The sequence below is a fragment of the Castanea sativa genome, chromosome 8 (assembly GCF_040712315.1).
Source record: "Castanea sativa cultivar Marrone di Chiusa Pesio chromosome 8, ASM4071231v1".
In the NCBI taxonomy this organism is placed as follows: Eukaryota; Viridiplantae; Streptophyta; class Magnoliopsida; order Fagales; family Fagaceae; genus Castanea; species Castanea sativa.
Genome location: NC_134020.1, coordinates 48043342 through 48114296, shown reverse-complemented (window position 1 = coordinate 48114296; position 70955 = coordinate 48043342). Strand labels below are relative to the sequence as shown.

Below are 70955 nucleotides of genomic sequence, written 5' to 3'. Positions count from 1 at the left end.
AAAAATAGTTAGAAAAATATGGACCATTTCATAAAAGAATAATATCAATCAAAAACATAAAAAATTATAAAATTATATATTTGTAAACATAGAGTGATGGAAATTACTTTCTGAAATTGTTTAATTTTTAGAGAGAACAAATTATCTACAATAAAATTTTAGATAATAAATTGTACATATTCAGTATAAGTTTGTTATGAGTTATTATTATTATAATAATCTCTTTTAAGAGAACGAATAATTTGAATAATTTATTTAAATAAAAATCTTACATACATACACACACACACACATTATTTATTTATTTATTTTGCTTGAAGGTAAAATCAACCTCATGCAATTCATTAAAAATTAATGATATTAAAAAAAAATGAGTAACTACCCTAAAGATTAGATTTTTATATTCATAGCCTTAAGATTTAGAAAGACTTTCACTTAAATTTAACCGAACCAAAGTGAATTAAAATACTACATTAATGTGGCTCAACAAAAGTGTAGCAATAATAAATATTATACTTAAGATTTTAGATACCACGAGTTTAAGATTTATATATATTTTTTAATAAATTTGGATTTAGAATAGCTACTCTCAACCCAAACATATTTTTTCCTTATATCTAAGTGCACAAAAATGCACTGAAGTAGATATAGACCAAAGTGGACCGAATGGGAAAAATGTGGACATAATAGGACCGAAGTGGACTGAAAATGACAGAGTGGGAAGAATAAGACTGAATGGGACTAAATGTAACCGAAATAGACCGGATAAGAACGAATGGAAAGATTAGGACCAAAGTTGACATAATGGACGGAATAGAACCAAATTGGACTGAATAGGACCAATATCAACTGAATAGGATTGAAGTGGACAAAATGGACCGAATAGGACCAATGTGGACCGAATAGGACTGAGGTGGATAGAATAGGACCAATGTGACCAAAGTGAACCAAATAGAAATTTTGAATATTTATCATTTTTATTGCATTTTTAGGGCTCATATTTCTAATTTATAATGTCTTTTTTTTTTAACTCAAAACTAAATTTTAATTAAATATAATAAAATTTCATACTTTTCAACTCAAACAAAAATTTGAGTAAAACTTTTTTTGATAAATAAGTTAAACTTGAAAAGACAACTCACAAAAAGAATCAATTTAAGGCCCGATTTCCAAAATTGACTAAAGGGACTGACATTGACCAAGTGGACCAAATTGAACTGAATGGGACTAAAATGGACTGAAGTAGACATAATTAAACCAAAGTAGACCTAATTAGACCAAATGGCAATTGTTTAATTTTTAGGGAAAAAATAATTATCTTCAACAAATTTTAGAGAATGAATTATACATTATATTATAATTATAAAATAATTATTTATTTTAATGCATCGCTTGAATTTGCGACTAGTTCTATTTAAATATAAAGATTAACTTTTGTTACAATGGGGTGACATAGAGATATTGACATTAACTATGGGATAATATTCAAAACATGTCAAATATTAGTACCAAAATAATGAATAATAAATTTGGAATTTGACCTTTGCCTATACCAAAAATCAAATTAATGTCTTGGTCTAATAATAAAGAGCAACATCATAAGCGGACGTCATAGGTTGAAACAACCTTTCAAAATATTTTTTGAGGAATATGCTTCTTCTTTTTTGGGTACTTTTATTTGTTAAATGGACTATCTTTCAAAAAAAAAAATTGTTGAATATGCTCTTTTTTTTTTTTGGTACTCTTGCTTATTAAATGGACCGTCTTTTAGCTATGCAAATGTACAAGTTAGCTTTTGTCTTGACCTCTGCCTATACCAAAAATCAAATTAATGTCTTGGTCTAATGATAAAGAGCAACATCATAAGCGGACATCATAGGTTGAAACAACCTTTCAAAATATTTTTTGAGGAATATGCTTCTTCTTTTTTGGGTACTTTTATTTGTTAAATGGACTATCTTTCAACAAAAAAAAATTGTTGAATATGCTCTTTTTTTTTTTTGGTACTCTTGTTTATTAAATGGACCGTCTTTTAGCTATGCAAATGTACAAGTTAGCTTTTGTCTTGACCTTTGCCTATACCAAAAATCAAATTAATGTCTTGGTCTAATGATAAAGAGCAACATCATAAGCGGACGTCATAGGTTGAAACAACCTTTCAAAATATTTTTTGAGGAATATGCTTCTTCTTTTTTGGGTACTTTTATTTGTTAAATGGACTATCTTTCAAAAAAAAATTGTTGAATATGCTCTTCTTCTTTTTTTGGTACTCTTGTTTATTAAATGGACCGTCTTTTAGCTATGCAAATGTACAAGTTAGCTTTTGTCTTGACCTCTGCCTATACCAAAAATCAAATTAATGTCTTGGTCTAATGATAAAGAGCAACATCATAAGCGGACGTCATAGGTTGAAACAACCTTTCAAAATATTTTTTGAGGAATATGCTTCTTCTTTTTTGGGTATTTTTATTTGTTAAATGGACTATCTTTCAAAAAATAAAAATTGTCAAATATGCTCTCTTTTTTTTGGTACTCTTGTTTATTAAATGGACTGTCATTTAGCTATGCAAATGTACAAGTTAGCTTTTGTTACAATTATGAATTTCAGTAATTAGCTCAATTGGTAAAGCCTTTTATCTTCAAATAAAAGATTTGTGGCTCAAATCCTGACTACACCTTAAAACCGATTGCTACCATAGTCTTATAATAAAAAATAATCATTATAAAATAGAGGTTATAAAGAAATTCAAAAATGGCTGTTTGGAAAAAAAATCGCTAAATGGTCATTTTCCTCACATATTTTAATCTAGACTAGATAAAAATAAACACTAGCCTCATATAATTTATTATCAATAAACTAACTGTAATGCATTGTAAACCAAGTTAACTTATTTGAATCCCCTTTGTACATCGTCTTTTGTGATGAGGATAGCTTTATAATTCTATCAAAATACTAGTTTTTCAAAATGGAAGTTGAATGCGACTTTGTTGAACTTGTTGATCTTCTAAACTCTCTGATAGAATTTGCTCACTTGAGGTTGTTTGGATCCTTGAAGATGTTACATTGATTAGAAATAGTTTTGATTTTATTTATTTTTTAGTATTCCTTTACGATGTAATTGTGTTGTTCTAGCTCTGGCTAGTATTGCAAAAGAGAAAGAGGAGATCATTGTTTGGTTAGAAAAATGCCCATTTTTTCTTTACCCATTGTATAATGTGATTTTGTATAAATAAAGTCTAATACCATTTCTGCTCAAAAAAAAAAAAATTTTATTTGAATTTGTCATAACATATTCCTAATCTAACGTCACTAATTTGAAGTAATCACAACAGACTACCAACATTGCTTATATTATAAAAATACAAATAAGCCACGTAACATTCCTATCGGAAAATCCCATTGTCCTCAAAAAGTCTTTTTGCTCCTCTCTTTAAACTCATCAAAAAGTAACTTCTTCTTTTTTGAGGGAAATATCAAAAAGTAACTTCATCCACATTTTATCCATGGAACATATAAAATAATGAGTCCGTTAATGAGCACCTTAGGGCATTTATTAATGAAAAATTTTAGAAAAGTTTTAACTTTTGATATAATTTTTATGAAAATATAAATAAAAAACTGTAATTTTTATTTTCATTTCTCATAATAATAAAAAATTAAAAAAATATATTTTTAAATAAATATCCTTAGAGAATCCATAAATTATTTAGAATAACATTTTATCAAACAATATTAAAAGTTGACCAATGATTTGAAGAAGTTCCAAATCCAATTAAACATTGGGATCTTTAACAATTGGGTAACCAAAATAGCATCACATATCACAACCCACAACCTATCAATGGGATCAAACATTGGATACTTGAGTTTGATATCTTTAATAGGCGCGTTTGACGTTGCTGTCTCCAAAAGTGGGAGCACTCGGTAGTTTCCATCATTCTTTTGGAAATTCGGATCCAAATAAATACTACTACATAACAAAATCATTGCTCTGAAAGTATAGTAAAAACCCTCCGATGTTTACACGTAAAAGCAACATACGGAAAGCTTAGTGATATTTCAAGTTGACAACGCGTAAACACGGACCGACACCGGCGACACGGATACATGAACATGAACTACTAACTATAAAATGTTACCCTCTCCAATCTCCATTACATCAACATACGTCTTTAATTTCCAGGCCTTGTAGTAGACTACTTTTACCACATCTTCCATTTGGTGGTACCGTACCACAACATATCTCCCACAATATTACTTTCCTTTTATATTTCTTGCCTTGATTACTACTACATTTTTGTCAAATCCTTGCGTTGCTCTCCAAAACACAGATCCCCATAGCCATCTAAATTTACTTCTGCTCTGCTTTCCAAACCCCGGTTCCAGCCTTCAAGTTTCAGGTCCTATTCTTTAGACTGTTTTATCCAATTTGGCATCTCTACATATCTCCGTTCTCTTTTTATACATTAATTATTGCTCCATCATTTATTTCCTCATATCATTCCCCTGCTTCATATTCACTCGTACGAAAATTTTATTCCTTCTTACTACTACATTTTGTCAATCCATTGCTTTCTTAATCCAATTCTCTATAGTAATTTGCTTCATTTTACTTTACTCCTATATTCCATTCCACACAACTCATAGTCTCATTCCAACTACAATTCCAACCTTCAGGTCTTTAAAATTTACATATGTATAATTTTTTTTTTTATTGTTTTTAAAAGTCACACCTACTGAAGTTAATGAAATAAAGTTAGCCAAACAAATCCTTATTTCATAAACCAAATCTCTATAGTAATTCTTTTGCTTTAATTTTTTTAATTACCTAAAATCCTTTTTGCTCATTCATCCTTTGATAATTTACTCGTGAAAATGTTTGCTTTTCTTTCCTTGTAATTACTACATTGTCAATTCCTTCCTTTCTTAAAGAATTATTTTTAGTGATCTGCTAAATTTACATTCATCCTGTGATTTCTGAACCATGGCTAGTATTAACATCCTAGAAAACTTGGAGCAGATTCTGTATTTACTTCGTGTACCAAACACCCTTAGTGAACCCAAAAAAAGATGGCTATCGGCTTTTGTTTCCATCTATTATTCTAGAGCCTTACTACCAAAGAAGAATAATGCCAAGATTCCACCCTATCCATCTTTCGTAAGTTTGGATCTCAATCCAGACAACAGTTGGAAGACTGATCAATCAAGTCTCAACAAAATTGATCAAACAAGTCTTACTAAGCTTGTAAAAGAGGAAAACATTGAAAAGCTCCAAATTATTGGAGGAGTTGATGGAGTGGCATCCATTCTTGAAACCAATGTTGAATGCGGGATTCCCGGCAATGTTGAAGACATTGCTCACCGAAATGAGGCTTTTGGCTCAAACACTTACAAAAGACCGCCTACAAAGAGCTTCTTCCATTTTGTAGTGGAAGCCTTCAAGGATCTTACCATTCTCATCCTGCTAGGCTGTGCTGTACTTTCTCTTGTGTTTGGCATCAAAGAGAATGGAATAAAAGAAGGATGGTATGACGGTGGAAGCATATTTGTTGCTATATTTCTTGTCATTGTTGTTTCTACCATAAGTAACTTTAGGCAAAACAGACAATTTGACAAGTTATCCAAAGTTAGCAACAATATCCAAATTGAAGTTGTAAGAGCTGGGAGACGTCAACGGATTTCAATATTTGAAATTGTCGTTGGAGATGTCATTTGCTTAAAGATTGGAGATCAAGTTCCAGCAGATGGACTATTCTTAGACGGGCATTCATTGCAAGTGGACGAATCTAGCATGACAGGGGAAAGTGACCATGTAGAAGTAAATTGCAGTCATCCATTTTTGTTTTCTGGTACTAAGGTGGTTGATGGCTATGCTCGGATGCTAGTCACTTCGGTTGGGATGAACACGATATGGGGAGAGATGATGAGCTCAATTAGCCGCGATATCAATGAACAAACACCTTTGCAAGTTCGGCTCAACAGGCTAACTTCATCAATAGGTAAGGTTGGTTTGGCAGTTGCTTTCCTAGTTCTTGTAGTCTTGTTGGTTCGATATTTCACTGGGAATACTGAAGATGGGAATGGAAATAAAGAGTTCAATGGCAGCAGCACCAAGGTCAATGACATACTAAATGCTGTGGTGGGGATTGTTGCTGCTGCAGTTACTATAGTTGTGGTTGCAATTCCAGAAGGTTTGCCTTTGGCTGTGACGCTTACACTTGCTTATTCCATGAAAAGAATGATGGCTGATCAAGCTATGGTGCGAAAGCTCTCTGCTTGTGAGACCATGGGATCTGCCACGACCATTTGTACTGACAAAACAGGCACCCTCACTTTGAATAAAATGAAGGTGACTAAGTTTTGGCTAGGGAAAGAATCTTTTGTACCAGCTACTTACTCATCAATTGCTCCATATTTTCTCAAACTGCTACAAGAAGGAGTTTCTCTAAACACAGCTGGTAGTGTTTACAAGCCTGCTTCAGGATCTGAAATTGAGTTCTCAGGCAGTCCCACTGAGCAAGCAATTCTTTCATGGGTTGTTTTGGAGCTTAGCATGGAAATGGAACAATTGATGCAAAGTTGCAAGATTCTTTATGTTGAAGCATTCAATTCTCAAAAGAAACGTAGTGGAGTCCTGATAAGGAGAAATGCAGACAACACAATCCATGTACATTGGAAAGGAGCTGCAGAGATGATATTGAAAATGTGTTCAAGTTACTATGACGCTTCTGGAATTATGAAAGATCTAGATGATGGTGAAAAGATGAAATTTGAGCAAATTATTCAAGGTATGGCTGCCAGTAGCCTCCGATGCATTGCTTTTGCACATAAGCAAGTTTCAGAAGAAGATCAAGAACATGATTCCGAACAAAAAAAGATGGAAGAAGAAGGTTTGACCCTATTAGGACTGGTGGGTATTAAGGACCCCTGTCGTCCAGGCGTAAAGAAAGCTGTGGAAGATTGCCAAAATGCGGGTGTGAACATCAAAATGATCACTGGAGACAATGTTTTCACAGCAAAAGCTATTGCTACTGAATGTGGAATACTAAGGTTTGATCAAGACATGAGTGGAGCAGTGGTAGAAGGTGTCGAATTTAGAAACTACACACCAGAGGAGAGAATGGAGAGAGTTGATAAAATTTGTGTGATGGCAAGATCCTCTCCCTTCGACAAGCTATTGATGGTAGAATGTTTGAAACAAAAAGGTCATGTTGTTGCAGTCACTGGGGATGGCACAAATGATGCACCAGCATTGAAAGAAGCTGATGTAGGACTTTCAATGGGAATTCAGGGCACTGAAGTGGCCAAGGAGAGCTCAGATATTGTCATTTTGGATGATAACTTTGCCTCCGTTGTCACAGTCTTAAGGTGGGGAAGATGTGTGTACAACAACATCCAGAAGTTCATTCAGTTCCAACTCACCGTGAATGTTGCTGCTCTTGTGATAAACTTTGTAGCAGCTGTCTCAGCTGGAAAAGTCCCATTAACAGCAGTTCAGTTATTATGGGTGAACCTAATTATGGACACATTGGGTGCTTTAGCTCTTGCAACAGAGAAGCCCACCGAAGAGTTGATGACAAAGCCACCAGTAGGTCGAATTGAACCACTTATTACCAACATAATGTGGAGAAATCTCTTAGCTCAAGCTTTGTATCAGATTATCGTTCTCTTGACCTTGCAATTCAAAGGTGAATCAATCTTCGGTGTGACCGAGAAGGTAAATGACACCTTGATCTTTAACACTTTTGTTATTTGTCAAGTGTTCAATGAATTCAATGCAAGAAAGCTTGAGAAGAAGAATGTGTTTAAAGGGATACATAGGAACAAGTTGTTTTTGGGGATCATTGCCATAACCATAGTCCTTCAGGTGGTCATGGTGGAATTTTTGAAGAAGTTCGCAGATACAGAAAGGTTGAACTGGGGGCAATGGGGTGTGTGCATTGGAATTGGAATAGTATCTTGGCCAATCGGTTGTATTGTCAAGTGGATACCTGTTCCACACAAACCATTGCTCAGCTACCTAAGGATGAAATAGAATTAAGGAATTCCACTAGTATTTTCATTCTTATTGAAATCCCAAGGTTGAACGCACTTCTGCAGTAGATTTTGCACCAGTCTTATCCCATGGAAAGCAACAAGTGATTGGGGAGTGTAACACCTCCAACAAGCAACAAGCATGGAATGAGACCTGTGCAAAATCCTCTTCAACTGCGGTTCCTCCTTGGGCTTTTCTCCCATATTCTGTATTCATAGCAATAATTCTCTAGGCTTTCGAAGCAAATATTTTATGCTTTGTATTTTTTATTTTACTGTTTTAGTTCACACTGTAGCATAAGATATAATGATATATGTAAGCATTTGATGTCATAAAATTAATAAAAATATTTTACTGAACTATTTTTTTTCATATCTAAAGAGCTGTTTCAATCATGTATTTCTGTGGTTTGTTTGAATGTTAAATTTAAAATCTTAACACCAAGATTAGTTACTACTTTCTAAACATTTTACAACAATTGTGCTAAGAACATAAATTCAAGTAACATATATCTAAAGATTATTTGGCCTAATCAAGATCTATCACCAAACCTTTATGGCACAATCAGCGGTTGTAGTCTTCCGGTCTATTTGGAAGAGAGAACACCTCCCCTGAATTTTTTCATGGAAGCAATGTAAAATTGTGCTTGGACGCCACTTGATCGATACTGTCACTTCACTACTCCATTGATAGATTTGCATGAAACAATTATAGATGGAGAAATCTCTAAAGTTAAACAAACCCAATAATCAAAACCACAAAGCAACTCAATAGGAGACCCAAGATAATAAAACTGGTTGAGTTGAGGTGAATACCATTTTCAACAACGGACCCCATCTTCAAGTCTCAATCCTTTGTTAACATGCTCTTGCATGTTTTGTTTCTTAAGAGTTTATTTGTCTCTACTTCTCTTTCTATATTGCATTCTATAGGGGTGAAATTTTCTTTCATTCCTGATTTTCCTTCTCCGTATGTAAATGATTTTTAGTTTTTATTTTTGGCTCAAATGGTTATGATTTGTAGGAATAATTGTATTCGGTGAGTGATTAGCTTTTCGGATCTTATTGTCAAATTTGACGAATTTATGGTGATGGCCTTCGTTTTTCATTATGATTTTTGACGCCAGGATTCATGTGGGTGAAATAAAAAGGATTTGAAGTAGTTGAAGTCTCAAAGAGGATAGACATGATTCTAAAGAGAAAATTTACCTTTCAATTTCAATGTCAAGATTCTAAACCACAAGTATGGGTGCTCAATCGAAACTCCACATGAATTTGTAACAATGATGCAGTTTATTAGCCAATTATATCATGACAGGTTGTAATAGACCTTGAAATTTCACATTAATTTTACTTACAATTGCACTTTTGGTCCATTTTATTGGATTTTTTTTTTTATAATACTAGTTAGGGCAGCACGTGCAAGGCACGTGCTTGCCGTGAAAAAAGAGTAATGATTAAGATAATTTTAGATTTTATTTATATCACAAAACATAGATATAAATCATTTGATTTTTAAAGTATATAGAGATTTACATTAGTCAAATCAAAAGAGACATTAATTCTCAAAAAATAAACGACATTAATTTTACTATATGCAAATGAAACACTGATATATCCTTCTCAAATAAAAGACATTAATTTATAGGCAAATGAATCCAGTTGTATCATCCAATTTAACTTCACCTCAATAGCTAGAAGTTGAACAATGAAATGAATAATCAATTACAAATACTTACCTGTCGTCTATGTGATTGTTCTTTGGAGAGATACAAAGCTTCAGTTTCATAGATCAAGGAAGCTCAACAAAGACATATATATATATATATATATATATATATATTATTATCTTTTGGTTTTTCTATTCGGCTAGCATGTATATATCACCACCAAGAATTGCCAATTCAAAGTTTCAGCAACTATTTACTAGTACAAGCTAAGCAGAAGAACCATTGGGAATTTATTCAGCCCTTCATATGCAAGCAGGGCCATAAAGTCTTATAGCAATAAAAAATTGTCTAATGAAAAACCAGATAAATGCCAGCAAGGAAGCAATAATTTATAAATTCACTCTCTAGGAAATATTGTTGCTACTCTGCATACCATTTTCTAGTGCAGACAAGTCCTCATTCTTCTCCTGCAAGTCATGTGCCAGCTGATATGTCAACTCAACGGTCTTAAGTGCATTTCCCTCCAAGGAAAAATGAAAATTCCTAAGCATAAACTATACAGTTAGAAGCATCAACAACCATGTATTCAATAGATAAAACAACCTATAAAATATTGATGAATTATTCAAAAATAAAAAATAAGAAAAATGTATGCGATGATTATCAAGATATATAATTTATATTCCCCTTTGTTATCTCCAGAGGATGTGTTGCCACAAATGGTTAGCCAAAATTCATAAAATTTTGAGCAAATTGATTAGCAAGGCATTCAACCACATAGAGAATAAACATAGATTTGCAACTACTTGGAAGGATAAGCAAAACCTTAGAAATTTTTTTCAATTTAGCGTCCACTAACACCCGTATGCATATTATATAGCCAACTTTGAAGCAAATAACTCAACTCTCAATCATGTGAAGATAAATACAAAGCCACTCAGATTGGTAATGAATGTCAGACGGTGGTCCTATTTTCGACTTTGCGTATCAAATTTTCCACCATGCAAATCAAACCACCAATCTTGAGGCCACCTAAACCACTTTCTTGAATTACATAAATGTAAAATCAAACATATATCATCATATAAGTATCTCTCGAAACTACACAGAAAATTCAACAAAACAAGTCTATTGTGCAAGTGCAATAATTACAGGAGTGTGCTCTGATGGTGTGAGTAACCATCGTACAACACTAAGAGGGAGCAGCTTTAAATGCTATTACTTTCCCAACCATAATAGTAAATTTCAATTACTTTTTTTTCCGTTCTCCATGCCCTAAAGATAATCATTAGGCTGTTTCATCCCCAGTTCAAGCAATGAACGCCTCCATCATTTCATTAAAGCAAATTACAGACAAGATTTGATTCATTGATAGCCTGTCAATGACACACACAATATATATATATATATACTGAAAATCATAAAATAAGAAGACTAATTGATGAACGAATCAATAATCAATTTTTAGTTTCTTATTAAGTTCCCAAATTGCTAGCAAAATGAAAAGCTAATAATATATACAATGTTAAATATCAATTACAAACCCCAAGAAGCCAAAGGAACAAAACATGCCCACATAAATAAGATTTTTACCGTTTTGAGCTTTAGGTAAGTTATATTGTGAGCTACTCTAGAACTCAGAAAAAAAAATACAAATTCTATTCTCCAAAGTTTCAACTAACGAACTTGTAATCAAATGTACCTAGATCTAATCATTCTAGAGAGGAGGGGATTTAAAGGAGATTAAAAATAAGATAATGAGAAGGAGGATCTACTGATCTAGGAATTTAGGGAAGGCGAATCAGAAAATTAGGAGAGAGACACATACCTAGCCAAGCCACCCATTTCTCTCCCATCATGTAGAGAACCATTAACCGAGCAGAGAAAAACTCTTCAGCTCGCTTCGCTTCCATCCCAAACTTTCCCTCGCCACCTCCCACACTCTCTCTCTTCAAGTTTTGTTTTGGTCCTTCCACTTGAAACAGCTTTGCTTTTCCAAAAAAAAAAAAAAAAAAAAAAAAAAAAACCTCACCGTTTTGGCTACCAAAACAAACATTACTTGACTAAACCAAAGTACTGTAGCTATAGTCATTCACACTTTTTATATATACAAGAAGAAAAGAGATTAATTTGAGTGACAATTAATTTGATTACAGATCACTGATCACGTTATGCCTAGAACCAATATATCAAATATTTACAAATATATATATATATATATATATATATATATTCAAAGACCTAACATTTTTACCAAAAACACAAAGCATACCTTACCTTTGTGAGATGATATCCAAAAGATTACTCCCTACTTTTGAATCAAATAGCTCAGCTTGGTAACTGCAAATTGAATATAACAAATTAGCACTTCAAAAAAATTTGTTTAAACCAAAAAAATAAAAAAGAGGAAGATTACAAACCCCATGACCAACCACATCACCACCACCATTACCGGAAATAAAAACAACAACAATTGATATATTCTTCTAGAACATTATAATTTGTATGGTTCTTTTAATTCTATCTACAGGTAGGATCATTCATTTATGTGTATAGAGAGAAACATAAAGCACAAAATCTGCTATGAAATTGATGGAAAAACAGCAACTTTACAATCGAATGGAGTAGGCAGCTTTTCTTTTTGGCAAAATTGGTTTTGTCTCTAGTGTATAGGTCTGTATCATCAGTCCAATTTTTCCCGTTGTTAAAAAGTAGAGAGAATGACATGGGATTAGGCAAAAATGGAACCAAATTATGATTAGTGAAACTTCAAAGTGGAAATATGAGAGAGAGAGAGAGAGAGCACTTACCTATAGTGTGTTAGCCGAAAATACCAACTTGGAACCAAATCCCCTTTCTTTATGATCTGTTTTTCTCTCCCTCTTTCAATATCTTCTCACCTTAGAAAGAAGAAACCCACGCACACAACTCCAAACCCAGCAGTTTAGAAGAAAAGAAACCCAAAATACCCATATTAGCAAATGAAAAGAAGAAATCAAGGAAATCATAAAGAAGATAAATTTAGAGAATGTAAACACCTGTGGTATGAATTGAGAGAAAAACCAAAGCCACAAACCAGACCTTTGATTCGTATAATAGTTGAAAAGCCCTCTCCATTTTTTTTCTGGCTCTTCTCTCATGCAGATCGGCTGCAAATGTTCTTGAGTTTCAAATTTTTTTTTTGTTGATTTGGATTAGTAGAAAGAGATCGGTGCTGAGGCTGGGTTGTGAAGGAGTTGAATCAAGTACAGATCGGTGGTTTAGGAGGAAAAGAAAGAAGAAAAAAATTCGGGTAGAGAGATGAAGAAGAAGATAAGAGGCAGTAAACAGTGAGTCACTGTTGTTTGAGTTTATCTTTAAATTTTGAGTGAATTGTTGCTCTCTTCAAACACACCGTTTTAGCATCACAAGAAGACTAAAGTTAACTAAACCAAAAATTCACTGTAGAGACTTACCTATTTTTATATAGTTAATAGATTAGATATCATCACAGGTTACAACAACCAAATCTTAATCCCAAAATTTTGGGAATTGATAATTAGGGGAAGAACTTTTTGCACTCTTCCAAGCCAATCAGGGGCTGAACAAAACGTTAATACAAAAAAACAAATAACGTCTCCCGTCATATAAAATTAATAAAACTGCATTTAAAAAAAAATGAACAAAAACAAGGGTATCAGGTATGCCACTTCCTCGCTTTATTGTGGAAAACAAAAACTGAATTAGACTATATAAATATATTTACATACAACAAGTTATTGATAGCCAAAAAGACAAGGAAAGTAGAAAAAAATACTGGTTGCACTCCTCTCTCTGATATCTGTATAATATTATGATCAAACAGCCTGACTCAAGACGAACAAGAAAGCATGCGAACACCAGGCCTATAGGCCCAAGCAGGTGGCAAGCGAGCATATTTTTCCATTCCCGGTTGCTCGTCATATGGTCGTTCCATCAATTTAAGCACCCTTCGGACTTCTCCAAAATCACCAGATTCGGCTGCGTCAATAGCACTCTGACATAGGTAGTTCCTGAGTACATATTTAGGGTTCACTGCATCCATTGAGACCTTCCGTTCCTCATCTGAGATGCCACTAGCAGCCAGCTGCGAAAATAGAAGAGTTCTGTGAAATAAATAACTAGTATATGTAGCTGTATACATTACACTTCCTGTCCATGCTGTTTTGACAGGACTACTATATAGGAATATGAAATAAAGATTTAAATTGCTAGAATTGATTATAAAACTATTAACGTGACTGAGGTAATGGGAAGTGCATGGCAAGCTAGTTTCCTAAAAACTACACCCTTTTTATGTAAATTATAATTCTAATTGTGATTTCCAAGAATATGGAGGTAATGATTGAAATTGGAATGGGTATGATAGTAGTATGTTCTTTCACCTTCATGGCTACCCTACAGTTACAAAGATCATGCTTATGTTCATCTTGGTAAATCATTGATACTTGGGTTAACCAAACATTTCAAACCAAATACTTCAAGCACTGCTAATCATCATCTTACAGTGTGTTTTCAATAATGCACATATAAGTGATGAATGACATTGCAAGCAAGTTGTGATAATGTCCACAAGTAATGTCAAAAGAAATGAGAAATCGTAACAAAAAAATAGGGAAAAGACAAGGCATGCATGCACACGAGAGAGAGAGAGAGAGAGAGAGAGAGAGAGAGAGAGATTCAAGACTCAAAGATCGAAGAGGGCTTCTCATTAAATCTCTCTTTAATCTCCCCTTCTTTTATTAGTACTCTTTGATCATCATCTTTAATGCAGTAAACACCATTCAGGTCTCTTCTTCTCAATTCCATTGTCTTAGCAAATTTGTAAATATTCTTTTCTGCATCATTTGTCCCCAGCTTGCTATATATTTCATCATAAGCCCTACATTGCTTATTCAACAAACTTCTTTACTTGCCTCTTCACTACTTTATATTTTCCCATGCAGCGTTGTCTCTACATCTAGTAAGGCTTCTATAGCTCTCTCTTTAATCTAATTGCTGCTTGAACTTACTTTATTCCACCACCACGTCCCCCTTAGTTGGCCCCCCACATCTCTTAGATTCTCCAAGCACGTCTTTAGCCAATCTTTTAATACTGCCATTTCATTCCACATCCAATCAACATCTTCATCAAGATGCCACTTGCCTTCTTTATTCATTTAATCTTTAAACACGTTTTGTTTCTCTCCCTTCAAACCCCATCACCTAATTATTGGGTTTGTCTATCTAATATCTCTAATTTTTCATCTTCTAATACAACTATCTAGTAGTGCCAGCCTCTGTTGAGTGGTTATACTCACTCATAGTATCACCCTACAATCTTTACATCGGCTATCAACTTTTCAAGTAAAATCTATTTGACTAATGTTTGTCCTCCATCTTCTTAAACCAAGTGATTGTTAATATCAAATCATACATTGTTGCAAAGTCTAAAATAGCATCTCCTGATTCGATCCTTACTCCCCCTGGCCTCCATGAACTTTTTAAAACCCCCACTATCTTTTTCAACATGACCATTTAGGTCTCATTCACTAAAAATCTTTTCCCATTTGGTATCCCTTGAATCAATTCATCCAAGACTTTTTAATAATAAATTACTCATACACATGGTGAGTTTTAAACTCATGACCTAATCCTCCATCCATTCATATGAGAGAGTGAAGTTCCATTTGAGTCAAACTTCATCAGAAGAACAACCTAATTGTGTCTTCTCAATGTAGAGGAACTTAGCCACTCTCTCTTAGAAATTATTTCTACTTTATGAAGTCAAACACCTATTTTGGTGGTTCGTAGTGATTCCTTCTTAAAGACCGGGCAGTCCAGGCAACTACCTTAATAGGGGGTATTGTATGGTGCAGCTTATCAGGCATAGGTGTGCATATTTGATAATGAGAATAACAGCTGCTTCATACAAGCTCTCTTGGCAGGACAAGGACTAGATAATGGCCCTTAAGCTTCCAGGTCGAAATAACTTTATGAGGAGAACCTAAGCACCACAATGGTCCCCTCTCCTCAGCAACAACCTGTTAAACTAATCTAGTGCTGAAATTCTAATTGCAATTAGAATTCTAGAGTTAACATTGGGAGGCATACATATTTTGAGATCTCCAACTGACTGCTGTGTCATAATGCTAAATCACAAAAGAAAATGACATATACACAGTCGCAGAAATGAAAAAAAAGAGCCCAAGAATAGAGCATGTATATGCGTGTACCACACAGAACTAAGGAAATGGATGCAGTTTTATGGAAAATGGACATATTCAGACCACCCCAAAGAAATCATCTTTTTTGAGAAGGTGGGGGTTTGATGAGTGTCAAAAAAATCATCGTACCTCCTCTATGTAGACTGTAACCCAGCTGATCCATGCCTCCTTGCGCTCCTTGCCAATATCTAACAAAACAGCCTTCAGTGGGACCAACAACTCCTCCTCAGGGATGCTGGGATCAGCTTTAATATTTGAAAGCAACCGAAAGAAATTTGTGTAATCTACTTTGTCAACAGCCAAATTATTTAGAAGTCTACTGATCAACTGTTTATTATACTTTGGAAGCCCGAGTTTCTTGGTCATTATAGCTTGATACTCATCCATAAATTTGGTTCCATATCTGTAACAAGTCAATGCACAAAATCTTCCATAAACCACCATCTACATTTAAATTTCTTATAGAAGAAGTTTATGGGATAAAACTACCTTTCCATGGCATAGTTTGCCTCTTTCTCATTTATCAACTCAGCAGAAGATAGAGTTGACGCGAACTGAGCAATATTCCATAAGCCAATATCAGGCTGATTTGCAAAACAGTATCTTCTCCCAGGAAGATCAGTTGTATTGGGTGTGTAACTTGGATCAAAAGCATCCAGAAATCCAAAAGGGCCATAATCAATGGTGAGACCCAAAATGCTCATATTGTCGGTATTCAGCACACCATGAGTAAACCCAACACCCTGCCAACGTGCAACCAAGGAAGCAGTACGCTCAGCAATTTCCACTGTCCAAGCTGATTAAAACCACCATTGGACACAAAAAGGGAAACAAATAGTTAGAATCATCATCCATGATAATTTAATTTTTCTTCAACTGTGAATGTACATACCATTGACTAAACAAAGAAAAGAAAAGCCAGAATAGGAGATCAAAGGCCCCTCTGAGAGTTGCCTTCTTTGTATAGACAGCAGCTTTGGGTAAAATTTTGACAATTGCCAACTTAAGGAAGAGAAAGATAAGGATTACAAATTGGTGCTATATGTGCAAATGCAATGGTGAATCTGTTGATAACCTTTTCCTACATTGCCCTATTGCTTCAGAGTTAAGGTCCATGATTTTGGGTTTGTTTGGAGTTTGTTGGGTGATGCCAAAATCTGTTGTTAAGCTTATAGCTTGCTGGCAAGGTCATTTTGCTCATCATCGGAATGGTCATATTTGGATGCCCTATTACTTGATGTGGTGCATCTAGAGGGAAAGGAATAGCAGGAGTTTTGAAGACACCGAAAGTTCTATGTCTGACCTTAAGTTGTTCTTTTTTAGAACCTTATTGGACTGGCTGTCAGCCAAGGAACCTTTCTTTATTTTCTATTGTTGATTTATTAGATTTATGCTATTTTTGAAACTGATTGTTTACCCCAGATATTTCTTATATACTTGGGTGACTCATTTTTTTTCTAATTTATATAATCTTATTACTTATCCCAAAAAAAAAAAAACCATTTGCCTGGATAAAGTAAACAAGTCATGTTGTTTCGTATCATAAACCACATATGCACTAATGCTGTGCATCTAGCACTAGAAAATGTACAAAACCCACAGCTACACTAATGCCATGAAACATGTACAAAACATATAGGACTGTCGATGAATTCAATCACACTCACCACATATTGCAACATGGACTATATTATCTAATGTAGACCTCTTATTTGACTCACATTCAGGAAGAAATAAAATGGATGTGGACTTCCCAACCAGATGGTATGTCTCTCTCATAATGATTATTACATAAAAGCTGAAAACGTCAAACGTGGATTGTAATTAGGGCTTGCATCATAATTAGGACTAATCAACCCAACCAAAACCGCCCAACCTAGTTCAAACTGATTAGAAATGGGCAGTTCCGAGAAGTGGTGCAGTTGGCACCAGGTTACAAGTGAAAAAACTCGATCAAATCAAGTCAGGTCTTTAGTTTCCATCAAGGACACCCAATAAACTCAACCTGTTCAAAATCATTACATAATTTATTTATTTGAGATGTCAGTTTGATTGGGCCTTCAGATTTCTTCAGGTGCCATTGGTTGAAACATACCTCATACCAACCCCCCCCCCCCTCTCTCTCTCTCTCTCATCAGATCCAAAATTGTGCTTCAGAGTCAGACCCTCCTCCGATCTGATAACGTTAGCACAAATCTACCTGGCCACCATGCACACCCAGCACTCCACAGTCGTCATACCCAAGCCCAATGGCTCCATCGACAGTGGCAGCACAGTTCTGCCAACAACACTCTGCATCACCTCCATGCTGAATATCAACCAGTTCCAGCCACCGATGATCTGCCGCTCACCACCGTCTTGAGTAAGCCCAACCTGCTATCGAAACAAACCCGGTCGTGAAACCAGATGAGAGTTTTGGGAAATCTTGATCGATCAATAAGTCAACAACAGGTGGGGATGTTCTTAACCTGAACAGGTCAGGTCAAGTGGTGAGTTAATATCAAACTCGAACTGACTCAACCCATGATCATCCCAAATCGTAATCAAGAACAAAACTTAATTTTGACATTGTATAGGATTGTGTAAGCCCATTCTAAACATTTTCCAAGCACAATTTATAAAGCTACAATACCACAATGCTATTTGTAGGGTCAAGTAAGCTGGTCCCAGCTGAGTACCCCGTAGTATTCTCCAACACCATCAATCAAGTGTCCCAAACAAGTATCCAAATAAAAAACCAAATAACATCAATGTCGTAGCACATAGTCAAGTGAACTCATGCAATTATAGCTGTCAGATAAGGCCACAGGAGTTCGATAAATCAGAAATTATGATTTGCAAACCCTGCAGTTCTCATGTGCGCTAAATTTATCACCTATGCCACTTGCAACAATAACATTATTCTCAAAATGAAAATTCAGTACCTGCATATTTGTTCGAAGTTAGATCCACAACCGAATGATCTTCATTGCCTGTGTCGAAAGATAAACTCTCACTTCTACTCATGTTCTCTATATGAGGAAAGTGGTGCTTAATGGCATAGTCTGCCAAAGCACGAACAATTCCAAAGTCCTCTTTCCCTCTAAAGGCATGTATTTGGTATGATCCAAACCGCAGGAAGGATTGGGAAACTCTACAAACAATTGCACCAGGCTCGTCCTTTGGATTGCCACTTCAAATGAAGACGTAAATTAGTATCCAAATGATTAACCATGTCTATGTAGTATAACCAAGAGTAACTAATACAAGACTAAGTGCTACCACTTTAAATCGTAATCCAAGTAAATTTTATAATAAACCCTAGAATTTGCCTATCCCAGAGGATTAACTAAAAATAGTTAAATGTAGTGCGGGTCCAAACTAAAAGTACTGAAATTCTGAAAATCCAAAAGAAAATATAAGGAACAAAGGGAAAAAAAGAGAGCTGAATTTTTATTCTACTCAAAAACTTAAACTTACTTACTTGTTTCAGTAAATAAGTTACTTGTTTAAATTCTGAATCCTTAAGATCTCACATGGCAAAAGAATTCTATGTCCCAGTCTATCCCTAAAGAGAATTATAACGTTGAGTTTGTGTAGCTTATTTTACGTGGTAAACCGTAAACCAGGCTGCGGTTTTTAGCTTATAGCATTATATATCTAATGGTTGCCGTGTTGTATATGACTGATTTGCTATTGGTACTTTTGGAATCAAAGCCCTGTCTAAATCAAGAAGGTCATATTATATGAGATACATAATGACCGTGCACACCAATTCGTTTGCATGATTGATATTATATATATAGTTGCATGATTAATTAGATTTCTAAAGATGTGAGGAGGCCACAACCTTCATATAAAGAAACTGAAATAACGCTCTTTTCCTAGCAAAACAGGAATATGGGAACAAGGTGTGAAACAGATGAAGGTATACATGAGCCAGATATTCATCATAAATAAAATTCTATGAACTTACTCATAAAACATGTCTCGAGGCACATTTTTTCCTGTTGTGACAAGACAAAGTGCACGAGTTGTTGGAATTCCCAGACTATGCATTGCTTCACTGCAAAGGAACTCTCGGATGCTACTACGGAGCACAGCAAGGCCATCTGCAAACCGGCTGTAAGGAGTCTTCCCAGCACCTTTAAGCTGCAGTTCCCACCTTTCAGACTTAGAATTAATTATCTCTCCAAGAGTTATTGCCCGACCATCACCCAACTGTCCAGCCCACATCCCAAATTGATGCCCTCCATAGCACTGAGCATAGGGCAAGCTGTACAGATGAAGATCAATCAGGGTTGGATGAAAAGTTATCAAGGGCTAGATTATGATTCTTGTAACAAAAACTTAAGTGAAAACACTTACGCTCCTGCCAAAGGTTCTGCCCCAGAAAATAAAAGAGGGAAATCTGGCCTTTCAAATCTGAAATTCCAGAACAAGATTCCATTGTTAGTCCAAATGGATTATGATATGCCTACTGCAGACAGCAAAGACGTAGACCTTGGCATAATCCATGAAAATGATGTAAAGAACACATGAAATTGATAAATGATCAAGGATTTTTTTTTCCTTTAGTTCGTAAGTTACACACGCACCCCGTGAGACTTGAACCCATGACCCCACCCTCCATTCCATTAATATGGAACGAAGGAATTCCATTTGAGCTAGAACTCATTGGCTTGATAAAGGATGGATTGTAGCAAACTAAAGCTCATAGCAAGAATCAAATAAGAAAAACAAAGAATTCAGCAGTTCTTGATATGGCAAACTGCTAAAGCCCACATGGATGCATCATTCTAATAGCTAACCACAAAGGCATCCACAGGCAATAACCAAAACCTAGGATAATCTGTATCACATCACAAAGTAGAACTAACAACCGCTGTATTTACCATATGACTTTAAAGTACACTTAATGGTGATAACTGATAACTTTACCCAAGTACCATACTCTATATGCATGAAATGGTCATTTTAAAAATAAACATAACTCATTAACTTTAAAATGGACATCAAAGCCAGTCTTCCTAAAAAAATTCTTCCAAACACGTTCTTAGATTCAATTATAAATAGTCTCAAGAACACATCAACACACGCTCCAACATGCCAGGGCACAAAAGAAACAAGAAAACTCACTCTTGAGGATCCAACTCAAGCAACTCTGCAACGGATTCTGACCATGCAACAAGCTGAGGGTTCTCCACTTCAGCCGATGGCAACACTTTCGTATAACAAGCGTGCAAAACCTAAAAAACAAAATCACACAACCATTGAATCACAGCCGTCAGATCAATATGCACAAAACATAGCACCAATCTCTGGCCCAAGATTACAAACTCCTATTACCTGCTCTTCCCTCATTCATTCCTAGATTTAAAAATAAATAAAACACTTGCAAGTAGCTCATTTCTTAGTGCAAAATCTTAACCTATTGTTCTTTATTCAATAGCACTATAATACAAAAATCCTAAATCACTATAGCACAAATTCAGATTCTAAACACTCAAATCTTTTCTTAATCCAAAAACCACTATCAACCACCTCATTTCACTTCAATTTAGAACTTTACAAACCCTAAATCACTGCTCTTCATTCAGTGTTTGTATAAAAAGGAAAAAAAACAAGACAAAATCCAGCCTTTCTTTAATTTTTGATAATTAGATAGCTAGGGTTGGGTGGATTTGAACCCTAGATATCTCCATTGTTAACAACAACAATGATTCCATGATTTTCAATTACTCAATCATTCCTTCTTTCTTTCTTTTTTATTATTATAATTTACTAGCAATCATTTCATTTCAAATTACACATATCCTAAATTATTTTTCTACATGAGCTAGCTGCATAAAGCATAAAAATAAAAAATAAAAAAAAATCCAGTTTTAAAAAAGCATAATACAAAAAAGTTTCTTGATTTTCTTTTCTCAGCAACCGAACAAAGCCTAAAGAAAATAGAGCTAGAGTCGACCTCTCGGGGAATAGTATCGGTTCTGCTATCACCAGGCAATGCAGTGACAAAAGAATGGTCCCAACACAGATCTTCCAGACTTTTCTTCTTCTTCTTCTTATCGTTGTTGTTGTTGTTGTTCAACAAAGTGGGTCCCTCTTCTTCCACCTTATCATCATCAAGGCTCTGATTCTTCAAATCACGAGCCACGGAGTCGACGGCGGACTCGGCGAGGTCCGGTGACGGCGGCGAGTCCATCGGAAAACCCCTAGTGCTGACGTGGCATGCAAAGGAAAAGGCGGAGGAGGGCGGCGGAGGAGGAGGAAGAAGAGGAGGATGGCAAGGTCGAGATTTTAGGGAATGAAAAGGGCAAAAACGGAAAAGGGATTTTAAAGAAGAAGAAGAAGAAGAAGTAGGGACGCGAAAGGCGGTGGAGGATAGAGATGAAGAAGTGAAGAAGGGTATAGAAGAAATAGGAAAAGGAGAGAGTGAAGACAGTGAAAATGGCTTAAACTGCGAGATATGTGAAAGCAGCATTTTTTTTTTTCTTTTTTTTTTAAATGTTGACTAAAAACTATATCATAGTTTGTTGTTGCTGTTGTTGTTGTTGTCATGTTGGTCTGAATGGGTGAAAAAATCAAAAATCATACGTGACTATTGTAAGTTTGTAACGGCCTGTATGTACACACGAATGTACATTACAAGACTAAATCACAACCACAAAACTAAGAAATTAGACAACGACCCAACTATGTGCTTCCATAATTAGCACAAGTTATATGATGTACATCAAGTTCTGTTCAGACTGAAATTATGTAATTTTGATGCTTATATTTTTAATTTACAGTTAATTTGGTCTATATTATTTACAAACTTGCCGTTAATTTAGTTCATATTATCAACTAACTAAATACAAACTAAGCCCTGGCTTTTGGAAAAATATAACTTAAGCAAAACTAAGATGACCACCCTGCTAATTCATGGGCAAGCCCTTTTAGCTGCTCTACTAACTCAGTAAGTACAACATAATCAAAAAGACAAACAGATTGAAGAGCTTTAAAAACAAAATTAGCACTATTGCACACTTTTGGTGTAATGGTCACTCTACAAATATAAGTGTTTGTGGGGTGTAGAGGATAAGGGCCGAGGTTCAAGTCCCCATGAGGGAGTTTCACACACATATACACTTAGATTAGGTTAGAGTAGAAAATTCTATCTTGTATGAAAAAAAAAAAAACAAACAAACAAACAAACAAACAAAATTAACTAATTTCCAAGGAATCCTTTCCTTTGGAGCCTTCAAAGCATCAATACATAACCAAGAGTCACTTGTAATAGTCACAATCCTCACACCAACTCTGCTTGCCAAATTTAGTGCCAAGAATATAACTTCAGCTTCTAATTGGACAGACTAAAAAGAAATTTGTCAATGGCTTGTCTCATCATGAAATGATGAAATAGATTTTTAGATTGAAGTCCTATTTGATTTCAATAATTACAACTACTATAGTCTTTTTTTAAATAGTTAAAAATATATATATATATATATATATATATATATATATATATATATATATATTCTCTCTATCTAATCTCCTAAAATTTTGCATGATTATCTCTAATACCTAACATGCCTCTTAGATTCATATTCTCAACATATGCATATAATATTGCTTAAAAAATTGAAGGGATTCAAAGGGACTGCAATATATTCACCTAATACCCTGACTCAACTTTCCAGCAAGAATCATTATAGTGATTAATTTCCTACCGTTTAAAATGGACTTTAAAACCCAAGAGCCATTAGCTTTAGATGGAATGTTCTTAAAATCTTTATAACATACTTGGCTCTAAGTTGTTTGATCCATGCCTTATCATCTTTGATTAGGATGCTTCACCTTGACTTGGCCAAATAGTGCATGATCGATGTTGATGATGCACAAGATCTTCATGAGCCACTTGTCCAAGCAGAGCAATGGAAGGCCTGCAATACACAGTGAATAGGGAACACCCAATCGAAGTAGCACTGGTGTTGATGAAGTTGAAAATTCGCCAATCGTGCTTTCGTATGTACGGATGAACAAAGGAAAAACAACTTACAAGAAAGAACTTGAAACAAAGTGGGATACCGGTGTGATGTCAGCCAAAGACCCTCCAATGACTAAATTAGATCAAACTAGAGAGTTATCCAATTACTCAATTAGAGAGTATTAACTTGGTAGTTGTAAGGCTGAAAATTGTGTGTACCTTTTTCTCTCTCTTTGTCTTGCTTTCATAGGCTTCATCCTCCATGTTTGGGGATTAATGCATCTTTATTTTTTTTAGTTTTGTTGGCAATAAATGACAATCTTAATGATATTTGTCCAACGTCTATGTATGTCTAGCTTGTCTTAGATTACAACTTGTGAATGTTTGGCCTCTTAATATATCATTAAATGCTTTTGCATTCATCAATGTGATGGACGATGATATTAATTTATGTCCTCATCAAGTGGGTTCCAGTTAGTTCAACAAGTAAAATTTCTAATGGTTAAATAAAAGATTTGGAGTTCAATTTTCGCTTACACTAAAAATTGATTGGTCTCTTGATCTAATGATAAAAAGTTATCATCAAAAGCGAATGCCATAGGTTGAAAAGTCTCTCTTAAAAAAAAGTGCAGTGCCAAATAAAATTATTCCACTACTTAAATCAGACTCACAAATCCAGAATATCTTATGTATAACAAAGTGTTTTGGAGTTTGCCTCTCATACCTGTGGCCTAGTGTTTATATAGCTGTTTGATATGGTCATCAACTCAACAATTTGCTCCATTTTACATAAGGAGGGCGTGGAGGATGTAATGGCTTCATTCATGGGCAAGAATTTCAGGATTCATGCACATGTTTGGCAATTATGGATTAACAGGGTGAGGATCTTGCTCTCATACCTGCAAATCATGCTGTTTCCAACTTATGAGTTCTTTGTCTATTGTCCTCATCCACTCTAGGGTGGATGACAATTATTGGACGTGTGAGGAGATTTAGAAGAGTATAGGTATACTACCATTACCCACTAGATATCCTACATTTTTTCCAACCTCGTACTACCAGCATTAATTGACTTGCCTGCATATAACTCCATTTTGATGTGCTTGCACCTCATTCCTCTACAAACATTAAGATCTCGAGTTGTCAATACTATTTTGCATCCAGTCTCTAGAATTCCTACTTCCTTAAGATAAATTTCTTCCCACAAATCATCTAGGATTAGCACACCCCTCTTCCTCCTTTTGAATTCTTTCATGATCTTGGCTGCCCTTTTTTATTATAATTTTTTAGATCTAAATTCAACCCGTGTGCAATATCATTTTGTAGTTGGATAACATCATATGACTTTGACATAGTGACCCAAATTACCCAGTCAAATTTGTTTGTCTCTGTTAGTAGATGATTATAGATGTGCTCCATGATGAATGATTTGCCAATACCTCCCATTCCACAAACACCAAACCTTCTAACATCATCATTCAACACTTCTGCCAAAATTTTGCTCATTACTCTTCCGGTTGTGATTTTCCCTATTAATTCTGTAGTTGCAAATTCTTCTCCATTTCTTACAGCTGGATCAACTACCAAACTATCAGGGAAATCAGACCCCATTTGAAAAAGTTCATCCACCGCTTGTTTCTTCTTCAAAGCATGTTCTCCTACGCGTGCACGTAAGAAACACTTTTAACTTCTTCATATTCACTTTCAATGGCTTGAATTTCATTACGCATACTTTCTACACGTTTGAACCAAGTTGTAACTAGTAGCTTAGCTGTCTTTCCTGGAAGTTGCGCTTCCATTCTTGATTTTATGTCTGACTTTAAATGATCTAAATCTTGCCATTTGACCCTGAGATTTTTCATATGTTCATCAACGTGTCTGTGATAGTTGCAGCAATCGTGAATTGGAACAAAAGTTATTTTGGCAAGCTCCAGAATTGCACCCAACATTTCCATATTTGACTACCTGCATGTGTGTACATAACACATTGTGCACATTAAAAACAAAATGGAAGAATACATCTTTAGTCTCCAAGTTTTGAATGCCATGGAGGTGGAGTAAAATTTTGAGTCTTTTGACAAACTAATAAGTTTTAGTTGATTGTATGTTCACTTTGATGAATGAGGAAAATTTTAGAATGATCAATTACATGGTTTTATTTATAAGATATGATCTAATAATCTAATGGAAGTTTGTTACCCTTGATTTTGATTAAAAAGTGATGGCTTGTTAAACATTAAAATGAAAAAGGGAAGTAAATGGGAAAATTTTGAAAGATCTAGAGGCAGCATCCTATATTTCTCTCTCTTATTTTTTTTTTATAATTTCTTGTACAATAATCTAGGCAAAAATACATTTTTGGTCTCTATATTTTAATATGTTATCAATTTGGTCCTCATATTTTTATAACTTTATTTTGGTCTTCATAATTTTAAACAACATTACACACTTTTTCACACTTTTTCACCCACATGTATATCAAAAACACCCAAACAACATAACTCAAACTCCTCTCCTAAACACTCACATTTCAGAAATTGAATCAACCATTACCGTGATACCAACTCAGGTTTCTAAATGAGGGGGCAAAAAAAATTGCACTAAGAACGGGAATCAGAGAGTTTCAGACATTCACTTTGGCATCTCCTTAAGCAAACATCATTCCAATTAGGCACTTGATGTTGGTTAACACAAACAGTGCGAGCACAGGCGTCAGCACACGCATCAAGCTCAGATACACCACAGACAGTAACACAGGTATCAGGAATTGGGTCCTTTGAGAATGAACCAACTTTTTTCAACAGTCTCTTTGATGTACATACCCTTTCACAAACAAAGATGTCATCAGAGCTCTTCTCCCTCCCCCTGGCACTCTTTAGCCTCTGCACTTCAGCATTCTTTTTCTTCATTCTAAAAGCTTGCCCTGCTATAACTGCTGGGATAGCAGCCCCCAATAGGGACCACCACACTTCCACCATCACTGAAGCGGAGGTCAAGCTCCTCTCTTCTTCTAATCTTCTGCACTTATTTAACAAATGAGCACAAAAGTTACAAACTTTGATGTGCATTTAGTCTCTATTTTCAATGTCAGTGCATAGATTAATATAAGAAACTTCACAAAATGGAAATCATGAAAAAAATGCCATGGCTTGAACTCTAATGAAAGCAGCAGTATCGTCAAATCAACAGACTCATACTGTTTGCAGCAAATAGAAATTCTACAAGAAATGAAATCAGGAAACGATATCAACATGAAGTTCAATGTCCACACCTATCGCAGAAATGGAAAATCTTTATATAAACCATATTTTCATATATTAATAGATATATTTTTTTTAAATCTGGATTATCATATTATGATATAATATGAAAATGACTACATTGTTCAGCTTGGTTTTGGAATCTCATCTGAGATACTAACAAGAAATCCACTAGTCAAGTTCTTAAGCTGCAAGAACGACAATACTGTTTTTCTAGGGTCCATTTGTCTAACGATAAATAATGGTAATTTATTAATAGAATAAGTTACTTCATGTTCCCAATGATAAGCACACCAAACCTAAAAGAATTATTCACAAAGCTAAGTGATTATCTGAAATCTAGAACGGGGTTGCTATTTGTAACACCCCAGACACGAGACCAATCAAACAAAGTTCAAATCAACAATGATTCCAACCGAGTCTTTTATCAGTTTGTATCTTCAAAAATACAGCCATTTAGCTCCTTCCACAGTAGCCATTTGTTCAGGCAATATGAAACAGAACTTTTTCAAACAACCCCATTTTCAAATAGTAAAAAATTGAACCACACCAATCAAGCGCTTATTATAACTTTTCCTCCCTAGGAAAAATCTGAAACTGAGTCATACCTCAATCCCACCCCATCCTTAACCACCTGAGTAACACTAACATCATCAGTAACCATTCCTATGTACACTACCACATAATCACTAAGAACAATACTAAAGCCAATTATGATTACTCAAAATTTTGCTATGCACATCTATGATTCATAAAAGAGCAACTAAAAACAAACCCCAACAAAAAAGAACCATTAAAACTGTTACAAATCAAAACCAAACACCAAGTAGTGCAAACCATTTTCAAAAATTAGTACCAGACATTAAACTGAATTAAAATTCGGGAATTGGGTTTTAACCGTTCCAATTTGCTGCAAAATAATCACAGAGAAAACCCTATTTAGATCAGTAGCAAAAAAAAATCAAACTAAAAAAAAAAAAAAAAACATAGCATTTACAAGAACCCCAAAAGAATTCCACACATTATATTGAAGCAGAGAGAGATATAGAGAGACAGAGGGTCTAACCTGGAAGAAGGAAACTGTGTAAAGCGCTGGTTTTTTTTATAAGATTAAGGAGGTGAGTTTTGCTTTAGCAGCTAGAGTGAGTTCATTGAGACAGAGAGAGAGTTTGAGACTGAGAAAGAGAACGAGAATGTTTTTTTTTTTTTTTGGATCGGGCGGGTCGGGTTTCTGCCCAGACCGTGGGTCAGACCCGCTTTTTATTTTCTCTAAAAGTCTCAAATTTCAAACCCAAAATGTATTTTATATTATATTTTGGCCCCAAAAGTCTAAGAAAATTACGAGACCAAGCCACAAACCCGGTTAAACAATTCGATCGCGGTTCTATCACTCTCTGAACCACAAATTCAACTTCTTTGGAGCTTTTCTCACCGAATTACGCTTCGAAATCGGACCGAATTTCGGCCAATCGATATCGTTTCGGTCCGTACCGTCTGTATCGGCCAGTAGTACCTCGCGTTCTCCAATGGTTTGATCGATTTCTCAAACGATTTCGAATTTTCGACGCAGTCTTCGTTTTGGGCGAAAATTTTGATTCGGTGGAGTCATGGATTTCGTGTTCGCAGATAGCAGTGGTGAGCTTTAGTTCAAAGATTGTGTTTTTTTTTTGGTTCAATTTGTTTTCTAGGGTTTTAATTAGCTTGAATTTCGTGAAAATTGAAGTTTGTTGTTTGTGGATTTTGGTCAAAGTTTGACACTGGTCAATTTGGCTTTGAAGTTAGTGTTTTTGATAGGTTTGGAAATTGTAGTTTTAAAGCATAGAGAAGGAATTACTGAATTAGGGTTTTTGAACTTATGTACTTGATTTCTGGTTGAAATTTGATGCACTATGCTTGAATTATTGAAAATTTTGATTGGATTTTGAAGTTTTGGCTCGTGTTCTCAAAAAAAAAAAAAAAAAACGGTTTTTCTCACTTCTTAGTTTTTTTTTTTTGGATTCTGGAGTAGTGTTTTTGATGAATTGAAGTTGCTTGTTTAGTAATTTATTGGGAATATACGTTTTCAGTGTCTAAATTTAGTTTGTGAATCTTTTGAAACTATGTTTATGCTAAATTTTGAATGGTAGCTTATGAACCGGTTCCTTTTTTTCAGTAGTTTGAGGTAGCTGTAAATTGTGTATATGAAGAAATCAATGATAATCTGCTGTTTCTGAGTCTTTTGGAAGTGGATTTTGGGGTTTATGATATATTTAAATAAATGTGATGGATAAAAAACTTTGTTTTTTGGGACTGCTTAAGTATAAGTTTTTGGTGGTTTTCAAGGGTTTTTACAAGTTCACTCTCAAGGTTTCAGTTAGGCTTTTTATGAGTTCGATTTAGCTTATGGTTTTCGCTTTGGAGAGGTTGGTGACTAGAGATAGGATGATTTGATTTTTTACAAATTTTTGTATTCAATTTCACATGTGACAATTCCACCAAGATCTCTTCTTTAGTTGGGGGAAGCATCTGGACAAATCAAAAATAAAAAGTACTAATTCCCGTTCCCTAATGTTTTTGTAAGCAGATTTATATGAAACTAACTTAGTTTTGTTACCATATTGGGGTCGTAGAATAAGAATCCTTTCATGTACTGAATATTACAATAGCAGCTAATTTTTTTATATCATAATACTTTATTTTGCTAGGTAAATTGGGGGAGGCTTGGTGGGGTTGGAACCCTAGTACCCAGGCACCACAAGAGGTGCTAGAACCACTGGGGTATCTTGAACCCTTATTAAATCATAATACTCATCTTCTTCAACATTGATGAAGTAGCGAAAAACTTAAGATGCAAACCTAGTTTGCTTATCATATACTTTACTATGTACTTGTATTTGTCATGATGTGCATATGCGACAAACATTTCCTTTGGATGGTATGATAGTTGTGGGAGAACATAAAATTTTCTAGTGAAGTAGTAATTTTGGAACAATGATAATTCTGTGTTTACCTATTAAAAAAAATGATAATTCTATCTTTGTGTGTGACATTAATACTGGTAAAGAATGGTAGTCCCAAGTTTTAGGCTATGTTTTGCATGCATCTTTTTGCCTCTTATTTCTATTGGATTATCTAGCCAACAATGTTATTCTTTGTTTCAATGAGATGATGCATCGGCAATTTTTGTCTGACCCAATTGAAAAATGAATAAGAAGTTATTTTATGTTGATATATATGTTCCACACTGCTATACCTGTTTCATGATGTACAGAAACAATAAGTGGCCTGCTGTTAAAACGTGCATTAATTGATTATTTTGTTCTCAAGTGAATGTGATGACATCGCTGTTAATGCATCAGAAGCCAAATCATGTGCAAGTTTTTTGATTATTGGTGATATATTATAAACCCAGTGCAAGGGTTTTAATTTATTTCTTTTGAAATTTCTGAGAATATTTGACACCTAAATCCCAGAAACTTGCTCTTTTAATACTCCTTTTAATCTGAAACAACTGCAGGAACAGATGATGACCTTCCTCCTTCACATCAAAATAGATTTCAAAGATCAGGCCGTGCTTCTGGAAATGGAAGATCTGCAGTTGTAGGTTCTGCTCCATTACCTAGGATGCATGGCGATATGGAAACCCAGATCCACCTCATTGAGCAAGAAGCATATAGTTCAGTTCTTCGGGCCTTCAAAGCTCAATCTGACGCAATCACCTGGGTATCTATTCATTTCTTCTGTACTCATTTGTTTAATGGACATTGTATTTATTGGGTAAGAACACCTTTGTGCTATATGTTATTTAGGACAAGGAAAGTTTAATTACAGAACTTAGAAAGGAGTTAAGAGTTTCAGATGAGGAACATAGAGAGCTTCTATCCAGGGTTAATGCCGATGACATCATCCGGAGGATAAGGTCTGATTACGTTGGACATATTCTTCTGAGTTACTTTCATATAGTATCCACTAACTTTTAGTCAGGTCTGTAGTCTAATGGGAAGTGTAATCAATTATGCTGTTAGGGAATGGAGGAAGGCGAGGGGGCTCCAACCTGGCATGCACAGTGCTTCTCAGCCTGTTCATGATCCCATACCTAGTCCTACAGTTTCAGCATCACGCAAGAAACAGAAAACATCACAATCTGTAGCTTCCTTGTCCCTAGGAGCACCATCTCCTGCATTGCATCCATCTGTGCAACCATCTTCATCAGCCTTGAGACAAGGTCCTTCTCCAGGATCAAGAAGCAAGAAGCCAAAATCGGTAAGTAATATAGTTTTGGAGAATTGAATGATGAAATCACTACTTCCTTTTTGGATGTCATTGTTCTCTATTTTCTTTTAATGGAGCGAATTCCCTGCTGCATCCTTTGCAGTACCCTTCTGCAGGTCTTACAGGAAGGGCCCAGGTGTCCAATTGGGGTTCTTCAGGTCCCTTTGCGACAAAGGAACCTGCCGAGGCTGCAACCCAGGATCCACTAATTGGAAGAAAAGTATGGACAAGGTGGCCTGATGACAACCACTTCTATGCAGCAGTCATAACTGACTACAACCGTGTGGAGGTCCGTTTTAACGTTGACTACCCAATATTAAAGTAATCCATGGGCCTCCATTTATCTTACTATACTCTGTACATTTTATAGGGCCTACATGCTCTGGTGTATGATATTAATACAACAGATGAAACTTGGGAGTGGGTCAATCTCAAAGAGGTAAACATTTTCCTTGTTCATAGAGTCTCAACGAATGATTCATTCACTTCCTAGTTCCTAAAGGCTTTTATAATCTTTCTTTGTCTGATTCTTAGGTTACAATCTGTGAATAAATTTTGTTTGTGTTATTTTCAAACCAGAGACAATTACTTGATTGCCATTAGTGCAGTTTCTTATGCCTTAGCTTAGTCTTTCCTTTATCTTGTTATCCTCTTGAGCTAATACAAACCTATCATTTAAACGTCACTTCAGGATTAGAGGAATCTCATTTACTTATAACTATTTAATCTTTAAATGCTAGATATCTCCTGAAGATATCAGGTGGGATGGTGAGGATACTGGAGTATCTCGTAAGAGTGGCCGCCCTGGACCAGGCCTAGGCCCTGGCCGGGGGGGAAAGAAAACCATGGCACGTGGTGGTGCAGTTATCGGTGCAGGAAGAGGTAGAGGAACAACAAAGGGTCAGTCGAAGAAAGATTTCCCGTTATCACAAAATGGAATTGGGAAGAAAGCAGTAGGTGATATTGAGATAGTTCACACAGATACTCTAATCAAGGAGGTAGGAAGGCAATTGATTATCAATTTTGTTCTTTGAGCTTTGCAATTTATTTTTATAATTAACTGCCAATGTAGTGACTTGCTTTTCCCAAATTGCCTTGCAATTTACCTAGGTGGAAAAAGTTTTTGATGCTAGTCATCCTGATCCAGTGGAAATCGAGAAAGCTAAAAAAGCGCTGAAAGTAAGAGCCAAGCATCTTCTTCTGCTATTTATCTTGCATGATCTTTTATTGTAACACTTGTAATGTGTCCTTTGAAATGCAGGACCATGAACAAGCCCTGGTTGATGCAATTGCGAGGCTTGAAGATGCATCTGACGGTGAAAGTGGTAATAAATAACTAATTAACAAATAACCATGTTATATAGTATATGAAGTAAAATAAAGTAGTGCTGCCTTCTGTTGTATCTAGTTATTTTAGTTTTTTTGTATATTTGAATTTGACCGGAACCAGTTGTGTATGATCTTTAAATTAATTGTCAATCTTTTTTTATCCCCCACCAATTGAGTTTGAGTCTAAGAAATTGGGACCAAACTGAGTGCCTTGTATTGTACATAAAGAGTTCATATTTAGTTGGATATCATCTCCTGACTTCTTGGGGCCCAATATGGCACAAAATCGTACATCTTCTAATATGACCTTATAAATCTCTAAACTGATATGCCCTACAACTGTCAATGCCAATCATAGTGCATTTATGTTTCTGGGAAAGCAACAAAAGGTTTTAATAGTTATGTTAATAATGAATACAATACTTTCTTTTTTCCTTTCTCCTTTGTTTTCCAAGCAGATCGAGAACATCCATTTTCACAGGAGCAATTAATGGACCAGGAACAAGGATGGAGGAAACGGCAATATGAAAGGGGTGAAGGTAGGGTAGTTGAAGGTTTGACTGTGGATAAAATGGCCAGGGAGGCTGGAGTTGCATCCAATGTTCCGCCAGATGTAGGCAATGGCATATGATATAAGTTGTGGCTTGTGCGTGTGTGCCTGTATTATTTTGTGTTCTTATTTACGACCAGCTAAGTGTAAGTTAACTTGGCCTATGGTCTCTTACTTAAATTAGGCTTGGTTTTATTGTAAGTTTGACTAAGCTGGGAAATGTTGATGTAAAAAAATATACTTGCCCGTGTAAAAATTATTTAGATAGTGCATGCTATTCTCATGGTTCCCTCTCCCTCTCTCTCTCTCTCTCGTTTATATTATTTGGTTATGGTAACGGGCCAAGTTCTTTGGACAGTAGGGGAATTTTTCACTGTGATGGCACAGAGAATCCAAAAGAATAATCTATAACCCTGCAATAAACAAAGGTGAAAAATCAGCATATACATACAATGAAGAGATAAATCCCAATCATAACTCAGCGAACTGGATAATATTACTGCAATGAAGCAATAAACTCAATGATAAGATTCACCATCTGAGCATCATAATCAGGCCCTTCCATTTGGAAATGGCCTGCCCCTTCTATCAAATGCATTTCAGCACGTCCTGCGGCAGAGCTCAACTTCTTGTTCAGCTGCTTCACACTAGTAAACCCATCCCTAGTTCCCATAACAAAGAGTTTAGGCTTAGGGAACTGTAGGATGTTTTTGTGGTGCCTCCCAAAAAGGATTGAGGCAATCATGCCAAAAGGGTACCCTAGACTCACATAGCCCACAACTTGTCCTATCTGATCAACAGCAGATCCTGCAATTGGCGCACCTGTGACAGAAAAAAATTCAATGAGGATTTCGTGTACTATTACATCTGATGAAGAATGATATCATAATAACAATAAAGGAATGCCTTCGGACTCCAATTTTTCTACTGAAACTACACATGCCACTATATAGGTTACGTTTTGCATTAGATAAAATTTAGTGACAATGGAATTCTATCCACATGTTGCATGGGTTTAATTTGATTTGTCAACCTGTGATGTTAAAAAAAATTGCAATTTTCAATCACAATCCATAAGAAAAATCAACCCGAGATACATTTTAAGTAATAATCAGTCCAAAATCATTAAAAAATCGCATGTTTAAATCATGTTTTTCAAATGTAAGAGAAAAAAATAATTATCAAAAGAAGAAAACCATTACAATCTAAAGAAATTAAATTCATGAAACAAAAGCAAATGCAAATATACAATTAAACCTTAGGTTAATAAAATACAACTTTTTAAAACCACAAGTTGACCAATTGAGTTCAACTCAAAGTAGGAAAAGTGTAATTAACCTTAGAGAATCTAAATTCTATACCATGCTCTAAAGCCAAGGATGATAGTTGCATGTGATCTGACTGCAGCATCGAGTATTAACCCACAAATAAAAAGATTGAAAAGAAATTCCATAATTCCCGAAGGGTCAAAGAAACATGAGAACAGAGTAAACAGTGATTAATTTTGCTTATAAGAACAAGGCTGTTTTTTTTTTTTTATTCAAGTTAACAGGTTACAAGTTATCCAATATGTGTAATGAGTAAAACTCTTATTTAAACAGATAAAAGCATGTCTATTAACATCCTAATGCAATTAATGCTTTCTAAACTCTAAGGCAAGTAGCATATAATTTTACACTTGCACAATTTATTCTTCATTTCAATACATCTGTCTTCCACTATGCTAACATCCACAAGATTTTTTCTCAGAATTATCACATATATGTAAATAAATATGTGCAATGGAATCATCCAAACCATGTAATCACCCAAAGCACAAAAATTTGTTCCCCAAATCAATAAATCTCTGCATGTCAGCCTCAAAATCAACCTTAATTCCGCAACTTAATCCACAAAACCTTTTCACCTTTCCCTTGTGATAGACTTTACTTCACGTATGTGGCTCACATTTACATTGGATTTGGATAGACTTCAAGAATTGCTGGAAAATAAACAGTGGTTCTTCTAGAATTTGATGGAGCAATCCGATCAAAAGCAAAACTATTGTAGAAAACACACAAACACAGAGTGGTTATTCTAGAATGAAAATCTTTATGATTTAAAGAGAATCCCGTGCTCCCATGCTTACTGAGGTACTTGTATTTGTTTTAAGGTCGAAGTGTTCACCATCGTGAACATGATGTCCTTTTTATGAAATAAATCTTTGATTACCTATCAAAAAAACAAAAAAAAAAACACTATATGCCAGCCTCTAATCCAGAAAGTGTATTACCATAATACACAATACCAGCCAGTAACAAATATATAACAGTTGAAAGCATTATACAACTTTAGATTTGTAATACTAACATATAGACAATTTGATATTTTTGCAAAATTCAATACCTATGACTATCAATCAACCCGGAGGACAGAATCTATAAATAGGTTGCAAGAAACCTCAGATATGATAGCTCCCTTGTTTCACTTTTTAATACCATCAATTAGTATAGATCATCAATACCCCAATAGGTCTGATTTTCTGCTTTATAAAACAAAGCAAATCACAAATCAAAAAAGGAAATTTATATCAATAACAAACAGAAGTTAGAGATATCCACTCCATCAAACTTGAAAATTCACTATATGACACAGCAAATTATGTAAAATTGATCTAGCCAGTTAAATCAGACCCACTTAAACCAATCAATCTTCAATCAAATGCTGTATCTTTCTCCAGATAAAAGAAAAATATAGCTAATACAACCTAATAACCCATATTATAGATCTAAAATCCAAACAAGCAATCTAGCCCAAATCAACCAGACAAGCAATCTAGTCACTACCAAAGTTTTTTTTTTTTTTTTTTTTTATAAAAACCAAACCTTTTAAGATTTTTCTACCCCAAAATAGACAAACACAACTTGATCCATGAAAATTTGTTGCATAACAAACCAATGAAACAGAAAAGAATCATACCTGCAGAAGAGCCCACCATCAAAATCCTGTCAGAAGAGAGATTTTGACAGACCCAGTTGCAGATAGCAATAACATCCTTGATTTCTGCAAAGCCAGTGAGAGAAGCCCTCCCACTTGACTTCCCAGCGCCTCTCATGTCAAAGGTAACAGCTCTGTAACCTTTGTCAGCCAACCCACCTGCTATTCCTCTCAAAAGGCCTTGACAACCACCCAAGACTGAGTATGGGTGGACAAGAACAACCACCAGGTTGTCCTTGATTTCTTCTCTGGGTTTGAACAGCCTTGTGTGGAGCTTCACTCCATCGCTGGTTTCCACCTTGCTAGACTCTACTGTACAGTTTGACATCTTGCAGATGCAGATGCAGAGACAGAAGACAGGTGAGTGGAATTAGAGGAAATGGCTTTTTTGATGTGTGAATGTGTGAGAGAGAGAGAGAGAGAGAGAGAAATTAAAAAATGTTGGTAATGGTTGGACAACAACAGGAGAAGTGATAAAGACTTGGGTCATGGAAGTTTTGGGCTGGTTTTTCTGAATGAGAGGAATAAGTGTAAAATGGTGCTTGGTTTTGGCCACAGCCTTGGCATTGGTAATATTTTAATATTTTCCATTTGTTGAAGTGTTGGTTTGGATAAGTTTTAATTATTATATTTTTTTCTTGTCATTTTTTTCAAATAAAGTAATTTGCTTGTAATTAAATTATTTTGATTCATATCATATGGAGGGAAGCCAAGCCTCTGTCCCATAGCACACATTCTCTCTCTTCTCTCAATCTCATTGTTGTGCATTTCCCTTACCTCCCATCTCTCTTGCTCTCGAGTCTTGTCAATCATCATTTCATTGGATGATTGGAGATAGTAAAAATGTTTTTACCTTGTCTTATCTTGTCCAGTTATGTCCCACTTCAAATCGTTGTCATCCCTATCTTACAAAAATGTATCTCATGAAACAATCTCATGAGATAGCTCTCTTACAGCATGTGAAATTCACATCTATGGAACTCATACATGTTGTGAGATGGATTTCTTATAAACAATCTTATAAGATAATTTTTCCTCTATTACCTTTATAATTGGCATCCTTCCATATTTTTAGTATATATAGGATTCAATTTTTAGGGTACTTGTAGCTGTCGCTTACAAGGTTTAAGATAAGTTTACATATCATTGTTTGAATAGAATTGATTAATATAGAAAATGAAGAAATCATGGTTGGACACCGCTCTATAACAGGCCAATTCCTTTTTTTTTTTAGATTTAAACCATTAAAACAAATAAAAAATGTAAATAGCCAATTTTCAAAATTCTCTTGAATAAATGACAACAAATTATCAATATTTATTTTTAATTATATTTGTTTAGTGAATTGTTTTGCACATATGAGCCAAAAGATAACGTCTATTTTGTAGTATAAATATACTCTTTTTTTTTTGAAAGCATAAATGTAAGTTTTTTTTTTTTTTTTGAGAATGTAAATATAAGTTTGTTGAGGACTCTATTTTTTGTCCCCAATCCCAAGTTCCCAACAAGTGTAATGGACAAGACTACACTACACGGTCCTCCAAGGTCACAAATGCTCAACTGTAATATTGGGCCCTCTTTTGAACCTTGCAGCGTACAACAGACCAATCATGAAGCTCAAGCCCACTACACTTAAAACTCAAGTTATAGGAGGGGTTGTGTTTTGGTAATTGGTAGGTAGGGATTCAAAAGGTGGTGCATATTACACCACCTTATCTCATACAACTACACACTCACATTTTATATTGAAATCGTGACTTTAGTGTTAAATATGTGTCAGTGTGTAATATGTTTTAGCCTTTGAAAAATGGCTTACGTGATACTCATACACCTTAACATATGTATATTTAATTAGGTGCATAGTTTAAAGGAATAAGATCTACAATTTAAGTGTACATGCCTCTCTTAAATCACAATAAAATTTTCACTATTTAATGGTATAATTTTCAATCGTATAGTTATTGCAATTCGATTCATAGTCATTCTCTCTCTTTCTCCGGCATAAATCTTGGCTAAATTGATTACATGTTTCCAACAGTGAAACTGAAAACCAAATCAAGTTAACTTAACAAAACCTCCTGCAGCGTCTTAGACCTATTAGACATCAGAATGCCCAGTAGCCTAAGCCACCAAATCCAGTATATTAGCAGTTTTCCTTGAGGATAAAAACCAAATCAAGTTAACTTAACAACACCTCCAAATTGAACAAAAACCATAATCAACCCACAAACTCGTGCACATTCATTGGTCAAGACAAAAATTCATATGATCATCCACTCCCACAAGCAAGCTAACCTTTCAACAGAAGCAGCTTTCCACCATTATAAAAGGAAAGGTACACCATCAAGAAGCTCTTGCTTCTTATGACCACCATAATTCTACAACTTCCGTTGGAACTTCTTCACTCTATTTGTTACTAAAATTACTTAACCACCAAAAATTTATTCTTACTTTTAACAAAGAGATGAAAGGGGAATCAATTATAAACTAATTTCCAGTTGTTACTTCTATCCTTGAGATATCATTCTCATCACCATTTTCATTAGCTTCATCTTTTTAACTGGCCCCTATAAAAGAACACTGCTTATCCTTCTAGCAAGACCAGGAATTCACGTAGCAAAGGGGCAAAAGCCAAAGTTTAATACTCACTTCTCTCCATCATTCTCCTGTTCCTAACAGTTTGGATTCCATGCTTACTACAAACACATCTAGTAGAATTCAACATACTTTTGATAAAAGAAAGGAGAGAAATCAATGTTCTACCTCTCTCAATGCTTACTTTTGATTTTAACACATTATTTTTGTTTTAATATTGGTTATGACTATATAATCTAACTGAAGATGTTTGTATCACTTTGTTGAACTCTCAAATTTAGAATTGCTAGAAGGACTTGTAGCTTTAAAAAAGTATAGAATCCTGAACTGACAGCTGCAATCTACTGCCTAATGTCAAATTATGATGTTACGACTTACGAGTAGTAAATGTTTAAGACCCCATCTGACATCTCTCTTCAGATCTGACATTTGTAGCTCAAGCTCTAAATAAGCATAAACTTTTCCGACCATAAAAATGTAGAGACTGTCAAGAGGCGTGTGATCAATAGATAAATTGGCTATATAAATGTGGAAAAAATATTTCAATGTGGATAAAAGATCTTGCCATTTATCAAGAAATATGAGAAACATACGGAAAGATACTGAACAAAATCTTTCAGTGAAGCTTGGTTTCCCCTGCTGAAAAGAAAATGAGGAGAAGAGGGAAACTGTGTTTCACTACATGCAAACCTGCCTTTTATTTGGTAAGGAAGAATCAAATTTATGAAGGAAATTCATGGAACCAGATCACTAACAAGATGAATCAAATTACAAGGAAAATCTGTAAAGAATTTTTTTTTTTGTATAATGCTCAATGGTCAAAAAAAATGTTGGTCAGTTATTTGAGACAATCTAGTATTCACCAGTATTTATCACAATTTCCTCGGAAGATCACCATTGGTGATTCACCAATGTTCACTTTTGGATCATGCAGTATATTCCTTGACTAAGATGCAGTATATACATTTCTCCTGTGAGGCATCACTTCATCACCCTCCTGAACACTGTCAATCATCAACTGCAGATGCAAAGAGTCGCATGAAGATTTAAAAACTAGCCAGATAAGCCTTTAGAATTAATATGTCATGAAATCTTCAAAGCAGAGTAATGATTATAAATGCAGAGGTTTTACATCAACTCAAAGTAGAGTTTACTTACCTGCCAGTCCTTATAGTCGAACCTAAGAACAAAGTGATGATAAGAGACCTCCCCATTTGCTATGGCCAAAGCTTTAGGACCATTCCTTGGGGCTGATTTTAAGCACAAAGAAGCACCAGGCAATTTCGTTTTATAATTGCAACACTGAGAATGGTTAGAAAGGATTTCCAATAACAGACATTGCAAATGAATAGGGGAAAAAATAGCTTTTCCTTCTTTAAATGAGCTCACCAACGAGATGGGTCCCTTCATCGTCAACTGTAATTTCAGATCTTCCATCTTTGACAAGAAATGAAAGAGCAAAGATGTTTTCCACAGTCTCAGAGAATGATGATCTGTTTAGCACCAACTTCTCTAATGGGATGCACTTCCGCTTTTTCAAAGTTTCAAACATTATGATAACATTCTTCTCAGTGTCAGTTTTGTTAACAGCTAGCTCTTCCACCTACAACACAAATCACAATGTGGAAGCAATTCCATGTCATAAAAGTGGCATGAGATGTTATGTTTTCCGGGAAATAACAATTTGCCAAGCACAAAGAAGAGAGACATATAATGCAACCTCATCAGGACAAACAACCTTCACCACTCTCTGACGTTTCCTTTGAATCATAGACATTCTCTTGGTTGGTTTAGTGTCCATTGGTCCAAGCCTATATTAGACTAGGATCATGAATAGGAGGAACCATATATAGTAACCTGTCAAAAACCAGAAAGTTCGAAGAAAAAAAATGTTTACATAGTTGCCAATCCTGGTGCCTTTCCAAATATATGAGATGTATCCAGGCCCAATTTCCTCCAGGAAATAGAATTGCAAGTTCTCTCTGGCAAACTTTTCTGTGTATATTTCTGCACTAAACCTCCAATGAACTTCGAGATACTATTGGGGTTCTGAGAGGATTTGAGAGATGAAAATAAGGTCCTTGTAAGTTCCAGAAGAATTTCTGCATCAGAAACTTGTTCTCGAGGTTTCTGAACTGTGAATAATGGAAAATGAGTGTATTTGAGCACTATTAGTAAAAACATCACAAATATGATTTATAGCAGGGGAGTGAGGGAAATTAAATTACCTTGCTGGTGCAATTTCTCTACATTGCTAATAATAGACAAAAAATCATCAAATTCATTCCTTTCTGCTTGATTTTTTCCTGCACCATACACCAAAATATTTAAATTGCCCAAGAGTATAATCAGAACAAACAGTTTATCTGATGTAGAAGATAGCAAGCATGAATATGCATACCTATTACTGAATCCTTGAAAGCAAGGTAGTGCAACCTCAGACTACGAAAATCCGTCTCTCTCTGGTTACATACAGCAGATCTGACACCAACTTCTAGTTCAGGTGAACCACATGCAATACCTTGTGCTGTTGCTATCCTCATATTCAGAACTTCTAAGCTGATTATTTTATTCTTAACAACTCATATAGCTGTAAAATACAGCAAATTGTTAAACTAAATACAGCAATCCACAAGAAGAGGAGTTTGTGAACATCAAAAGTACCAGAGTTTGGTGATTTAAAAATCTAATAGATAAACAAAATTTGCCTCTGCATTGAGTGTAAGATATTTGCAAATATCTAAGAGCATTGGTTACCGATGGTCATCATTTCCTTAGACTTGATTACAATATCAAATTATGCTTTGTGACAATTGCTTGTTAAATTACACCATCATCAGTATATATCTCAGATCAGATGCATGATTAATTGTGGATGCCATTTTACTAGCTCAATGACTTAAACTCGATTACATTGTGCTTGCATGTTCCTTGCAATGTCCTTTCCAAGCATGCCCTATAGTCTGCAATATCGCTACCTTCTCTTCATACATGTGCCCAAAAAATCACATTTAACCATCTTTTACTTTCGTCTACCCTATAGGTACTCCTGTCCCATCACTTGGAACATTCTCATTTCAACTATCCAGAACCTATGACCATGCTAGGTGCTGGCAATCCCAAGTTTTACCTCATAATGCATTTCTTAGTCATATAAACATATTCAATATCATATTTGATTGCAAAACATTAACAAAAATCAATTTACCAACACTGGCATAAGTCATCTTTCCCACAACTTGCGATTGTACTAATGATCTGGTCCTCCCTGCTGATATCAGAGTCGCCCAACATGAATAATTGCAACTTACCATGTAATCAATAAGAGCGACGTCACATTTACCACTCTTCCTATCAAATCTTCACTTGTTAGATGAAAAGTTGATATTCTAAAATATTTTAGAGTGCTATTAGGGATATTACAAATTGATGTGTTGACTTCTAATTTCTAAACACAAAAAAAAGTAATTAAGGAATTTTTTTTATTATGTTGTCAATGTGACACTAATCACATTCATTGTCATGTCAATTTATAAACCATTTGTGGTACAATTGATAGTAGTTTTAATATTTTCAGTAAATATTAAAAAAAAAAATTCCAATATTTTAAAGTGGAATAAATGTGGATAAATTTATTCCAACTCTTCCAAGTACTAAAGATTTACCATGCTAAAAACCTTTCATATTCAATAGCTTCTTCTTCTTTTTTCGCCTTACTGCCTAACATTTGTATTGCATGAAAGCCGGCAACAGTTTCAAATTACTCGAAATTTACAAGCTCGTGATCCAATATTCACATGAACATGAATAAAAAATTCAGAATTATATAAAGCAATATCCAGTAATAAGCTAAGAGAAACAGGTACTACAATTATGCACAATTTTTGGAGAAAAAAAAAATTGAGATACATATCAGATTTGTCTAAAAAATCAAGTTTCATTATCTTCAAGTATCTAAAAATCAATTTCCATAAATTCAACACAGAGAATATAAATTGATATTAAAAGAAAAATATTTTTCAAAAGGAAATGAAAGGCAGAAAGATATTGAAGTAAGTAAGTAACGAATGAGGTAGTAAAAATTGTAGTATCAAATTCCATACGCATCAATCAGTAGAGTAGAGTAGAGTAGAGTAGAAAGAGAATTTTAAGGCTCATTTTCATGTGCTCCAAATAAAGTCGAAAGCCAAAGCTATTCAAATATTCAATGCAATACAGTTACAGTCTCTCTCATCCCCAAACTGCCATATAAGAATTCAACCAAAACCTACACATATATATACACAAAAACACAGAGAGAGAGAGAGAGAGAGAGAGAGAGAGAGAGAGAGAAGGTACATGTTGAAGAAGCACTATCAAGTTGAAGCTGCGATCACTGACAAAGAGAGGATCCGAACTCCGAAAAGAGAGAGAGAGAGAGAGAGAGTCTGAGAGAAACAGAAATTTGAAAAAAAAAAATGAAAAAGAAAAAGAAAAAGTGGCGCGACCGACCTTTGTTTAATTTAAGCCCACATCTTTATATATAAGAAGCCCATTTAGCCCATGTAAAAGTCCAGTCCTCCAACAATTAACTCAAACATATCAACTACAATTAGCCCATGTATAAGCCCAGGCTGCCCAGCCCATTTATTATAGAGAACAATACATACATATATTATTTGATACATGAGATAAGTAAAACATATATTTGTACCAGTGCACTATAATTTTATTTTGAAATCTTTTGTAATAATTTTTCTTTATACGTATAATACGCATTATAAATGTGTTGTATGCATGCTAAAAATGTCTCTCTCTTCTTCTTCTTCTTTTTTCTATAAAAAAAATGATACAAAAGAAAGAAAAAAAAAATGAAGTGATGTTTGTAATATATAGAAAACCATTGCAGATGATAATTACCAAGATAAGAAGAAGAGAAAATTAAACCATCCATGAAAAACCATTTGTAATCTCCGATACACATTTAATGGAGGTAATGTTCAAATTTTAAGGAAATTCATTTTTGTCCTTTTTTTTATAAAAAAAAAAAAAGGTAAAAAGAAAGCTTTATTGGTCTCATGGAAAATAAAAATGAGACAACTAATATTAAATAAATGTTATGGGGGTATTTTGGAGAGTACAATATATTGTACACTTAAAAAAAATTATTTTCAATTATATATATAGATAATATTTGAGAAATCAATTTCAATTATCTTACACGCCGTTAGGAAAAGATTAAATTTATTTCACTGCTCATTCTTAATGTGATGGTCACTCCACAATTACAAAAATTTTGTGTAGTCAATTGTATATTTTGTGATTACGTGTTTTTAAACTTGTTTTTGTTACTAAATTTTATTCTAATTATTGCCAAATCAACTAAATTTGCTAACTTCAATCAAGTTTTCATTCGACATGCTAGCACACAAAATATAACTAAAAGATTAACATAAAAATTAAATTAAATAAATAAAATAAAATTCTTACTAATAAAGGGTAACAATACATAATGCGAATTATAGGCTGATCAATGTTACGGTCGACTAAAAACAGATAAGAGAAACTGTATCCCAAAGCCCAAAATTGAAATCCTTGAAATTTTGGATCATTAAATATTCATTCTTGTTTGTGTTTACTATGAGAAAATAAGATTAATCCATATGATATCACCCTTCCTCATAAGTTTAATTATTTTTAGAATACCAAATTGAGTGTGATTTATCTTTTCTTGTAAAACAATTATTTTGGTGAATTTTCCATTCTTTTAAGATTTTCCTTTTTACCCTCTTTTATCTTTCCAAATTCCAATGGTAAAAAATTGTTGTTATCTGAACTATTTTGAAGGAAAGGCCTAAACTATCATTATTAGTTCTTTTTTTTTAATGCCTAAAACAATGGTTTTGAAATCTCCTGGAGTCCTGGTACTATTTCCCAACCATTCGAGAGAAGGTTTGAATTGAACTATGTGAATGTGAAAGGTAGCTTTGGTTTTTTTGAATGTAAACAACATTCATATAAGTTGATTTAAAATGTTAAAGTAAACAAGGTTATTCATGGGCCCAAAAGGCTTGACTACACTGAAGAAACAAAGCTAAAATCGATGAAACTTGTGTGCTTCTAATCTGTACTTAACAAAACTACATGTACAAGTTCCTTTGCATTAGAGCCATAATCAATGAAATCAAATCATTGAAATGTTGACAAAAAGTTAAGGTTAGCATCTTAGGTTAAGCATTATCAAGACAAATTAATTAGTGAAAAATGAATAAGGAGTTGAAAAAGCCCGATCCCCGACATCACAATTCGTCGTATTATCTTCCAGTACTTTTCTTTGGATTCACAGTCACTTTCAAAAAGAGGACTTTAATCCTTTCTTTTTATATAAACTAGAGGACTTTAACCTCATCAAATGGCTCAAGCCTCAAAGCAATTGGTAAAGACTAAAGACCAAAGAGGTCTTCTCACGTGCCTAAGGAGTAAGGATGATCATTTAAAAAGCTAGATTCTTCTCAAGATCCAAAGTTATCATCAAAGGGCAAAGCAGGGGCCAATATAGATTCTGTTCATGCAAATGGTGGATACTCCTTGTTTCTCTCTCATTTACAAACTTCCCAAGATTTCATCAATTTTCTCCAAAGATCCTTAGCAAACTTTTCCTAATGCATTAACATCTAATTTTGGTTTTAACCTTTAGGTCTCATTTTGAACTTATGTCTTGGCTTTAAATAAGAATGCAAAACGTAACAACCTAGAAAAGCTCATCTTTGATTTACCTAGATAAATTCAAATTCAAGAAGCAAACAAACAAAACAATAAATCTAGTGGCAATTTTTTTTTAAATTATTTTGCGTGATTTGTTATGATTGGTGCCTAATAAAAATTGTATAAATGGTGAATCTATGTAAAAATTATGTTGCTCAAATAACAACTTACCACCTCAACAAGTTGTGAAAATTTGTGTATACACACTCTAAGTTATATGTTTAGTAATGTTTCTTTTAATTATATGTGTTTACTGTTTTGTTTTTGAATTTAATAACTGTACGGACCGAGTATGTCAACTCTGCTTTGAGCTGCAGGCCCATTTGTCAAATGTTCTCGGCCCATCTCAGCCCAAATGGTCGAGTTTATATGGGCTTGGTCGAACATTCAAGTTGGGCACTCTCAAAGATGCTGCAAACAAAAGATAATGTCTTGGAAGAATCTATTTGCCAAGCAATAACCAGCGTCAAACGCAAGTTACAAAAAAGTCATGTCAACAGCAGGAGGTAGGTCCCTTTCGTTCAACAATTTGATACAGAGGGACCCACTGACATGGGAAGATTCCCTCATCATGACAACTCTACTAAAGGAATAATATAAATAAGGGAGAAGAATGAGGATAAAGGGATTGGAAAATTTTGGGATACAAGAGTAGTAAAGAAAAATATAACTTAGGGATTAAGGTATCCTGTTCAAATTTTAGGGTAGGGCCCGACTATATAATCATCCTCTTGGCTAAGATCAAGGGAATTTAGGACCAAGAATAACAGTTTAACTCCCTCACTAACCTTTAAAGCCATTTATTGGACCTCCTATTGTAGGATAAGCCCAACTCAAGGTACAAGTATATTGGGAGTCTGGGCTCAAAAGCTTAAAGTTGTTGGGAATGGACCTCTACAATTACAAGCTAAAATCTAAGCCTTTCTAATTCATTTGAGAGGGGGATGGTGGAGGAAGTATGCAGAGATCATTTGCCCTTAATTTTCACTCCACCTTGATTCCTTGAAGAGAATATGCAGCCCAATTTCTGAATACCATTCATCAAAACAATAATCTGCAAGATTCCAGGCAAAAGTATTGTACTGGAACTCATCCCCAAAAGTCAACCTTGTGAAAATTCATCACCTGCCTTCAACTTTGTATTACTATTTTCTAATTAGCCTGTCATAATTCATGCCACACATGATCTTATGTTCTATCCGTAGAAATTTTTTTTTTTTTTTTTTTTTTGGGAACTTGTATTTATTTATTTGTTTTAAAATGCTTATTAGTGAATATAGAACATGAAAAAATAATTAGAATTGTTCTGAAGAAATATTTAAACCCTCAATTATGTGGTAAAGAAATAAGTAAATGAACCCCACAACATTGTGGATTCACTTATTTTATTGAAACTGAATTTTTTTTTGCTGAAAGTATTGTAAATAAAAGTAAAAGTTAGCTGAAATAATACAAAATGACTCATAAATAGTATCAAAATCATGGTTCATCTTCTAGGTGGTGCAGACACAAGCTACAAGCCCCCAATTATATGCATTTATGGGAGGAAGAGCAAAAAAAAGACAGTCCAACCTATGGCCTTATGGATGGAGCCTGTTAGTTATTGGGCTTGAGATTAAGCAAGCTCGAGCATTTAATAATTAGGGTTTCTTTATACATTTTATTGTTAGCTATTTAAGCACTTTTTCTTATTATTGTAAAACAGTTTTGAGAATATAAAAAAAAAGTGTGTTTCTTTTTACACTGATGCTAACTCCAGTTTTTGCTTGGTACTGACTCCAAGCAGCCCTTAGGTGCTGACTCCTAGGGTTTATTTAGTTGTTTATTTGTTCCATTGAAATAATGTGGTTGTCCTACGGCACTAGGATTTTGCATTTTATTTCTTTGGTCCAAAAGAAGGTATAGTACATAACCCTGCTTCTTGGTTCATTCTGTCTCACCTAATCAGACAAGTACCAATTATGATCCCTCATGACTTACCTTCACCTTGTTTCTTCCTGACTTTTTCTTTGTGGCAAATCATGCATGCAACCAAATAGACCAAAACTCTCTCGTGTCCTTACCCTTCAATGCATATTTTCCTGCTTTAAATTGGTCTTCCATTGATTATTATTTCAACTATCTTGGTGGAAATATATCGTTGCTATTATCATCTAATGGCTGTCCTACCTCCATTCAAATAGTTGACATATCTAGCAATGACTTCAATGGCATGGCACTTCATTCTTTCAACTAGCACGGGGTTTGACAAAGCTCAATATGTCAGCAACAATAGCTTCACAGGCTCTATTCCTTCTTTTCTTTCTTTGCATCAATTCTCCCTTTGACTTTTCTTCTAATAACCATAGTGGTCAAATTCCTAGTGGACTAAGAGAGTAAGAGGATGTTCCAAACTAGAGATTTTCCAGGAAGGTTCTAACTCGGTAACTCTAGCTCTATCAGGATTGCTTCCATTTGATATGTATAGTGCAGCAGGATTAAGAGAACTCTCATAGTCTCATGTCCTTTCAATCATCTTTCAGGTCCTATTGGCAATGACATTGTGAACCTTGCCAAACTCACCAGCCTTGAGTTTTGCATTACAATGAAAAAACGATGTTAGTTTACCATCTATACTTGTGATCCAAAGTGCTTGAGAGTTTGAAACCTCGAAGACTGTTTTTCCAATGCCTTGGAGCGTGCTAGAGATTCCAAAGGCAGTAATTGTTAACCATCACGTGTTCTATCCACTTAATATGGTTGCAATCTCATTGTGTGCCATTCAAAATTGTTCATTTTTTTTTTTTAAGTTCTAAGCTTGGAATATAAGTTATTAAATATAAAAATATGATAGATTGAAAAAGTTGATTTTTTATTAGGTGACTTGCATCTATTGTGTAGAGTATCAAGTCAACTATATATTTAAGGAGTATCTAATAATTATTCTATCTTTCTTAAAGAGCAACAAGTCAAATATCACATAAAACCTAAAAATAACAAATATAAAAACCTCACTTTTGTGGCAATCCTTAATGTGTAAGGTTTTTTTTAGAGAACTTCACAAAATAACAAAGTGTCATGTTTGTGAGCTTGTTAATTAACATTGTAAATTTTTTTTAAAAAATGTAATACGATATGGGTTGATTTATTTGTTTTATTTTTCTATTTATTTATTTTAAGCTTGCTTATATTAGTCAGATTGGCAAAAATGTTACTATTTCTTCTCATCTTTGTTTTCTTTTTTTAATGCCTGTGTAAACATTACCAAGTCCTAACCTATTTTAGACTAAAACACTGAGCCAAATTAGAAAAGGCACATGATTGCTACCACCTCTAAATGCCTGTGTATATGCCAGTGTATATGCAATGGCTGCCACAAACATTCTATAGGTTCACAAACTCTCTCTCTCTCTCTCCCTGTCTCTCAGTGTATATTCACATGATTTTGCTTTTTATTTTTTTTTTAAGGAAATTGCACTTTACCACTCTAAACTAAACCTAAATTATATATAAGCTTTTTGAATGCACATTTTACATCTTAAATTATAACTCTTGTTACACTTTGCACTCCAACGTTAAGTTTACCGTTAACGTAGATGGAAATCCAAAGTTTATGGTGTAAAGTGTAATTAAGAGTATAGTTTAGGATGGTAAAGTATAATTTCTTCTTTGTTTTTAAGGGATTGAGAATAGGGGCAATTGGGTCTTTTAATATGATGTCATATTTTTCCATCCAAGTTAAGGGCAAACTTAACGTCGGAATGCAAAATGTAATAAGGGTCATAGTTTAAGGTGCAAAATGTGCATTCAAAAAATTTAGAGTGCAAAGTTTAATCTAGGGTATAGTTTAGGGTGGTAAAGTGTAGTTTTTCATATTTCTTTGATCCAAAAGAGAGTGGTACATAACCCTGCTTCATGGTTCTTTCTGTCTCACCTAAGCAAACAAGCACCAATTGGGAGCGTGTATAGATATGAACCCTTATTATGACTTACTCTTCCCCTTGTTTCTTCTTGGCTTTTTCTAAACAAATTAGACCTAAACTCTCTCCTGTCCTTAATTACCCTTTAATGCATATTTTCCTGCTTTAAATTGGTCTTCCATTGATTGTTGCAACTGGGAAGGTGTTTCTTGCGATGATAAAGGTCAAGTCACACAAATTTTGTTACCCTCTAAAAGCATTAACATCGGTGGCGTCAAATTGCCATATTGCCAAATTTAACAACCAATATAAGAAAAATAGGACTGCATTAGTGGAGCTAAAGACATAATTTTCTGTTGTTGAGCTATAGTGCACAGTCATCTTTGGTTGTGCATTGTAGATGGTTGTGTCAGATGGTATAATTAAAAAAATATATTTTATTTGTCCCCTCATTATTATAATAATTATTTTCTTATGGTTGTAATTATGGTTGTGGTTGTGGTTGTGGTTGTTGTTTATTATAGTGGATATATTATTTTATTATATTGCTTATATTATTTTAATGTGTTGAATGCTAAAATAAAACCATTGATATTGGGTATTTTATAAGTGAGGTGGTAAAAAGATAAAGTAGCTGTTATGGTGCCAAAAGCTAAAAATTTTTGCACCACTAATGTTGATGCTCTAAGAGCATTTTCATCAAAGTTTTTAAAAAAGTATTTAGCATTTCAAAAAGTCACTTTATTAATTTTAATAACTCATTTTACAATACACTCAACATCAAATATTCTATTTTTTTACCATTTCGTTTAAAATAATATAAACTACTCATAAAATAATAAAAAACAACTACACAAACCAACTTTTCAACCACAAGCATTAAATTTTTTTTTTTTTTTTTTTTTTTTAGATGGGAGCTACAGTGAGCTTTCAAAGATGAAAGCTCACTGTAGGGCCTCTACCCTACCGGATTTTTTTTCATCCTTTAATGAACTCAGGATCCTAGATTTCATTTGAGCTGCAACTATCTTGGTAGAAATATATCGTTGCTATTTTCATCTAATGGCTGGCCTAACTCCAGTCAAATAGTTGACATATCTAGCAATGACTCCAATGGGATGATACAAGCTTCATTCTTTCAACTAGCACGGAATTTGACAAAGCTCAATGTCAGCAACAATAGTTTGACAGGCCCCATTCCTTCTCTTCCTTGCATCAATTCTCCTTTTGTCATGCTTCTTGACTTTGCTTCTAATAATCATAGTGGTCAAATTCATAGTGGACTAGGAGGATGTTCCAAACTAGAGGTTCCAAGCTAGAGTTAGAATTCTAACTCGGTAACTCTCTATCAGGATTGCTTCCACTTGATATGTATAGTGCAGCAGGATTAAGAGAACTCTATTGTCCTTTCAATCATCTTTCAGGTCTTATTGGCAATGACATTGTGAACCTTACCAAACTCACCAACCTTGAGTTGTGCATTACAATGAAAAAACTATATTAGTTTAGCAGAGTGTATAGCCAACCCGCCAAAACTAACCCGACCCAACCCAACCCTCTAGGTTTGGTCGGGTTTTAGGGCTTAGTAGGTTGGGTTAGGTTATAAAAAAAATTTTGATAGCGGGTTGGGTAGGGTTCGGGTCATAAAATTTCAAACCCGCCAAATCCACCCAAACCCACTCATATATTTAAAATATATTATATAATTAATAATTTTTTTAAAATAACCAGATCTTCCTATTCTATATAAAAGCCAATTAGTTCACACAAACCCTAGTAAATTACTATTATTATTTAGTCATTAGTGTTGTTGGCCTTTAAGGAGTTACATTGATACTAATCTTTAAGTTTTTTTAATATATTTTTATTTTTATTTTTTTACTCAATTTAATATTAATAGTAATAAAAAAAATTGTCCAACCCATGGGTTCAACCCGACCCATGTGGGTTGGGTTGGGTTGAATTTTTTTAACCTAAGTTGGGTCAAAAAATCTCCTTCACCCAACTCATGCACACCCCTAGTTTACCATTTATAATTGTGATCCAAGGTACTTGAGAGTTTGAAACCTCGAAGACTATTTTTCCAATGAGTTAACTCTAGCCCCTCCCACCCCACCCAAAAAAAGAAACCGCTAGAGAAATCTTGAGGTGCCTTGGAGTGTGCTAGAGATTCCAAAGGCAGAAATTGTTAAACATCATGTGTTATATCCTCTCAATACGGTGGCAATCTCATTGTGTGCTACTCAAAATTGTTCATTCTTTTTAAGTTCAAAGCTTGGAATAGATTGATGCGGTACTCTAAACCAATAAACATAAGTTATTTAATATAGAAATATGACACAGATTCAAAAAATAAAATTAAAAGGTTAATTATTTGTTAGATTACTTGAATTTATTAGTGTAGAGTATTGCCTCAACTATATTCAAGGAGTATCTAATAATTATTATATCTTTCTTAACAAGCAATAATATAACAATACGTCAACCTAAAGAATATAAAAAATATATATATAGTAATACGTTATCATAGGGAATATCACAAAATACCTAAAAAAAACAAATATGAAAGCCTCACTTTTGTCATGGTCCTTGATGTGTAATTTTTTTTTTTTTAGAGAACTTCACAACTCACCATTTTCATCCTTCCTATTTTATCTAAACAATTACCAAATATTAAAGTAGGAACAAAGTGTCGTGTTTGTGAGCTTGTTAATTAACATTGAGAATGTATTTTAAATGTAATACGATATTGGTTGATTTATTTGTTTTATTTTTCTATTTATTTATTTTTTGAGAGAGGGTTGGCTTATATTTGAAAGGATAGTAAGCGTGCTTATATTAGTGAGATTGGCAAATGTTACTATTTCTTCTCATCTTTCTAAACATTTACCAGGTCCTAACTTATTTTAGACTGAAACACTGAACCAAATTAGAAAAGACACATGATTGCTACCACCTCTACGTGCCTGTGTATATGCAATGGCTGCCACAAACATTCTACAAGTTCTTCACAAACTCTCTCTCTCTCCCTATCTCTCTGTTGACTCTTTCCTTTTCTTTCGGGTATGCTATAAAAACACAACTTTGGCAACAAAACAAAAGGCCAATTAATACACATGCACTATGTAATGTACATTATACAACAATTACCATCATCTTCTAGGACGTTTCCTTGACCTGCTGCTCGCACTTCCCACCACCTCCGACTCACTATTATCTCTCCCCCTCTTCCCCGAAGCAGCCGCCACGGTCACTGTCTCCGGCCTCTCCGGCCTCTTCGGCGGCCTCCCAACCCCTCTCTTCGACTTTGCATTCTCCTCTTTCGTCCCTCTCCCACCTGTAGAACTCCGCGTAACCCTCTCCCCCCTCCCTTCGTTCTTCCTACCCTTGCTCTTCTTCTCCTCCTCCTCCTCCTTCTCACCTTTACTCTCAATGCTATCATCTTCAGAACCATCATCAGTATCCTCCGTCACTTGATCACTAGGCGAATTCTGCTTCATTCTTTTCAAGAAGCTCACCGCGCCTTGCTTCTTCTTCTTCACCGTGCTTTCCTTCTTCTTCTCTATCTTAATCAACTCCAAAGCGTCATGAGAGCTGAGCACATTCCCACCAAATTCGTGTTTTATTTCACCACCACCTTTATTATTGTTTGTTCTCCTGCTTCTCCTACCCTGTCTTTCTCTAGTCCTTTTCCTCCTTATACCCTGCTTCTCCTCCCCACTAACCTTAATAAAAGTACCTTCATTCTTCTTCTGATTAATAACAACATTTGGTTTCTCCCCAACTGCCTCTTTCTCTCTTTTATCTTCTTTTCTATGAGCACCTTCGGTTAGTACTTTCATAGAACTGCGTTTCCCGCATGCCACCAAGGTAGAAGTAGGGGGCTTATTATTGGGTTTCGAAAGTGAGTCCGGTTCATGTTTGGGTTCGAGTTTCACTGTCTTCCGGTGTGGGGGTGGGGGTTGGGGTTTTCGGAGTTTATTTCTCAGCTCCTTGCGTACTAGAGTTCGGAGATCTTGGGCTGCAACATGCTCGGGCGAACTTTTACGGAAAAACATGACACCATTGTTGAATATGAGCAGGAGATCACGAAAGAACTTGTGTATGTTATCCGCATACACACCTCTGTCAACCCTGGATTGAACTGTTTGGAGATCCATGTGTTGCCGAATCAAGTTCTTGTACCTTTCGGATTCCTGAAAAACAGTATATTAGTTACTGTTAAAACAGAGAATATTGGAATAGAATATGGATGCTAATGCTATTCCACATCTTTGCCTCGAGATCCAAAAGTACAACAATTCCCATTGGCCTTTTCTTCATTTTAATTTTCTGCGATTCCTTTCTGTACGTGCATGATCATCACTTTTGTTAACGCCTTTAAACTTTTTTACAATATTTTTTTTGGTGGGGGCAGAATGGTCATTCCAAATAAAGTCATACGTTAGTTGCATCGGTCCTCAACTTAGCTGACGCAACAATAATATAATACTCCTGTAATATAGTGCCGTAGGTGGCACGGAAAGTATTTTACCACTGGAACCTTATAATTCTAAATTTCACGGGATTAATTGTAAAATTGTGATTTTTAAAACTCCGACAAATTTTTTCTTTTTTTAAGAAAATTTTAGCTTATAGTGTTCGCTCCTGATAATAGCTCTTTATTATTAAACCAAGACGCCAATCAATTTTTGTAGGCGGGGATAAAACCTCAAATCTCTTATACAACCATCAGAGACTTCACCAGCTGAGCTAACTGAAACCCACAAAACTACGACAAATCTTAAGAACAAAAGATTTTCATAATTTTTATGACTCCTAAGAGGGTATGTTATGAATATTATGATTGATCTTAATAAATTGGAATCATCAATTAATAATACAGCTGTTTTTTTTTTTTTTTGAAAGAATAATACAGCTGTTGAAAATAATATTATTTTAATAACAACTTTTGACATTTGAAACAAAAAAATTAAATGGAAAACAAAATATCAAAATTAAAACTATAGAAAAATACAGCCCAATTAATAAATTTGCCCACTCGATCAAACTGTTACGCTCCGTTTGTTTCAATGGAAAACTTTGTGTAAAGATAGTTTTCCTTATTTTTCAGTGTTTGGTAACATAAAAAAAGATGAGTCAAAGGAAAACTATATTTGGTCAACATAAAAAGTATGGCTTATTTTTAGAGATTGTTTTCCATTAAATTTTTTTGGAAAACAACTCTATCTCACAGTAAGCTAAATAAGGGAAGTTAGGAGGTTGTTTTTCAACTCATATAAAGTTGCTACCAAACATTAGAAAATGAGATAGTTTTATAGAAAATTCTTTTTAGAAAATAACACATTTTCTAGAAAACATCATTGTTGAAACAAACAGAGCGTTAGCGTATGAAAGAGGGAATGCATAAGTGCGGGTCAATATAGATTCAGTATAAAAGTACTAAAAAAGAAAGTTTTAGCTGTAGAAAGAAAAAAATTGCACGCAAACAATGATGTCATAAAGAGTGAAAAAAAGGATAGAAAAATTTGAACAATGTGCCTCATTTGTATTAGATTTTAGGGCAAACTAATTATTGCTCCATATAAAAAACAAAAAAAAATATTATTGCTTCATATTATTTACGTTATATTTTAATTTGGTCCACAATTTTTTAATTATGTCAAATTAGTCTTTAACCTTTTAATGTCGTGTCAATTTAGTCATGTTTTATATTTTAGATGAAAATTGCTGACATTACAAATAACCAAAAAAATAAATAAATAAAAAATTATTGCCACATTAAAAAAACTTTATTTTTTATTTTGGTAATTTGCGATGTCAGCAATTTCCATCCAAAATATAACAACATGGACGAAATTGACACAACTCTAAAAGGTTAAGAACTAAATTGAAACAATTGAAATATTAGAGACCCAATTGAAATATGGTATGAAAGATAAAGACCAAATATATAATTTACCTAGATTTTAACACTTACACATGGGAACCACCACTAGTACATGTAAAAATTAATCAAATCAACGTTTAACGTGTGTATTAATGGTTAAGTGTGTGTCTCTAGACTTTTTATTATTTTTTGGTGGGTTATACAAGCAAGCAACCCTCATTTTTAAAAATAAAATTAAAAATAAAATAAAAGCAAAAAATTATGGTCCAAAACAGGCCCAAGGAGAATCAGCTAAGTGGGCTAGATTGCAGCACGACCTGGATCAAGGGATTAAAAAACAAACGGGTGATCTACAATCAACACGTGGCTTGCACAACGAGTATACGTTACATGCATGTAGAAACCAATCGCTCCCAAGGATTCAAACGACACAGCATAAAGAATTAGATCCACATGTTTTAGCTAAATAGTTAGAACTCAGAGCTTCTAAGGCTAAAATACGGGAACAAACTTTGGTCGGACTTAAGAATAACAAAACGAATTGTAGCTTTCACTCGGTCTCTTGAACGAACCCCAAGACTCGAAGGAGAAAAAATTTTCACTTTTAAATCAGAATGGAAGGCCAGTAAGAATTGTGAGGTGGGGTTTGAAATTGACACGTTGCGGCAACATGAAAAGGACAATGTTTTTTTTTTCCTGAGATAGCCTAAACAAATGGACCGTTCTTTACTCCTTTTATCTTCCATTGCGAATCGACCAGGGCCACATAAGGGCTTTACTCGAGTACTACATATATCCGTATAGGCTCGCCACCTTAACAAAGTCCAACCGACATATGCCAGAAATAAGGCATAATAGGCACCGAGCCTATTATCGGTAGGGTAGCCCAACATTCATTGGCCACATTTGTGACCGTCTTACCATGCAACCGCCATAGGAGATTTTTCCCTGTTACTTCATTCCATAAGGGTGTACAACGTGATATATTGCAGTGTACCTACCTAAGGTAATTTTATACTCGGATGTTTGTGTGGGACCCACCTACTATGAGAGGGGTGATACATATATCCAATACAATATATAATTTTTCTGAGCTACTAAAAGATCAAACTCTAGCCAAAATTTGAACTAGTAAAAAAAAATAAAAACTAGTATCTACCTATGATGATAGATACAGACCCAAAATAATAATAATAATTGGATAATAGAGCGTTTTATGTTTTAATAATTGGATTAAAATTAAAAGGCCTTTTGGTTCTAAATTTTTATCCCAAAAATAAAAAGCCTTTTGGTTTTACCGGACCCATTTAGGAAATGGGTACCAATCCTATCAAATTCAAATGGCATGACAAAGGTGACAGTCCCCTTTACTAGGATGCATGTGTGTAGAGTATATGTTGTAAATCTTAGTTGTCTGGCTAAACATGGTATCATGATATAATGATAGATCTGATCCAAAAAAATGATATACTGATAGATAAAAGATAAAATTAAATTAAATTCATTTTAACTAATCAATAGAAGACAAAAGAACCAACATATTAATTCCATTTGGGAAAAAAAAATAAAAAATAAAAAAACATTTTGTTTCTTTTAAGAAAAAGTAGAAGAGTTTAATAAGAACTAAAATTGTACGATTGATATCTTATTTTAAAATTACTAAAAGGAGCAGCAGTAAGTAAAAACACACACTCAAACGGCAAAGACTATTCGTACGCTGTAATCTTTTTAATGTTTTGAACTTTTTTTTGCCTTCGTGTCCTTCGCATTTTACGCTGATTATTTTATTATCTAAAATATTAAAATCAAAACACGCTAGGAGCCAAGTCGACCAAGGCCCAGGTCAGGTGTGTGACTCAAAAAAGAGTCTTAAGTTTCATTATGCACTATACGACGTAGTTTCAAATGTATTTAAACTGGACCCCACCTAAAAAAATAAAACATGCACCCACACCCTTCATAAGCATCATTGTAGTGCCCTTTTATTTTTATTTTTTTTGTCTTCTAACCCAATGCTCACGTGTCCCATCACAGTTTTTGTACTGTAATTACCAAAACGCCCCTAAAAATGCCTATATTGTATGTATGGCACTATCCGATTGGTCCACAACAGATCAACCTGACATTTGAGAAAGCATCACGTCCGTTCATTTTATGACTTACGATGTAATATTGATCCTCTCTCTCTGTTTTTTCTTTTTTTAATTTTTAATTTTTTGAAAAAAAAAAAAAAAAAGAAGAATATATGTTTTTGTTAAGAGTATAAAGGATACCTGGCTCCGAAGCCGGCGCTCGAAAACCGAGCCGAGCCGATGCGACCGGATGATTCCAAGGAGCTTGATCAAGGGCTCAGATTTGACGGCTGAGACACGTTTTGTGGCGGGAGACACCTCATCAACCTCGGGCTCCTCGCCGCTGCTACTTCCTCCACCACTTGAACTGCCCTTACGACGCCGTTTCTTTCTCGACAAGCTCGCTGAGCTTTGTACATCGCTGCTTTGTTTCGAAGCCGTTTCCTTTTCCCGCTTCGACTCACCAACCGATTCCAAGCCCTCGTTCGACTCGCTGAGTCGACCCGCCCGACTCGGCTTAACCATAATCCCTCCTACAAGTTTTCTCTTCTCACCCGCTTCGTCATCGTCGTCTTGTATTTCATTTTCATTTGCGTCCACCTTACCGTTCAAGACCGGGTTCGACTCGGTTCGACCCGGATCCGGTTCGTTTCTCTCCGGTTCGGGTCTAATTTGGACTTTTACGGCGTCGTTTCGGGCTTGACCCTCGCCTTTTTGAGTCGTCGAATTTGACTCGTTGAACGAACGATTCTCTTTATCGTCGGAGATATCGCCGGACACGGCGAGATTCTCTGGCAACGGAGTCGTTTCTCCGGCGTCACCCTCGAGATCCTTCTTCAGATCGACGTTCTCCGACTCCTCTTTCAAACTCCGGTCTCTCTCCTCCTTCAACCTCTTAAGCTTCAACTCCAACGACCTGTAGACATAACAACAACAACAACAACAACAAACTCAGATCTTAAACCAACAGATCTCCTACGAAAAATGAACACAGACAATCCGATCAGCCGAATTACACGATCGAGTCGTCGCGTCTTCGGACCTCGCGCTTAAGCTCCTCGACCCGAATCCGACGCAGCTCCTCCGCGATGCGACCCGATTCGTCGTCGTTCCGAGCCATGAACCGTCGCTTAAGGTCATCAAACTTGTCCTTACAGTACAGAGGAGTGATACCGAGCATGGCGGTGGCGGCTGTAGCGGCGGAGGAGGAGCTCCGGTTCTGAAGTTCCATGGCGACGGAGTCCCAGCTGGCTGTGCCGTGACGGATTACGGCGCACGCTAACAAGAGGTCCTCTAACGTGCCCCAAGGTTGAACGCTCGTTCCGTGCTCCCTACCCATGCTCCTCTCATTTCCTCATATTCAAATTGTTTTAGGGTTTTTGCGTTTCGATGTGGAGGGAGGGAAGGAGAAGAGGAGGGGTTGGGTTTGTACGTTTTTTTTTGTTTTGTTATGTGATAGATGGAAATGGAGTATATATTATCTATCTCTATATGTCTATTACTACAACTATTAGTATTGTGTGTGTGTTTTTTTTTTTTTTTTTTTTTTTTTTTAATATGTGTTCGTTTTCGTCTGCGGCCTTAGTTTTAGATTTGTATTTATATATGTGTGAGTGTGTGTTGTGTTGTGTTGTGGTTCTTTCTGCTTTTCGATTTTTTGCTTCCTTCGCGGTTCGGAGGAAATGGGTAAACAAAAGAGTTTTTTGGGCTTTGATTTCCAGCTCGCACCACCTTGGCAAAAGTTATGAAGTTTCTTTCTCTTCTCTTCTATTTGTGACTGACTTGTAATTTTACGAAAATGTCCCCTTTTGAAATTATGCCTCCCCGTCACAGACTGATTGTTCTTCTCCACATATCGTGGCTCGACGTGGGTCCCACCGCACCTGTTATCAAGGGTTAGCAGCTATCACGGCCGTCACAGCCACTCTAGGGAGTGTTCCTTATTAGCAAAGTTTGATAAATCATGTTTTAGTTTTCTTTCTTTTTTTTCTTATTCTTTTTTTTTTTTTTTTTTGAAAAAAAAATGTTTGAAATGTTGTAGGAAGAGGAGTAGGTTTTGAATTCCAACTTAACTGACACCTCTCCTGTTTTAACTCGTCGGACTTATTGTCACTCTATTTTTACAATTGAATAAATGATGATAAACCATCACAATCGTTACAGTGATATTGTTATTATTTTTATTGAATGAGTTGTAAAATAATAGTATGTATAAAGCTCTAACTCAAATGTTAAGTTATCTTTATGCAAATGTAAAATATAAGGTAGAATTATAAGAACCACTATTATTCCTGTTTTTTATTAAATAAGAGTGATGAGCTATCGAGGCCGGCACAAACACTTCAGGTACCTATTTTTTGTTTTGATTATAAAATTTATCATCGTTAAACTCGTTTTATGGGAAAAAGGGTGCAAAAATAGTAGTAGGTTTATAAATTTAATTCAAACTTCACCTTCTTTTTTTTATGAATATGCAATCGCTCTAGTTGATACAACCACTTTGTAGTATTTTTATTTATTTTTCTTTTTACTTACCAAACTTATCGTTGTTTTACTTTTTTTGGCAACAAATCAATCCCTGTGTCCCAACTTTCAAAGGTAATCCTAAGTTAAAAATCAAAGATTTTCCCATATTATTGATTGATTCCCTCTCTATCTATTCATATTCTTTCGAAGTGAGGCTTCAACGAGCAATAAACACCTAATGATCCCACATAATATGCTCACTTGGAGAATTCTTACTCCAACTATTCCAATGTTGTACAGTTAGTAGTAGGTTTAAAACCCCAACTCAATTGCAATTAAGCCAAAGACACAACAAAAATTCACACCAATTAAACAACATTCCAAAATTAGCTTATCACCTCACACATGGACCTATCACTATTTGCAATTTAAATTTAAATTTTCTTAATTAAATTTATTCACTTCTTCCAACTCACTCTCATATAAATATGAGTTTAGATTCAAATTATACATGATGTAAATTTATAAATAAAAAATTAGTTCACATAAGAAACCTTTTATTTGAAGGTTATTTATTTATTTACAAAATTGAGTTATATTCAAGACTTACATGCAAACTATGAAAAATATATATCTTGATGGATTATGCCATCGTCAATCTCGTCATAAATCTCCACCCCATACTTGTCCACTCATATGGAGAGGACAATTAGGCCAATAAAAGAACGCACGAGCATCAGGAATGCATTAAATATGCTAGTATATTTGCGACCGTTACCCAACAATCAAATACCCTAATGACCACGCGGCCACTACAATCAACATATTAACCACATTCCTATTATGGAATGGGTAGTTATGAAGTCATCGGTCACTCAGATCACCTATCTAAGGGTTGCATGACTCCTTTCACATAGATACAATAAGCATTTTGAGTAGCTTAACCACGTTAGTGTCTTCTGATAAGATTTCCTTCTTACGGGTCTTTTAACCTTTTTATGCATTGTGTAGTGTGTTTGGACAAGTAACTCACAGAAGATTTTTTACATTATCGAGTTGAATAATAAATAATAGATTGTTGGCATAAAATGTAGCGTTATTACTGGTTTTAAGAACAAAGAACAATTGTGTAATCTTTTTTTTTTTTTTTGAGAAAGAATTGTGTAACCTAGTTGAGAAAAATTGAAAAATACCAATAAAATAAAGAAGCAGTGTAAGTGCAACATTATTATTATTATTATTATTATTATTGTTGTTGTTGTTGTTGTAAGGGTGCAATTTGATTCCCAAGCCCAAAAGGACAAGGATTTTAGCCCAAAGAACCAAATACAATGAATTTGTAGATAATAGACTAGAAAACTAGACTTTAATGAATTAGATTGCAATTTCAGTGAGCCAAGATGATAAGAAAACAAGAATAAACTGGTTTTGCCCAAAGAAAATCGTTCTCGGCACAGTCTAAGGAGACTAGTTCTTTTATATATATATATATATATATATATATATATATATATATATATATCTGTCTCTCTCTCTCTCTCTCTCTCTAGAATTTGATTACAAGTCAGGTTTTTGTTGCTATAGTATTTTTCTCTTCAATCTCAACTTCCCTTTGTTCTATACTTTCTTGATGTTTACCCTTATCGGTAGAATCTTTTGAAGTGTTGCCCTCAAGGGCGGACCAATTTTTCTTACCTCTACTTTGCTTAGCCGATGAGACATTCCTCCTCGGACTATTTTCCACGACCTTTGCAGCCATAATTTGTTTGTGGTGTTCTAACTCTTATGTTTTCCTTACTGTTTCTCCTTGGACCACTAAGGGTCTGTTTGGATAGAACTTATTGCTGAAAACTGAAAACACTGTAGCAAAATAATTTTTAAATAAGTAAAAAGCACCGTTCATGCCAAAAGTTACTGTTCATTGGCCTAAAATCACTGTTCATGGCAAATGAACAGTAACAAACACGCGTAAATAAATAAAAAAAAAAAAAAACTTGGACGTGGATGCGCGTTTGCGCTATCCAAACGCCCTCTAAGCGTCTTCGGATAAGGGCCATGGCCCAACATATATTCCTGAGCGTTTTATCCCTACAATAATTATTATAATTATTATTATTTTAAAGATAGACTGGGAAATAACTTTTTGTGAGTGAATACGAGATATTAATTGAACTGGTTTATGAACTGTGACTTTTTTTTTTTTGATAAACTTTGGGACTGTTTGATTATTTCACCATCTCATACTGTTTTTATAAGCTGTACAGTTGATATTGAGGTGCTGCAGCATTAATAGTCTCTCATAAACCATGAGAATATGATTCGACTGTTTAGATCTGGTAAAGTCGTCGAATGATCATTTTTCGTTTTCTAGCGGCTTTTTTGGGTTGCGGTTCTTTTTTTTTATTTTTTATTTTTTATTGTTGGTTCCTGGTCGTGGTTCATTTCTTTTACGCCAAATATAAACCAATTACTCAATTAGTAGCATATCCTTTTAGGCTCATCTCCAAAAGTAGTTATAATGATTCTCTATAAATGCTTTTGACTGATTTATCACATTGAAAATAGGTTGAAACTCTACCTTAAAAAAAAATGAAATTTTTTTTTTTTTGAAAAAGGTATTGTAAATATAAGTGTGTTATATTATATTCAATTGATAAAGTCTATTATCGTCGAGTAAAAAATATATAATAAAATATAATTTATACTAAAAAGAAGTCTATTTTTGTTTTGACATTATAACAAAAGAATAATACTCCGAGTGGAGGTCATAAATATTCAAAACTTATCAAATATAAAATAATAATAATATAAGAAAATGCTCAGCTGTCAACTTATTCCCAGTTTCAAAACTTTGAAAAAACTCACTAATAAGCATAAATTATAAGTTTGTAGTGTACTTGCTGAAATAGTATAGTGGAACCTATGAATAGTATCAAAAATGCAATGAGACCCATGAATAGTAATAAAAATAAGTTGAATAGTAAAATAAGATAGTCTTTTAATTTGGAGCCAGATACAAAGATTATGGTTAATCTCTTGGTGGAGACTTTTGTTCTAATATGCTACTGGAGCTTATTATTATTTAATTTTAATATTGTAGGAACCTGTTGTTTCATTAACTAATATGGATGCACAACAAACTTATTATTTTCTTTTGTATTTTGAACCATAACTTGTGATTAGGGTTGTAAATGAGTCAAATCAAAAGGAGTACTCAATGTTTAGACTTGCTTATTTAATTTTATTTCAAACACAAGTTGAATTTGAGCTTATAACTAAACATGAATACATATTCAAACTTAGTTAATTTTTTATGTCAAACAAGCTTGAGTTTATTTTTGAGTTACTTAGCTTATTATTTTCCTATACATAGTAAAATCCTAACTAATTTTGTTTACCCTTCCACAAATTCATGAAATTTAACTATGATTGGATTGTTTACATTATCAATAAATTACAAATATTAATTAGGTATTGTACTATGGACATATTTATGGAATCCATTCTCTAGTATATATAAGTATATTTTTAGGTAAATATACAAATAATAATTAGGAATGACATCGAACCAATTGATGACTTGTGTACTTTTTTTCTTGAATTGGTTATATTTATTTTGGCTATTATGTTTAAATTTTTTATTTGAATATTTTTGTTTTGATTTGTGTTAGCATATATAAATGGAAATTTGTAATATCCCCTTAAAAATTACAAGTGAAATTTTGTAAGTTATACAAGTATACAGTCTAGAATTATACGTGGCTTTAGTAGTCATTCCACACCCACTTTTGGTTATGTGCAACAACCCAAATGAAGAAAAAGATGGGCTGCAGACTCCTACCACTTTTGGATTTCATTTCACAATCGACCAATTTGAATTTCGGGTTTTCAACTTTAGGATTTAATTGAGATCTGCTTATTTTGCTAAAGTTAAATTTTTTTGACTGGAAGTACTGTAAATAAATGTAAAAGTTAGCTAAAATAGTACAATAAAACCCGCGAATAGTATCAAAAAGTGCAATAAAACCCACGAATAGTAACAAAAATAAATTGAATAGTAAAATAAATTGATAAAAATAATCAACGCCAAACGCACACATAGTAAATATAAGACCCTGAACATGGTTCTCTCTCTACTTTTTTGTTTTTGGGTTCAGTTTCTTCCATTGATAATTAACTTTGAAGTAAACAATGTTATATCAATTTTGACTACATAATTTTATTTATTACCTTTTGAAAGTTCAAGATTTATTCTGTTATTTTAAAAACTATAGGGTTAATTTGGATTATTCATAAATTATAGGGTTTAATACTTTAAAGTGGAAATTTTCATTATTTATTTATTCCACTGCCATGTGATGTGACATATTAAGAATATAATACAGAGCATTCGCAACAATTTGTACAAAAATTTATGTATATTTTAATATGAGAACCTATTTGATCTATTTTATATTATAAGATAAAAAACTATAATTTCCAATTGATGTTTTCAAATCTGGACCACAGAGGCCTCATCCAACAGACACCGTCACCACCTCTTCGCCGTCAATAACCTGCCGGTGCCGCGTCAGATATCTAAAATTAACAAGCAAGTCGTGCCTCTCTTCTCAGATCTGTGCCTCACGGAAGTATTATCCTTTGACTTATTAGAGTTGCTATTACCTCACCATTCCTATATCTGATCACCATTGAATTCGCTTTAAACAATGCTGCTAGCTTGAGGTGGATTCCAACAAGTAACCCATAATGGTATTGTGGTCTTAGGTTTGGCTTTATGCATTATAGGAATTCACTCAACCACTCTCTCGAGCTTCTGTCATCAGTTGCTCCACGCCCACCCAAGACTGGTTTTCTCTCAATTTGTTTCTTAGCTTCCATGTTATATATCCATGTAACCATTGCAAACAGAGCCACTTCATGTGTTTTAGTTTTCAATAATACAAGATTTATCAAGTAAGCCGTATAACATATTTGCTCCTCTAACGCATCTAAACTCCAATAAGACCAAAGTTTTGTCCCATACTAACTGTATATGATCACAAATCCACAATGCGTGAAGGCTATCTTTGACATTGTCACTGCACATTTCACACATTGGATCCGTATTAACCTGCCTCTTCAATAGGTTAAGATATTAGGTAACGTCTCATTACAATTTACAAGCCCTCCATAAGATTTGGTTCACCTCCATTGTTGGCTCCAGGAATTTTGTTTTAGGGGACGAGGCAAATTTTTAATAAAAAGAGGATTTGAATATATCGAGATATCGAAAAATAATAATAATAATAATAATAATAATAATAATAATAGGGAAAGTTTTACAATTTTATTGTACGAGTTTTCAAATTTTAAATGTTACATGATAGTTTATTATGAACATCTATTGCTAATGTGGGTAGCTATAAGTTTATGATCATTTTATTTTGTTAAGTCTGTTTAATATTTTTATCTTTATACAGTTGTTATTATCTATTTGACTTTATTTTTATAAAAATATTTTAGACTAAATGACTAATCTCAACTCATTAGCTCCATATTAATTCTGGACGCGCACAATCACACTCATTCATACATAAATTAAATACTACGTGTCTACTTAATCAATTAAATACTTAAAGAATCACTAATTTTAAAATTGTTTTCTTGAATTTTACTAACTTTATTACAAAAAGTTATTATGATATTATAACAATACACACACATGTAAAAAAAAAAAAAACCCTCTCTAATTCTTAATTATTAAATTATATTATATTTATATTGTACATACAAACATCCACACACATCATAATTTACACAAATAACATTATAACAAAAAGTAATGTACACAATCAATATTAAACACACTCACACACATATAATATAAATTTATAAAAAATAATTACATTTACAATTCACAAACACTTATTCTTTACTTGTAATAAAGATGTGCAAAATTTAAGTTAGGGTGTGCAAAAAAATTTTAAAAAAATAAATTAAAGTATTAAGCTAACCAAAAAAAAATTATATATATAGTTTTTTCTTTTGAAGTCAAGGGGTTCATTTGAACCCCCTGAATATGCTTTAGAGCTGCCCTTGTTCACCTGATTGACAAATGCTAGTGTTGTAGCTCAATTGTCACTTTTTTTTTTTTTTTTCAACGGAAATGTCTAAGGTTCAAAGGTTCAAATCCTTGTTCCCCACTATGACTGTAAAAAAAAAGAAAAAAAAAGAAAAAAGTTTTCTACTTGATTCGATACGTAAATCTCCTAGTCCTAAATCCCTTTCCATAATTTTTGAATTCTATAATATTGATGCGGGATGCAGAAGCGTAAAAAAGCATAACACGTCTACTTATAGAAAACAAGAAAAAAAAAACATGTTTGCTTCTAAAAATAATCTCGATTTTATGAGGGTTCCTTGAATTCACAAGGGTCCCTGCAATGGTAGAGCCAAAAATTTATGGTTGGGGGGGGGGGCATATATAAATATTTTTTTTTTAGTGTATGAAATGTAAAATAGTAATGTACAATACTTCATAACTCATATTTAAATAAATTTCTTCAAGTTCCACTTCCACCACTGATGGTTTAGAAGGATTTTTTTTCAGGATCTATCCTCGGAGATTTGGAATGATGTTAATGGGAAGTTGATGCTTCAACATTAGAACCCAAAAGTGTACTTTTTTCTGAATTATCGTCTTCATTTTTTTTTAATGAGTCAATAGTCCTAAACTTACCCATGAACCTAGATTTATCAAATTAAATTATCACTCACTAATTAAAATGACTGCGAGATTTAAGAAAATATACTAAAAAAATACTAATAGTCTAAATATTGCTAAATAAAAGACAAACAATCATTCAAATGTCAATGCATAAAAAAATAAAATATAATAAGCGACAACTAAATACATGTTAATATAGTTGTATATACTGTATATTTTAATCAAGTACCTTTATAATTTATAAGTACATTTATAATTTATAATGCCATTCGGTGTATAATATATTGATTATTATAATAAAAATAATATATTGTAAGGAATATAAAAAAGAAATCCAATGAAGAGCAAAGTAAAAAAAAAATCAAAAGAAAGCAAATGCAAAGTACATGGGAAATAGTTAAAAACAAGGGTCAGCCAGTCAGTCAGGGACACAGAGCACTGCACAGTTAGGGGATGGAGGGTCCATGAAAGCTTCGATCTTTCACTTTTTCTTGTCTAATTTAGTCACACAGTATAAAACTTTCACTTTTTATATTGTAAACAAACTACAGCAGTAGTGGGCGGGAAAAGGAAATAACTAAAAAAAGAAGGCAAACACCAAGTCGCCAACGGAGAGAGAGAGAGAGAGAGAGAGAGAGAGAGAGAGAGAGACCTGTGTGAGGCAAAATATTTCTGCAACTGTGTTGGGGACTTGGTGGTGCGGCACATCAACAAAACTTCTGACTTTTCAATTTTTCTAGTGTTGTGGTACAAGTATGCCCTAAATGTGTTGGGATGAAAATTAGAATTTATTTTCCCTTTTATTTGTTGAAGTAATTGTTAAAATACCTATGTGTTCATTTAAAAAATGTTGAATGTTTAATTATTATAAGTTGTTGACATATGAATTTATGGATTGTATTTTATTTAAATGATTTTTTTTTAGACTTTGTTAAATATATATGTATATTATCACGTATGGGAGGAAAAAATAATAAGGTTATTTAAAAATTTTCAAATTATTTAAGATATTTCCAAAAAAAATTTAATTTTTTTCCACAAATTTTGGGGGCCCCTCGGTCCTCAAGTGGCTCCGCCACTGGGTCCTTGAATCCACAAAGAGAAAAGTGTTGGAAAAACATAGTTTGTATCACATACAAAACATACGCGGTGGAAAATTAACAAATCCACTTCATTCACAATTGATAACATGTACTATGTAAGTTTCAAAATTTAAGAACAAGAAAGCGTACCTTGGTGCGGTGAAATTCAAAACCAAAGATTATAGGTGTGTGGGGCAAAAGGATCCTGGTGGGAATGTGGGCCTTTTGGGCCTTGTTAAAGAAGGCCGACTTGACCCTGGGGTTAGAGATTGTTGGTGCTATGGGTCGGCCTATACGCCGAGGATCCTAGGATCCAGCCGAGGATGGTTTTCCCCTCGGACTGACATCAAAGAACCTGAGACTTCATGGTAAAGATTAGGGAATGATACGGTCAAGACCAACGGTTAAAGGGAGAGAACCCTTGAATGTCCTAGAAGCGCCGATGTTGGAAGAATATCAAAGGTAAAGGCTGCTACCTCCACATTAAAGACCCTGCACCTACCACCCTGGCCGCATTAATGAGGAAGTGACACTTAAACAGTGGAAGGGAAACTTCTAGTTACTGTTCAAAGGCACTAAGAAAAGAAATATCTAGGCTAAGGGAGGAATTGGGGGGCAACACGTGGATAAAGTATTAAAAAGAGGAGTATTTAAGGAGGGACCGGGAACAGAAACAGGACGGAACTTTTTGTAACCTAAAAAGAAGAAGGAAAAAGAGAGAGAGATATAATATAAGAACAGCTTTCGGCTTACGTCCGAGGAGGTCTATTTACATTACTCCTTTTTGTCTCTAAATACTTGGAATCTTTAGTTTGTCATTTCATCCCCATACACTTCTAACCTGGGTTTCAAGCCCACACTCTACAAATTCTTATTGTTTAAGGCTCATTGGGTCTGAGCCCATAACTATTCTTGGGTCCAGGTGCAATTGTGCACTTACAATTGGCGCCGTCTGTGGGAATCTAGTCTAGAAGTAGTAGGGATATTATGGCAGGCTTAGGCTCTCATCATGCAGAGTCACAAGGGTCACAACCTGAAGATCATTTCGAACGTCTTGAACAACGTAGGGATCGTGAGGGAAGCGTCCATACAGAATATCCAGGGGCTAGCCATACTCATGGAGGGGGTAGCACTACCCACGATGAGGGCTCTAAATCCATGCAGAAGGAAATCAATCGTTTGAAGAGGAAGTTACGCCGTGCTAAACGTAAGGTTTCCCCGTCCTCATCTAGTTCTTCCTCAGAGAAGGATGGGGGACATGGCTACGGTTCAAGGTCATATTCCCCCACCGATTGCAACATCCTCTCGGTGAGGAGAACGACCAGCCAATCCGCAGACGTAAGAAGCTTCGTCCTAGGGGTTTAAGCAACGATACCATGAGTAGGGCGTTGCACCAACTCTCTAAATCTCCGTTTTCACGAAGGATTGAGAGGGGGAGGCTCCCCAGGAGGTTCACCCAGCCCACGTTTACCATCTATAATGGCCGGACTGATCCGGTGGAGCACGTGAGTCACTTCAACCAAAGGATGGCAGTGCACTCTCATAACGAGACTTTGATGTGTAAAGTCTTCCCCTCCAGCTTGGGACCCGTGGCTATGAGATGGTTCAACGGTCTCAAGTCGGGGTCTGTAGGCTCGTTTGGGGAACTAACTAGGGCGTTTGCTTCTCGGTTCATTACTTGTAGCAGAGTCCCTCGGCCACTGGACTCATTGCTATCCATGGTCATGAAGGAAGGGGAGACACTGAAAGCATACTCCGACAGATATTGGGAGATGTTTAATGAAATAGACGGCGACTTTGATGAGGTGGCGCTAAATACCTTTAAGGTAGGCCTCCCTACTGATCACGACCTAAGAAAGTCTTTGACGAAAAAGCCCGTCCGCAGCGTACGTCGTCTTATGGATCGTATTGATGAATATAAAAGGGTAGAGGAAGACCAAGAACAGGGGAAAAGGAAAGGAGAAGGTTATCCCGCAGGAGAGAAGGGATTTCGGGTCGGACAGATATCACAACAACAAGCCGAGGAGGGATTACTTCGGACAATCCGGCTCGGCAAAGACCCCAGCCGTAAATACCGTGTTCCGAGAACCGGTGCATCGCTTATTAGAAAAAGTTCGTAAAGAGCCCTTCTTCGGGTGGCCCGGCAAAATGGCAGGTGACCCCGCGAGAAGAAATCAAAACCTTTTCTCGTCGCACCATCGGGATGTGGGCCACACTACCGAGAACTCGTCGAACCCCGTGGAACCATCTAGAGCAGCTCGTCGGTGAGGGAAAGTTAAAGCGGCACTTGTGTCACCCACCGGGCAAGTCACCAAGTTGGTTCAAACAACCGGCGGAATAGTTCATCTCGGCCGGCATTGGGGACAATTAATGTTATCTTCGCCGCACTGGTAGGACAGGGCTCAGGTCCTACTAGGGTTATGGCGGTTTCCCATTCGCAGCCGAGGATGTGGGTAGCAGCCGAAGAGATTAAAGAGCACTTTACCCGTCTTGGGTTTCTCCGAGGAGGATAAAGTAGGGACTATCCAGCCCCATGACGATGCTCTTGTGGTTACCCTCGAATAGGTAATTATGACGTGAAGAGGGTAATGATAGATCGTGGCGGCGGTGCGTATATCATGTACCCCGATCTATTTAAGGGGTTAAGGTTGGAGTTGGAAGATTTAACTCCTTATGACTCACCTCTTATTAGCTTTGAAGGGAGAGCCGTTGTGCCAAAAGGACAGATCCGTTTACCCGTTCAATCCGGCACGAAACGGTTGAAGTAGATTTCATTGTGGTTGACGCGTACTCTCCATATACAGCCATCCTCGCTGTGCCATGGCCGCACGCCCCGGGAGCCGTTTCCTCTACCTTGCACGTTAAGGTTAAATTCCCCTCGGGGGAACATGTTGAGGAAATCCTCGGCAATCGAGTAGTGGCTGTGCAATGCATCTCCGCCGCAAGACTTCGTCACCGAAGTCGAGTTATCAACCTTGCCCATCCAGGAGTCATAGCAATTAACGGCTCCGGAGGCACCTGGAGCGATGACAGAAGATGAGGCCGTTTGCGAGGAGTTAGAGAAGTTTGTAATAACCGACGATCCGCAGAGGTTCTTTCAAGTTGGCATACGATTGCCACACCAAGAAAAGATGGAGTTGTTGAAATTTCGAAGGATAATCTAGATGTCTTTGCATGGGACCCCTATGAGGCTCCGTGTGTGGATCCGAACTTTATTTGTCATCATCTAAACGTCAACCCGGCCAT

The 70955-nt window shown here is 34.9% G+C and overlaps 7 protein-coding genes across 10 annotated transcripts; 2 read left to right on the top strand and 5 right to left on the bottom strand.

The window, feature by feature from the left end:
• The first annotated feature begins 4176 nt into the window (after window positions 1–4176).
• On the top strand, window positions 4177–8395 carry LOC142605614 (putative calcium-transporting ATPase 13, plasma membrane-type). Its single transcript, XM_075777040.1, has one exon. It carries the CDS (start codon window positions 4986–4988, stop codon window positions 8034–8036), a length of 3051 nt encoding a protein of 1016 aa, XP_075633155.1. The 5' UTR covers window positions 4177–4985; the 3' UTR covers window positions 8037–8395.
• A 4935-nt stretch (window positions 8396–13330) lies between these two features.
• LOC142605615 (uncharacterized) lies at window positions 13331–22441 on the bottom strand. Its single transcript, XM_075777042.1, has 8 exons — window positions 21880–22441; window positions 21048–21157; window positions 20277–20333; window positions 19885–20184; window positions 18854–19101; window positions 16419–16725; window positions 16059–16332; window positions 13331–13810 (listed from the first exon to the last, which is right to left on the bottom strand). The coding sequence occupies exons 1-8, from the start codon at window positions 22393–22395 to the stop codon at window positions 13556–13558; spliced, it is 2067 nt and encodes a 688-aa protein (XP_075633157.1). The 5' UTR covers window positions 22396–22441; the 3' UTR covers window positions 13331–13555.
• A 3933-nt stretch (window positions 22442–26374) lies between these two features.
• LOC142607937 (uncharacterized protein At5g64816-like) lies at window positions 26375–28334 on the bottom strand. Of its 2 annotated transcripts, none has more exons than XM_075779623.1 (2): window positions 28213–28334; window positions 26375–26904 (listed from the first exon to the last, which is right to left on the bottom strand). In XM_075779623.1, exon 2 carries the CDS (start codon window positions 26862–26864, stop codon window positions 26487–26489), a length of 378 nt encoding a protein of 125 aa, XP_075635738.1. In that variant the 5' UTR covers window positions 26865–26904; window positions 28213–28334; the 3' UTR covers window positions 26375–26486. The 2 variants fall into 2 exon arrangements, with proteins under 2 accessions (XP_075635738.1, XP_075635739.1); XM_075779624.1 differs by having other exon boundaries at window positions 26375–26909; window positions 28213–28299.
• Window positions 28335–28488: 154 nt separating this feature from the next.
• LOC142607279 (protein EMSY-LIKE 3) lies at window positions 28489–33573 on the top strand. 2 transcript variants are annotated; one of them, XM_075778723.1, is made up of 10 exons: window positions 28489–28781; window positions 30643–30848; window positions 30935–31044; window positions 31151–31388; window positions 31501–31686; window positions 31768–31836; window positions 32138–32395; window positions 32508–32576; window positions 32659–32722; window positions 33185–33573. In XM_075778723.1, the coding sequence occupies exons 1-10, from the start codon at window positions 28754–28756 to the stop codon at window positions 33355–33357; spliced, it is 1401 nt and encodes a 466-aa protein (XP_075634838.1). In that variant the 5' UTR covers window positions 28489–28753; the 3' UTR covers window positions 33358–33573. The 2 variants fall into 2 exon arrangements, with proteins under 2 accessions (XP_075634838.1, XP_075634837.1); XM_075778722.1 differs by having other exon boundaries at window positions 33182–33573.
• On the bottom strand, window positions 32943–36713 carry LOC142607281 (uncharacterized). 2 transcript variants are annotated; one of them, XM_075778724.1, is made up of 3 exons: window positions 36235–36713; window positions 33812–34098; window positions 32943–33689 (listed from the first exon to the last, which is right to left on the bottom strand). In XM_075778724.1, the coding sequence occupies exons 1-3, from the start codon at window positions 36578–36580 to the stop codon at window positions 33597–33599; spliced, it is 726 nt and encodes a 241-aa protein (XP_075634839.1). In that variant the 5' UTR covers window positions 36581–36713; the 3' UTR covers window positions 32943–33596. The 2 variants fall into 2 exon arrangements, with proteins under 2 accessions (XP_075634839.1, XP_075634840.1); XM_075778725.1 differs by lacking the exon at window positions 32943–33689 and having other exon boundaries at window positions 33696–34098; window positions 36235–36711.
• A 2880-nt stretch (window positions 36714–39593) lies between these two features.
• On the bottom strand, window positions 39594–43253 carry LOC142605678 (non-structural maintenance of chromosomes element 4 homolog A-like). Its single transcript, XM_075777109.1, has 8 exons — window positions 43186–43253; window positions 41249–41437; window positions 41076–41153; window positions 40745–40982; window positions 40568–40658; window positions 40237–40450; window positions 40006–40097; window positions 39594–39865 (listed from the first exon to the last, which is right to left on the bottom strand). The coding sequence occupies exons 2-8, from the start codon at window positions 41388–41390 to the stop codon at window positions 39794–39796; spliced, it is 927 nt and encodes a 308-aa protein (XP_075633224.1). The 5' UTR covers window positions 41391–41437; window positions 43186–43253; the 3' UTR covers window positions 39594–39793.
• A 9194-nt stretch (window positions 43254–52447) lies between these two features.
• On the bottom strand, window positions 52448–58938 carry LOC142608311 (uncharacterized). The gene is made up of 3 exons (XM_075780059.1): window positions 58469–58938; window positions 57654–58368; window positions 52448–53686 (listed from the first exon to the last, which is right to left on the bottom strand). The coding sequence occupies exons 1-3, from the start codon at window positions 58789–58791 to the stop codon at window positions 52643–52645; spliced, it is 2082 nt and encodes a 693-aa protein (XP_075636174.1). The 5' UTR covers window positions 58792–58938; the 3' UTR covers window positions 52448–52642.
• Window positions 58939–70955: the final 12017 nt, after the last annotated feature.

Excerpts from the sequence above, each read along its gene's own strand:
- LOC142605614 (XM_075777040.1), top strand. The coding sequence starts at position 4,986 with ATGGCTAGTATTAACATCCTAGAAAACTTGGAGCAGATTCTGTATTTA.
- LOC142605615 (XM_075777042.1), bottom strand. The coding sequence starts at position 22,395 with ATGCTGCTTTCACATATCTCGCAGTTTAAGCCATTTTCACTGTCTTCA. Across the intron at positions 20,334-21,047 it reads CTTGAGTTGGATCCTCAAGA|ATTTGAAAGGCCAGATTTCC; the intron begins GTGAGTTTTCTT and ends CTGGAATTTCAG. Across the intron at positions 16,726-18,853 it reads AACTTCGAACAAATATGCAG|CTTGGACAGTGGAAATTGCT; the intron begins GTACTGAATTTT and ends GGTTTTAATCAG.
- LOC142607937 (XM_075779623.1), bottom strand. The coding sequence starts at position 26,864 with ATGGTGGAAGTGTGGTGGTCCCTATTGGGGGCTGCTATCCCAGCAGTT.
- LOC142607279 (XM_075778722.1), top strand. The coding sequence starts at position 28,754 with ATGGATTTCGTGTTCGCAGATAGCAGTG. Across the intron at positions 28,782-30,642 it reads CGTGTTCGCAGATAGCAGTG|GAACAGATGATGACCTTCCT; the intron begins GTGAGCTTTAGT and ends AAACAACTGCAG. Across the intron at positions 32,577-32,658 it reads AAGCTAAAAAAGCGCTGAAA|GACCATGAACAAGCCCTGGT; the intron begins GTAAGAGCCAAG and ends TTTGAAATGCAG.
- LOC142607281 (XM_075778724.1), bottom strand. The coding sequence starts at position 36,580 with ATGTCAAACTGTACAGTAGAGTCTAGCAAGGTGGAAACCAGCGATGGA. Across the intron at positions 34,099-36,234 it reads GATGGTGGGCTCTTCTGCAG|GTGCGCCAATTGCAGGATCT; the intron begins GTATGATTCTTT and ends TTTCTGTCACAG. Across the intron at positions 33,690-33,811 it reads CTGATTATGATGCTCAGATG|GGTTATAGATTATTCTTTTG; the intron begins GTGAATCTTATC and ends TGTTTATTGCAG.
- LOC142605678 (XM_075777109.1), bottom strand. The coding sequence starts at position 41,390 with ATGAGGATAGCAACAGCACAAGGTATTGCATGTGGTTCACCTGAACTA. Across the intron at positions 40,659-40,744 it reads GCACCAGGATTGGCAACTAT|GCTTGGACCAATGGACACTA; the intron begins GTAAACATTTTT and ends AGTCTAATATAG. Across the intron at positions 40,451-40,567 it reads AGGTTGTTTGTCCTGATGAG|GTGGAAGAGCTAGCTGTTAA; the intron begins GTTGCATTATAT and ends TTTGTGTTGTAG.
- LOC142608311 (XM_075780059.1), bottom strand. The coding sequence starts at position 58,791 with ATGGGTAGGGAGCACGGAACGAGCGTTCAACCTTGGGGCACGTTAGAG. Across the intron at positions 58,369-58,468 it reads AGACGCGACGACTCGATCGT|GTCGTTGGAGTTGAAGCTTA; the intron begins GTAATTCGGCTG and ends TTATGTCTACAG. Across the intron at positions 53,687-57,653 it reads AGCGCCGGCTTCGGAGCCAG|GAATCCGAAAGGTACAAGAA; the intron begins GTATCCTTTATA and ends ACTGTTTTTCAG.